This window comes from Protomyctophum parallelum, assembly GCF_964188405.1.
Source record: "Protomyctophum parallelum genome assembly, chromosome: 17".
Classification (NCBI taxonomy): Eukaryota; Metazoa; Chordata; class Actinopteri; order Myctophiformes; family Myctophidae; genus Protomyctophum; species Protomyctophum parallelum.
The window spans coordinates 6512344-6584103 of NC_139719.1; the positions used below are offsets into that span (position 1 = coordinate 6512344).

The following is a 71760-nucleotide window of genomic DNA, read 5'->3' on the forward strand; positions in this document are numbered from 1 at the left end:
CGTGCCAATATAGGGCTGAGCCCGATTGGCACAGCCCTATTGGCACAGGCTAAACAAAAGTTAGTTTAGCCTGTAGCGTAAAGAATGCATGAATCTGCTAAAATCTGTTAAAATATGAACAATTGAAACAGTTAATAACGTATTCTATCCACCAGGCCTAATCTAACCTAATCAGTGTGCTTGTCCAACATGTGAGGCATTCGGTTGCTCTGCATGGGCCTCAAAGCCTCACTGTTGGTACATCTGCCATGTTTTCAAGTGATGTAAATAGTCATGCATGTAAAACACTTTATTCCGTTCTGTGTGAAATAAAACAAGCGCTGCCCCTCCTCTCTCACCTCCAAGCATTCTGATGAACTGCACTAGTGGGAGCTTATTTACCTTTGTTTTGTCTTATACTTTCTTCCAAATTCAAATTGATAATTGACAGATACCGCCCAAGAGGGACTTAAGCAATTAACTGACCTCATGCCATCAGAGTTGAAAGATGCCCTTTCCTAGCTGGTGCAAATCTTTTGTGCTTTTACAACTTGCTAATAGTGGATATCAAAGGACGACTTCACCCATTTAAAACTATCTTCATGTAATTGGTCCTCACTATTGTCCTCACTATGGTCATGAAAAAAGTATAATCAACACGGTCTGTGTCTGACAGGAGGGTCTGCATTATTTTTCCGACAGCCCATTATCCGAACGTCACGTTGGTACGACTGTCCCCATTATAAATCGGAACTAGAAAAAGTGCCCTTCTGGGCACAGGTCTCCACCAGGAGGATAGGAATATTTAGGAGTAATATAAACATGTTTTTTGTTTGTTTGTTCCAATCTTTGCCAATCAGGATGGAATATGGGAAATGGTGCAGATCCGTGTTGATGGCACGCATGCACAATCCACCTGTTGGTGGCGCTATAACAGGGCAATGTGAAATGGGTGGGCTATATTCCTCAGCCTAGTAGGAAAGTGCGTGAAAGATTTCACATGAAATTGCACGCTGCGTTCATGATTTGAGGTTTTTTGTTCAAAACAGGCCAATCCTGCAAAATTTGAAAGCCAATGTTAGCCAATTAGGATGGAATATGAAATATCAGACACATCCGTCTTGAGCACATGACTATGGAGATACTGTGTAACGATTTGCGGGATTTTTGGACAAAATCTGTAGGTGTACTGTGCAAAAACTTGTTTTGCACAAAGCGGCCTCCTGGTGGCGCTATAACAGGCCGTTCTGGAAATTTTGGGGCAGAGGTTCATCGTTGGCATCCAGGGAGTGTGTGTGCAAAATGTGGCATCGACCGGGTTAACGGTGGCCGAGATTAGCTTGTCACGGACGGACACACGGACACACGGACACACGGACACACGGACACACGGACGGACGGAGTGCAAAACATACTCTCTCCCCATGCCTTCGGCCTGGTGGAGACAATAATGGGATGTCAATGAGTGGACCCCCTGATAGGAGGGCTGTGGACACTTCAGAAACCCATCACTGACATACGTATTAACGTGAGAACTTAATAGAGGGACTTCTATTTCAGCATGCTAACTTTCCAGGAATAGAAAGCCTAAGCTGGATTCCCCATCAATGATATCACTGGTAAGCAGATTTCTCTGTCCACAGCCCTCCTCTGAGACACAGAGTGAGTAGGAAAGAAATGGCACCATCTTGAGCATTAGAGAGGACCATGGAGACCATGGAGACCATGGACATGTTTTAAGCACAAAGCATGAAAATATGGCCCACATTCTAAAGCCTATACTGTATGTACAGTATGTCAAAGAGGGTTCCGCGCAGGGGACTGCCCTTAAGTCAGACCTCCCTTTAGTCCGACCTGTGCTGGGTTGGTTACAAATCACCCATGCTGCGGGTTACAATTTACAAATCAACCGTGGCTTCCTGTGAGGTTAGGGTTAGGTTAAGGTTTGGCATAGTGTTATTAATGGTCGGACTAATGGGAGGAACCATTGCCACACTACCCTTTCTATCTCAATGCTTGGAACCAATGTTTGGAACTACAGAAGGCAACAATGGCTATAGCTTTGCAGTGAGATCAGATCTTCTGCTGCTCACTTTGTGCCAACACTAACAATTAAACATGTGTTTTTGCAGTATCGTGTGTGAGTTCTCTTGGTGCTTCAGTGATCATAGTTTGGGTAACGTACGAGTTCCATATTGTTTAGCCCTATTCATTAGCTCTGGGCTCTGGCCCATACTTCCGCTATATGGACCAGAGCTATATCTATTCAATACAGATGGGCATACTGCATTTGTTCTGGGATAAAATAAAATAAAACTATATATGACGACTCCTGCCTGGTTAGTGTGGTTATGATGATCTTTCTCACATATTTAATGTATTTGTCAGTACAGACAAACTGGTTGTTCACTATGACAAATGAAGAAATTAATTAAATTACAACTTTCGGACACTCGGTGAAGTAGTCCAAGAGTCCATGGATGGATGGTGACGTGGAATGGAACTCAGGATATCGACCATCACATACTCCAGGGAGGGAGGCCCCACCTGGAAACTCAGTTCTTTAAGTCCCTAAAATAATCACATTCAGCCTGGACGGTTAGCACAACCGTCTGGGCACCTAGGCTGCTGAGCCATCCTGCCGGCATGCCGTGGGTTCGACTCCCGATCCTGATGACCTTCTTTGCCGTGTCCCCCCCCCCCCCCCCCCCCCCCCCATCTCTCTCCCCATTTCCTGTCAGATTACTTTCAACCTATTAATAAAGGCAGAAAAGGCCAAAGAAATTGTAATAATAATCGCATTCGAACTGGGGACCCCTCAAAATAAACATATTTAAACTGCAGGGGACCAACCCCCGTGTGGACACGATTGCTCTGATAAATTGTACAATTAACAACATCCACATGAATATACAAATAACATGGGTCGTAGTGGAAATCATGCCATATTGACATGCTGTTTTCAGATCAGCCTTTCCTTTTATGAATACATCTCTTGATTCATTTTCTTTATGAGAAGAAACTACAGTTGAATTAGTATTGCAATGTATTGGAATACAGGCCTGTTATTTAGGTTGGGTCAGGCAGCCAGTTCCACTCTCAAACCTTTGTGTGCATTTTATCATTTGACATAACCATATATACTTCACAAGAGCTTATAGATCTGTTATTTTAATTAGGTAACATCCATCTGGAGATAATATGGGGAAGGTCATTGCTACTGCTGTCCTGCAGCTCTATCAATGAGAAGAGTGGTATTATAGCTCCCCCTGCAGGTTATATAAAATCCATACACAGGATAATACGTATAATATACTTCTTCCGTGTGTGTGTGTGTGTGTGTGTGTGTGTGTGTGTGTGTGTGTGTGTGTGTGTGTGTGTGTGTGTGTGTGTGTGTGTGTGCAGCAGCAAGTTTTGTGAGCTGCTGTGATAGGAGAAGGATATCAAATGGAACACAACCACCCTAAAGACTAATCATTGTGTATATTCCTGCACTATACCTGCATCGAGTGATCTTGGTACATAGAAGTTGATCTATTGAAGATCCTGACCTTCAATGTACATAATCTTTGTTTTGATTGTATTGCTGTATTGTTGTATTGTTCGTTCTGCTTTGGCAATGTAAACGTATGTTTTCTCATGCCAATAAAGCCCTTTGAATTGAATTGTGTGTGTGTGTGTGTGTGTGTGTGTGTGTGTGTGTGTGTGTGTGTGTGTGTGTGTGTGTGTGTGTGTGTGTGTGTGTGTGTGTGTGTGTGTGTGTGTGTGTGTGTGTGTGCACGTGCGTGCGTGCGTGCGCGCCTTGTGGAACTAAAGCCTGGTGACTCGAGATTCAGACGGACCAGTGTTGTAAACGGACCAAATGTGTGCAACCTTCTAATGATCCCCTCTATTGATTCTGTAATTTCAGTACTGGAAAGCAGCGCCTGGTGATAATAAACTGTGAAGCATTCAGACGAGGTGAGAAACATTTAAACAGCAATTACTTTAAAACGATACACTAGTTACTCTGCACACATTCTGAGCTATTGATTGATTGAAATATTTATTAACAGTTTGCAGAATTTACAGTACATTTCAAGCACAACTCAATACAAAGACTGTTAACTGTGAGTGGACGACCCAATAAAGCATTACACTTGTTTACAAGAGGGTCCACCTTGTTCAATTCATCAAAACATTTAGAGACGTACAAATAGATACTTCTATATAGCCAAAGAACAGAACAGGAATTCATAGAGGAGGTAAAAAGGGAGGTTTTGAAGGAGTCAAGGGATTCGCATGTCCTAATGACTGTTGGTAGGGCGTTCCACATTTTGGTGGCATAGGAGCGAAAATAATTTAGTCCCTTGTTTGTGCCGAATCTGGATTGCTCATGGTTTGTTGCGCTCCCTCTGGTGTTGTGGGTGTGGACTTCGTTAACATTAAGGAACTTGTATTTAGACAGGTACATGGGTGGTGGTGTGTCGAATATTGTGGATTGATTGATTGAATGATTGAAATATTTATTAACAGTTTGTAGAATTTACAGTACATTTTAAGCACAAACTCAATACAAAGACTGTCAACTGTGAGTGGACGACCCAATTAAGCATTACACTTGTTTACAACAGGGTCCACATTGTTCAATTCATCAAAACATTTAAAGACATACAAACATTTAGAGACATACAAATAGACATTTCTATGTAGCTAAATTCATCATACTGGATGGACCAGACCCATTGCAAGATGGTGGGGGGTGAGGCCAAGTAGGAGCCTGACCAGTTTGTTTTGGGAAGTCTGGAGCCTTGTTTTAAGAGCCTTTGAGGTGCTGTGGTACCAAGAGGTGCATGCATAGTCAAAGAAACCTTGTACGGGCTCCTGTTAGGATCTTCAAGGTGTTTTTATTGAACAGTGAGAAGATCCTGTAAATTAATCATGTTCTTTGGTTGACTTTTTTGATTACGTTGGTGGCCATTTTGTCACTGGAAAGATTGGCCTCCAGGATGGAACCTATTTTCGTGTGATAACAGCTACATTAAAAGCTCTTAAAAAATAAGTAGCTGCTGTAACTACTACACAAAATACAATAGTGTTTGTTATTTACCGGTATTATATGGAGGACAAACCACTGAACCAGACGAATCTGCCAGCCCAGAGCTAGAAAATAAATGGCCCGGGGGACGGTGATAATTTTTTATATGTGGCATAGATCTACCATCCCTTGACAGCCCATATATATATGATTGATTGAAAATGGTTGCGAACGCAGTGAGCCACTTACTATGACAGCAAGGGCTGAATGTCTGTGTATGTGTGTGTCTGTCCCGCTGTTACACCACCCGCCCGCCACCAGAGGGCGCAGCTGTAGCACACACACACACACACACACACACACACACACACACACACACACACAGGGCGCAGCTGTAGCACACACACACACACACACACACACACGCACACGCACACGCGCACACACACACACACACGCACACACAACCACACACACACAAGCTGCGTTCGCTTCACGCGTTTGCGCGTCTTACTTGTATTAACAGTTTGCAGAATGGGTACAGTTCAGTTCAAGGAATGTACAGGACAGGTCTATACGAAATGTATTCACAGATTGTAGCTCATAACATGTCTACGGCGGATTTCTATTAAACAAAAACTTGGCACATAGTACCATTTGGTAATCCAAGCTTTCCGTACAGCTGCGATGTTGGTGAGTTAACATTGTTTCATTCAATCAGATTGGACTTTTCTGTTTGGATGAATGGGCTGTCAGGGTTGTTATTGCAACTCCAGATGCCAGATAGCAAAAAATAGCACCTGAGAGTTGCTATAGTCTAGGCTTGTAAAATGGTTGTGTGTAATCATCGTTCACTAACAGGGGTGTCCCCAACCCGTCTCTCCAAGTGAGCATTGATTGTATCAGCATGCATGATACAATGTGGCTCTTTCACAACAGACCGAGCTGTCCACAAGGCCCGGATGTCAAAAAGGAGCACAACGCTGAAGTCCCCAAAACCATGGCTGGACATTTTTTCAGGTAAAGGAGGATTAATGTCCTTAAAATAAATAAACATGTCTGTGGTGATTGGGTAATTGGGTCACCACCACGTATAGTGTGGCACACGAGCCGGCTGCTCTTGTTTTTATTACATTAATCATTTGTTGCACCTGTGTGACATGGTAGAGATCCAGAGGAGACAGAGATGTTATCCTTTTCGTACGGTCGTGAAGTAGAACCCAAACTGCCCTGCTAAGTTTGAGAGGGGACACATCTATCTATATTAACACAACATGAGATATCTGTCTAAACACCTGAACGTGGCCAGAGCATTCTGTCTGCTGGTATGTTGAATAAGTGCGTTGTTTACCTTAGAGTGCTGTTTTTACTGTTGCTACACTAAATAACAAGTGCTGCTAAATAACAATTGTTAACCCATAGTTAGTCATATTCATAACTATGTATTCGGCAAAAATTTAGGTATCGCACAGCCCCAGGAGAGAGGAAAAAAATGTGTTAAACGGTAGCCTACTTAAATTTGACCTATCATTTTATAATGGATGATTTGCTTTTCTGCAAATGGGCCTGACCTTTGTGCAAGTAGAACATGACCTGTACTTGCCTGATGGGCAAGTGCCTCTGAGAACAGCGTTTTGGATAACTGACACTATTATTTACTCCTAGAGCAGATGATGATCTGATAACACAGACCTTGCTAGAATGCCTGATATTTCATACATTGTATGGAATATCAGCCGTATCTGCCGTATCAAACCAATCATTAAAGGAGCATTCAGTGATTTGGCCCTCATTTAGTGTGTGGGACTGCAGCATTAACTGTTCTCTCCTACACACCTGTCCAGTGAAAGTAGGTCTGAAATTAGACATTGGCTGGGTTTCCCAAACAACACTTCTTACACCATGGTGTAAGAAGTGTTGTTTGGGAAACCCAGCCTTTATCTACAAAACCTGTGCTGCCGTCAACATGTTCAGAATCTGAGCCTCTAGTCTAGGCTTTGTAACCCATTTTTCACCCCTGTGTCAATTATCTAATGTGATCCTGGGCTCTACACACCCTCCGCCAACCTAGTCCCCATATATGAGGGACATGGGGAGAGCAACGGACTTGAACTCATGCTTCCTTCATGCCTGAGTGTCCAAGTTGCTCCTTTACACCTGACAGGGGGGAGTTTCCCTGGTTGGACGTAGTGCGTGGAAGGAACACGTTATTCCAACCAGTTCCTTTCCCCTCCATCAGGCGCCCCGGCTGGCCAGGGGGAGGCAGTTTAGTGACCAGTATTACTGCATGTTTTTTGTGAGGGTACCTACCCTAGGGGACACGGGGAGAACATGCAAACTCCACACAGAAAGGCCCTTTCGCCAACCCCGCCTCGGGTATGGGCACTGATGACACGGAGGAGGAAACACGCCGCCAGCACCCACAGCGTCCCGAGCAGGAATCGAACCCAGGACCTTCTAGCTGTGAGGCGACAGCACTACCAACTGTGCCACCTTGCCCCCAACAAATAGATTTTGAATGGTTTTATTTTCTTTCAGAATTGTGCAGGTGGTTGCACCAGGTGCTGCACCCTCATTTGTCCTACTTCCCACGGCCTTGGTCAGAACAGTGGACACAACACAGACATTAACTGAGACAGCGAGGTAAGAAGATCTTTATTGGGTTTAGTAATTTAACAGTTATAACTGAAGTTGTTTGAATGACACACTCTTCTTTGTAGTGACGGGAGATTAATCAGCAAACAAATCGGTATCGGCCGATTTGAGTTGTTTTCAGATTAATCGGCATCGGTTTGATTAATCAATCAGACCGATTAATTAATCGGTCCGATTAATCGGTCTGTCTTCACTGATAAACAGGCCCAAAGTAACAGCTTGAACAGATCTACAAGCTCACAATATTAAATATAAAGGTATTTAAGTTGAATCTGACTTGCCTAAGCCTGCAGTGCAGATGCCCTGTCACATTATAAATTATAATTTTTCAATACAGAATGAGATCATATCGACATCGGTAATATCGGTTATCGGCCATAACGGCAATTAATTAAATCGGATATCGATATCGGCCAAAATGTCTCATCGTTACATCCCTACTTCTTTCATAACAGACCGATCCGTCTGCAAGGCCCGGACGATACTGTAGACACCAAAACAGACGACAGAACACAGAAATTAACTGATGCTGGAGTCGACAGAACACAGACCTTACCTGATGCTGGAGTCGACAGAACACAGACCTTACCTGATGCTGGAGTCGACAGAACACAGACCTTACCTGATGCTGGAGTCGACAGAACACAGACCTTACCTGATGCTGGAGTCGACAGAACACAGACCTTACCTGATGCTGGAGTCGACAGAACACAGAATTCAACTGATGCTGGAGTCGACAAAACAGTCGACGGAACACAGACCTTAACTGATGCTGGAGTCGACAAAACAGTCGACGGAACACAGACCTTAACTGATGCTGGAGTCGACAAAACAGACGACACAACACAGAACTCAACTGGGACGAGGTAAAAAGCTTGTAACAGTCAGCTGGTAAATGTAATGGCCACAGAGGGTGGAGTCTCTTTTTGTTTTTATGTTTACTTTTGGAGTTCAGAGGAAGTGAGATCACAGCCTGCAATCTTCTCAGCAGGCTGTTGGCACAGAGTGCAGGCATTATCCTCCTACTTATGTAGTGTAACTAAGAACTATAGTGTGTAGTGTAATGACCTGGCTTTATATATCCCATGTTTACATTAAATACATGAACTGTTTTGACCCTTGTGTCACGCCCGGGATTGAACCCACGTGGGAAGGGACACTAAATGAGCTAAGAGCCACTGTGCTACAGCTACATGTTATTATCATGGAGCTCTAGGCAAATCAAAAACAGTTTTAGCATGATTTTCCACGCGTGTATACGATGTAATACCATTACTATGTAGTAAATATGCCTTTATTCCTCAGCTGTAAGATGTTGGCAAGATTCGGGGGGAAGAGGCGCCGTAAGAACACTTGCACCAGTCCAGTGAAAAATAATATCTCTCAGTTTCCTGCTTTGAAGGTACCTCTCTTTCTAGCAAAACCCAAAACATAAATTCTATATTCAAATTTATATTCCATAATTTATTGTACACGCAAATAAATACACACGCGCAATCGCACTCATGCTTTCATTTGATTCCTTGCTTCATAGGACTATCTGCCAGCCAGCTGTAATAACACCAGCTATGATTACCATGTCTGCCATTACCAAACCATCAGTCAGACCAGTGATCATATCAACTTCAGAGCGACTCTTCGCATGGCCTTGTCGTCGGAAGACGAAATAAAGCGGTGGTTGAAATCTCACACGGTCACATGGAGGGTAGAAAGAAGTCGTAAGTCAAAAGGAGACAGAGTTCTTTTCAAGGTGAGACAAGTTAAAAAATATATGTTTAATTAGACAATTTAAAATGAAACTTCTATGACAGTGCTGACATAATGAAGTGACATTATTCCAGTAGTGTCTCAGCCCTGCGGTCGCTCCTCGCCTTTAAGGCATCTTACTGGTTTTACCTTTGTCTTTCTTCCAAATTCAAATTGACAGATACCTACCCTGCGGTCGCTCGTCGCCTATATTAAGGCGTCTTACTGGTATATCTGCTATTTTGGAGAACCATCCTAGTTCCTACGACTCGAGTTTTCAGAAAAACGTATGCATTGTTAAAATCTAAAATGACACAGATGCTTTCCCGATTTTAATGGTTTTAAGGTGGATTACAGATGCCAACATAACACCAAACATAACCCCAAACCAGAAAATATTGCCGTGGGAGGCAGAAACGCAACAAGCAAGAACACAAACTGCCCTGCTAAGATGACTGTCACAATCCTACGGACACGGGCCAAAGTTAGCAGAGGCAGGCCGAGTGTGTAAGTAGGCTTTGGCACTGTTGCTTTTGTGTGTGCTGTGACACAGTAAAATAAATATTTTTGTAAAGAACAGTGAAGAACATATTTGTCTCAAACATCTCCTCAGAAGCTCAGATCCTCATGTGCCTGCCTTCCCTACAATGGTGAGCATCTGCAGTGAGCACAACCACAACATCAACGGGACAGATGCACTCAGGTACCCCAGTGGTGGAAAGTAACCTAAGTACATTTACTCGATGTAAATACAGCTGTGAGGTTCTTTTACTTTACTGGACTGTGTCCAAATATTCCACACATCTACCTATCTATCTAAAACATAGACTTCATACTACTTCAGCCCTATTTAAACTTTGATTATTTGAAAATAGCTGATCTACAAGCTCACAACGTGTCACATAGAATGGCGTTTGTAGATCTATTTAAAAAAATATGTTTTAATACATTTTAGACATGACAACTTGTGAAACGGGACATTCTGCATAATATATACAGTATATACTTTTAAAGTATATTTTGATGTCAATACTTTTTGATTGCCTGAGTTTTTACTTAATAGAGTGTTTCTGCATGGAAGTATGATAAATAGTTATATTTTCCACCACTGCAGGTACCGTGACGTGGGCGACAAGGCACGAGAGAAACTCCTGAAGCTTTTTGAAGAGGGACACAACCCCAGTGCAGCCTTAGAGGTGCTCAAGATTGATCTGCAGGTGGAACATGGGGAGAATTATGCTGCCGCCGTAGAAAACAAGGAACTCTGTCCTACTCTAGAGTTCTGCTACAGGTGATTGAAAAACATTATGTGAAGTTTATTAGTGTTGTAGTCGAGTCCAGCTAAAGGTGCCGACAAAGGTACTGAAATTATGTACTGACTTGTATGCCTTAACCCATTCTGACTTGAGATCAGATTCATACGAGGTTTCCGCCGGACACACACTGGTCTGATGAACCCATTCTGACCTGTGATCAGATTCTAAAAATGTCAGTCGCTCTTCAAATTTTCAAAAATAGCCACTCGGTGGCGCGATATGAGCTTGTAGATCTGCTATTTTTAAATAGCTAAAGCATAACATGATGCCAACACCAAAATGGGTGCCCGGTCAGAATGGGTTAATACATTATACTTACCCCCTATAGCTAAAATTAGAAATGCAAAACATCTTAATTATTTTCTTTATTTTAGAAATAGTACGTCCTTCACTAAATATGTGCCGCTCCTGTCACAAGTTGATGATGTCATATGCCCACCATGTGTGGTTCAGCCTATGGAATGTATGGGATTTTTCACTGGTGTCACTTCTCACATCACTCTGTGGTTGTTCTGTCCCCTGTACTATGTTTATTGTTCTTGTATTGGAATGTGTTTTTGTATGGATAGTTTTATCATCTTTTTCTACGAGCCTGCTCAGGGACTACAGAAAGAAATGGCTGACTCTGTTCCAAATACATGAATGTGAAAACTGATTTGTTGATAAATGAGCATTGTCCCTGTCAAATAAATGCATGTTATGCATTCCATACATACATGCGTATTATGTTTAACAACATAATACTTTCTAAGGTTAATATGAGAATCAAAGCAATATTTTAAATAAAAATATTTAAGGTATTTTGTTTTTATTATAGTTATAGAGGGCAATCCTATTAAGCAGGGGTTCTCAACCTGGGGGTCCCCAGCCAAAAATGTACCCCTGCTATAAAGGGATCCTTTTAAATCCTTTTTAAATAGAACCTGGGCTTCTCATTTGGCAGAGGCCCGGCGGGCAGCTGCAATGCTGGTATGATTGATCACTGTTTGTTTTGGAACTTTTTGTGTGTTTTTTCCGTGTCTGTGTGTGTGTTTTTCTTCTAAAAAGTATTATTTGCATAGACTCCGACACAAGCTCTTCGGGAAGTTGAGGTCTACACATCGACGGGGGTCCAGTCTGCCAGGAAGTCAGAAGAAGAGGAGGAAGAAGAAGGCATGTCCAGACGTGCAACAATGTGTGACAGCAGATGAGAAGCAGACTGACAGTAAGTGATTATAAATCACACACTGACTTCCTCACTTCATAACCCACACCCACTCTGTCGGCTGACATAAAAACAACAGAATTCTAACCTGTGTATTTAGTGTTAATACCGACTGCTTTTGTCTCCATCGTCTTCAGACACGATGCAAGGTCAAAGTTCACAGCAGAACCCAAGCCAAGGAGACCCCGGGACCAATCAAGAGGAATGTGAAGCTGAAAGTGCTGCTGACTTTCTGTGTCTTTCTTTGTCAAGCGACTATGAAGAGGGTGAGAATATAATAATCTACAAATACTTACCGTAACCACTTAAACCATAATAATATATGTATGCACATACGTGAAATTTGTCCTGCATTTACACATCCTGTAAAGGCTCATACATAGTCTGGATTTTCGGTGGTTAGGTGACCACCGAACTAGAACATGACGTCACGAGCGGTGAAGAGCAAACCACCGCCACCGCTCCAGCCCTTCTCTCTGTTTTTACTCACCACCGCCCAACGTTATTTCAGCTCCGGTGGTCACCTCGCCACCGAAAATCCAGCCTATGAATGAGCCTTAACAAGTTAAGAGTCCTGCTCAGGGACACACATTAAACGGCATTTATTGTTAATGGCGTTGTAACATGTAAATGTTTGTGTTGGCACCGTTTGTTTTACATCACCATTACATCAGTTAGACTTTAATATATTAGCGCCCCTCACTTTTTTCCCCAAAATGTTTGCCCCGGAATATTGGTGCTAGGTTTGGGTCAGGGTGTTCCTCTTGTAGGCATGTCATTATAGGCGAAATTTATTTTCCCAACCCTCAAAATTAGACTATTGTATAATGCTGCTTAAACACATGTAACCTAGCATCCCTGTTCTGGGACGTTCTGTCATGATAGCCAAACCTTTGGTTAAAAACAAATAGGTGAACATTTGTTGCAATGTGCCATGTTGTGAGTTTGTAAATCTGATATTCCTGCTATAGAGGGTATGCGTGTGACATCATCATCATACCCGGAAGTTATGCAGGAGTGACATACTGAGTTGCAAAAAGCTACTTTCTGGTCCATACATCCAAACAGAAAAGTCCTATCTGATTGCATTAAACAACGCTAAACTCACATTAAACAACGTTAAACTCACTTTGCCACTCGATTTGCCACTCACTTTATGCATGCGCATACCCTCTATTGATATACAACTAATTGAAAGTGTTGGAATTCCAGTATCGAAAAATCAAAAAATTATTAATCCAAATAAAGTCTTGGCACACAAATAATTGTGTAAGTCATTTGATTGTGCTGTAATTTGCAGTGTAAGTTTTTGTTGTTAATTTGAACAATGTGATTGAACAGACACAGAGGAGCTGGTGGAGAGCATGATCAGAGACATTAGCAGCCTGAGAAAGGACCTCATGTACACTCAGGCCATTGCTGCCATGGCCAAGCAGTTTCATCACATCAGATCCAACCAGTCAAGACTGTTGTCTGCCATGCACTGCTTCGGTAAGGGTCAGACCTCTTCCATTAGAACAGCAACGAGACGACCAGACGCACTGAGTCCATGTCAGCCAACAGTAACTCCTCGTCCTGTTACTAAACTGAGCTCCAAGAGGCCATCTGGCCCCCAGCAGACACACAGCAGCCCCATCAAACGACCCAGAATGATGGACTACCACATATGAGACTTTTCTCTGGAAAGACATGGCTCTCATTCAAAAGGGAAAACTGTATTTTTGTCATTATCCTCTAATGCCAATTAGTCGTTATCCGATAATGCCAGTTACCCTCTAATGCCAATTAATAAATCGGTTAAGTTTCCAGTCCACAAAATGGACATAGGTCTTTGTAAATTAACTGACCAGCCAACTGGCCTGACCTGCACCCCACAGAGAATCTAGGTTGTATTGTCAAGAGGAAGGTGTGAGACATAAGTCTGAACAATTCAAATTAATTTACGGCTGTTATCAAACAAACCTGGGTTTCCATAACACTTCAACAGTGCCACAGGCTGATCACCTTCCTGCCACGCCCCATTGATGAAATATTCTTTTCAAAAGTAGCCCAGACAAAGTATTGACTGCATACATTAATATACTTTTCAGATGGTCCACATTTCTCGTTTAAAAAATATATTTTTTAGTCGTCTCGTAAAATATTCTAATTAATTGAGATAGGATTTTTAAGATTTTCATGAGCTGTACGTCATAATCATCAAGATTAAAACAAAAAAAGGTTTTAAATACTTCACTCTATGCACATTGAATTGAGAATATATGAAAGTTTCACTTCTTGAATTATATTACGGAAGAAAATGAACTTTTACAAAATATTCTAATTCATTGAGATGGAGCTGTGTGTGTGTGTGTGTGTGTGTGTGTGTGTGTGTGTGTATATATATATATATATATATATATATATATATATATATATATAATCATATGAGTATATTTGTATGTCTTTAAATGTTCTGATGAATTGAAAATGGAGGACCCTTATGTAAACAAGTCGAGTGCTTTTCGGCAAAGTAAATGTATGTTTTCTCGCCCCAATAAAGCTCATTTGAACTGAACTTTTTTTTTTCCTTTTTATTCATTTATTTCTAAACTGGATCATGCGGAACTAAAGCCTGGCGACGCGAGGTTCAGTTTGACCAGTGTTGTGAACGGGACAAATATGTGTGCACCGTCCAAATGATTCCCCCGTACAATTCCACAACAGACCGAATAGACTAGTATAGAAAACGATCGAGGTAGGAAACCTTTTAAAACATGATCAAACTACTTATTTATTCTAGGTATAGTCTGCTCACTATCTAGATACGTTCAAATGTATCTAGATACGCTACTTGTTACTTTAATTAAACCGTTCTGGTTCTGTACGTGACGAAATAGATTGAAATTATTAATGTATTATTTATTTCACAGCCCAAACAGAGGAGAGAAATACGCCAGTAAGGAGGAGACCACATTGATTTGAGGCAGCGTTTGAGATTTTATTGGTAAAAAGCTTTTGTTAAAGGTGTTGTAAGTAATATTTTTAAATGAATAAACTATTGTCATATTCAGTAGAGTTTTTGTTCAATAAGAGGGCTCTTTCCTCAGTCCAACATGCATGATGTACGGTATAAATATATTACATGAATAACTCCACTCATGCCTTTCTTTTGAACCAGAAATATCTAACTAGAAATGCGCCACGTCTCTGCGTGTGTGTGTGTGTGTGTGTGTGTGTGTGTGTGTGTGTGTGTGTGTACGGTTGTAATAACTCGAGAACCTTTTTCCCCACTGACTTCAAATTCGACACACACGTTCCACACCCCCGCAGTGCCCGGTATCGAGTCACTCGACCACTACAAAAGGCTCTGGTCAGGCTTGGCCTAATGAGCCAAAGTCCCCTCAACTGCAATTTCCAACATCTGCCTCAGCCAATTGATTGCCATGGCAACCCCACACTTGCAAATTGATTACTTAACCACTCCACTCAGTTTGCACTCTTTACAGGCAGACTGGCAGATACAGAGATCTCGATCCATGTGTGACACAGACTGGTGTTATGACAAGTGCTATGACAATTAAGTTGACAACGGGTATCATTAGGTTCCCAAGGTGCATCTTTCTCAAGTAGGCCGGGGGCCGACGGGCTTATAAGTCAGAGTAATAGTAAGAGAGTGGCGACACTAGCGTTGACTCCCATTGTAACAATGCTGCGGAAGTGCTCAATCTATTTCAATGGGATAGTTCCAGCCATAGGAGCAATGTTTGGAACTATAGCCCATACTAGGCACCCACTTTGCGGCGAGATCAAAGTGTGTCGCTACTCTCCTACTCTACACTGGTACCGTACAAGTCTAGTTTGTATTAATGACACGAAGCTAGGCAATATCTTAAATAAACTTAAAATACAGACTAAAAATAAATGGAACACCCATGGCATAATTGTGCTAATGATGTAAAAAATTGGTGATTGGTCAAAAAATATATATCTAAAAACTTCAGCTTTGTTGTACCATGCAAAACAGGGGGAAAAAATAAATGTAATATCTTATTACATGATTTTAATCGTGTGATTATCTGTCATAATTTATAACAAAGAGGACCTACTCAAGTCCTTCCATCAATGTGTTAACTGTTAAGTTGACAAAATCTCTCTGATATACAGTATTTGATGATTTCACAGTTTCTTCCTATAGTAACCTTTGGAACAGAAACACGTCATAAGGTGCAACACACAGAATCTTTACTTAATGTATACTTTTAATGCTATTATTTGACACTCCAATGAACATAAGAAACCTGCTTACGGCATTTTAATGGCTTTTTAAAATCACAAACAAAGAGACATTATAGTAGTCCGGTTTCTTTTGTTTAAAGTGGGAAATTTGGTATATGGTTTTTTTATTGGCCTAAAATATTGTCTACTGTATGTATGTATACATACATTCATGAATCCACTTGAGCAATTGTCTTTTATAGGGAGATATATGTGACCATACCATTAATATCTATATAAGGCAAGCTTGTCAAATTTAATTATTCTTTATGTAGCATGTGACATGTCAAACTAGGGGGTTTTCATGATCCTGAATCTATTCCAAGCATTAGTTTTGCATGAAAAACACTTGCCCAAATGTGCCCAAAATGTGCTGATCTCATCACATTTGTGATGACAGCTATGGCCGTTTTTAGCCCAAGGAGTGTTTTTGTGCAAAACAAATGCTTGGAATGGATTCAGAATCGTGAGAATCCCCTAGTTTAACATGTCACATGCTACTTAAAGCGTGATGAAATCTTGTGATCTTTTGACATTTTTGCCTTATATGGGATATTAATGGTCACATATAACCCCATAAAACAAATTGCTCAATGCTGACAGGCGGTCAGCAAGTGGTTATAGACAATATTTTAGGCCAATTTAAAAAAACGACAAAATTTCAAAGAGGTAGTGGTCGGCAGTCTGCTTACTAAGACTTGCTTGATCTTACTATCAAAATATAGAGCTTTAGCCTTTTAACAAAACTCATTCTGTTGCAACAAAGAGAGAAAAACATCGTCTCTTACTGCATTCAATTGAGTTATAAATGTTATACCTTAACATCTTTCACTCAGGATGACACAATTTGTCTCTTCTCCAAAGCAGTCTGCTCTGCCTGCACGGCCCGAAAATGGAGACACCGCACAAAGCTGTAGTCCCCCGAAACATGGCTGTAGTAGGACCACATTTCGGGTAGGATGGTTTATTATTAGACATTATAGAAAATGTATGTCTATGAATGCAATGCTAATCATTAAAGGAAACATACACAAAAGTGGCCAGATTTACACAATAAATTATAAAAACAGCCTCTGCTGACACTATTAATTACTTGCAGAGCAGATGATAGTAAGCAGAAACAATCTGATATAACATGCAAATTGCATGTATGTATATGCACTGTGATATATCAGCAATTGTAAGGGTAGCACAAACTATAGACAAACAATAACGGCTATGCAATTCCATTACAATATGAACATCAGCAACAACAAAACAATGTATTAATTTCATTCATTGTTATATTAATTTTTTACATTTAGAGTTGTGAACATGCCGGTCTTATACCATCCGCCAGGGGGTGGGGCAGCACCCACGTTACTCCTACTTCCTGTGACCTTGGCTCAAACAGACCACAGAACACAGACATTAACTGAGACAGTGCGGTAAGAAGTTCTTCAGTTGTTTTACAATGTTATACCTGAAGCTGTTTCACTCAGAATGAAACGCATGTCTACAGTCCGCACGACACTGCAGTCGCCAGAACAGACGACAGAACACAGAACTTAACTGAGACAGTCAGTTGGTAAATGTAATGCCAACTGGGACCACAAGTTGGTCCTTCCTTTTGTTTACAAGCTCTTTATTAAATGGATTTATGCAGTAGTGTTATGCCATGATGAAGATCCAAATGATTAGTCTTGTCTATTCACAGCATCACATCAGAGCGCAGTGCAACATCATGCCGTGGTGTAGATGTTTCTCAGCATCCTAACTTACAGGTAACACTGCTAGGAATAATTTGTGTAATGGAAGCGCTGAAGATTACTCGAGTAAAGCCTGCAACGCACCAAACCGACGTCGGTGGACATGCACTAAACAAACAAGCATCACTGCCTCATCGAGCTTGCTTATCAATCAGATTCCTTATCGATGGTTTTCTATTCGTCGTTGGCAAGCTTACAATGCTCATAGACCAAGAGGTCGGTTTGATGACATGTCATTGATTCTATGTGACATTGCCATCTATTGCCTTGTCAGTAGTGCCTAAATAGTTGAACGCTTGGGGACACATTTTAACTCCATCTGAGTAATTGGTGGTATTGTGTTCTTTTTTGTTATTGAGTGGCATTAAAAAGTCTCAAATCTGACTTGCCTAAACGTGCAGAGACCCTGTGAACAGGCCTCATGTATTTCAACTTTTTCTTTGCCAGGGACCCCCTGGAACCCCCTCAAGGACCGGGCCCCACTTTGACAACCACTGGCCTATAGGCTTGATTGCTTGAGATAAAGTACATTTCTCTTCCATCTGTGTTTCATAGACATGGCTGCCACCTGGGTATGACTATCATGTGTGCTCCGTTGAGGAGAGACCTGCAGAAATGGACCACACTGCTCTTTGTGCTATTGTGCGGCTCCCATTGAAGACGGAAGAGGAAATCAAAGAGTGGTTTCTGAAGACACGCTGCACCCCTGTGACTTGGAGGGTCAGGAACACAACACAAATGAAAGGCCAAAAGGTTATCTATAAGGTAATTAACCCATTTTGGGGCGGGAACCCCTTTTGGCGTTTTAAACATGTTATAATTTAGCTATTGAAAAATAGCAGATCTACAAGCTCATAGCGCGCCACCAAGTGGCGCTCTACGAGCTTGTAGGTCTGCAATTTTTGAAAAAATCGTGAAAATGTGGCACAAATCCTGACAGAAAGCTGTCAGGATTTAGAAGACATTTTAGAAATTTCGACATCAGGCCAGCTGTGCCTGCCTATACAGAATAAGTGCTGTAGAAGCAAAACACCACGTTTACCCTTATTCTCCCCAACTTAGTCGTTATTCCAATTAATCACTCTCCGCACACATTCCTCTGTTGTGACTGCTGTTTATTGATGTATAGATTTGCACAACAGGAGGGTGCAGTACTTAGTTCAGACTAGTCATTGGTCCGACAAACGGCAACCTACCTCAAACCCTAACCATAGCCGCAAGCACAGGAGCAGCGCATGTCCGACATACTGGACCAAATTAAGCATACAGCCCCCTGTATGCACAGCCCCCTGTGCAAGATGACCCCACCCCTCCCACAATATAGAAAACGTAGACATTGATTTGTCATAGTGTCTAATGATGATAACTGGACCGGAAGAATAAGCACAGTTCAATACAAGGTCTGCTATCGGTTTTGATATCAATAATCTCCGTCCTTTTGACCAATCTATCTCCGTCTTGAGCGCTGGGCGTTACTAATTGATAGGGCGGAGAACTCCGTCCTGTGCACTCGGGGTGTTAAAAAACACAAGAAAGGTTTTTTTCATTGGGGTCCTCCATTTTCTATTCATCAGAACAGTTATACAAATATACAGTACTATGCAAAACAAAATCATTTAAACGGTTAGAAATCAAAAGAAAAAAATATGTACAGTAACGGGGGTCATTTTGATAAGGTAATGCTGCAAGTGTACAATTTTCATTTTCAGAAGTTGTACAAGTGTCAACACAACACAACACACTACCACGTCAAACCAGGCACAACAAACATCAAAAGACCATCAAAAAACACCAACTGTCCAGCTTCACTCAGCATCACCCTGAAGACAGACCTTGGACGAGATGGAAAAGTTAGAGTATCACGGTGAGTTGATTGAAGTGCATTTTGAAACTGCTCCACAATTCTAGAGGTGCAGTAAGTGACATTTTATTGTTTAAGTGTTAAATAGCTCTATTATTCTGATAGTAATAATTGCTGTAGAGCATGAGATGTAATAAAAGTGTATTCTATATACAATGTATATATTTGTAAATTATTCCAAATTGTTCTTTCAAAATAGACGATCTAAATGCTTTTTTTGAATGGCCTAATGAGAAATATATTGTTTTACTAAAGAGATGGAGAGACGGGTAGACCTCTGTTACTAAACAATCATTCTATAGCAATGATTACCATCAGAATATAGATATTTAAGTTATTGACACAGAAAACGTTTTGATTTAACCAAAACAGGCTAACATATTGCTGTGCTCCTTGTCTCAGGAGTAAGGACTCGCATATGCCACAGTATCCAACAGTGATCATTCTTAAGAACACCCACAACCACAACCTATACGAGGCAGCTGCTCTGAGGCATCGAGACGTTGGACCCAAGGCCATCCAGACTCTAACCAGAATCTATAAATCTGGAGTACACTCTCCAAAGGCTGCCCATGCAGCACTCCAGAGACACCTGAAAGCAGAGTACGGTGACAAGTACATATATGTTTCTGCTGACCGAGCCATCTGCCCTGACCTAAAATTCTGCTACAGGTATGTTCTAACTTTTACCCCTTTTCCTTCCCCAATTTAGTCGTTATGCCAATTGATTCCTCCCCACACACATTGGTGTGCTGTCACTGCTGTTGTATCCTACTGTCTCACCTGCCAGTGAGGTGCCCCCGCAGGGAGGACCTAGAGGGCTAAAGTATGTCATGGCTTTGGAGCTTCCACTATGTGTAAATGGTATCTTGCGGCCATACTACCCACTACTATACATTATGCAGACACCTACCGGTATATTTGCGTGTGGAGGTGTGTCTGTAGGCATGTTGATGCGACTTCCCTATAATTGGTTATAATCTTCACACATGTTTAGGACAAATGAGGGCACCTCCTCAAACCACCCGTAATATGAATTCCTTTTGATAAAATAATGCACTCCTGAGACCTGAGTTAGAGCTGCCTCGGCTTGACGCATTGTTGCAGAACAATCACAGCTCAGAGGTCTCGTTCTGTCTTAATTGTCCACAAATCTCTGTGATTGTCCTATAATCAGCAGTGTCAATTCCTTGTGTCCATTGTGTTTATTTGTCTAGTCAAAGAAGTTATTTTTATTTGTGCGGCGCCATGGCACATTGTGCACAATTCCATTTGCTCATTCATTGCGCAGCAACCGTTTAATGGATTATAATAATGTAAAATTCCCCATAATCAGTAACACATAAATTATACTTGTGTCAACCAAATGTGGTTTAATTTATGATTTAAAGGCAAGTAAAGGCTAGATGGTAAGGAAGCAGCAGGTGATATTTCCATTGCTATTTCGCAGTTCAGTGCAAGTCTGTTTAATTCATCCCGAACTTACCTTTTTGCTTTTCGTAGAGAGACAATACAATCATCATGACTCATGACTGTAGAACGTCGGACCAAACACATGCACTCGTTTGTTTGTCACTGTATATTTTCACTTTGAAGAATGTCATTACTATAGCATTTACTCATCCTATAGCTACTAGGAGCAGTGAGCAGCCATTCTACAGTGCTCAGGGAATCTGATAGTAATCATCGTTGGGTCTTCCCAATTCCAGCTATCTGGATAAACAGAAAATATAGTACATTTTCAGCCAATCAGGAGAGTGTACCCATTTATCGGATTCCAGCTCAAATTATGTCTGCTAAGTGCTAAGGTTGTTATTGTGTCATCACTTCCAATCTCATGTGTCTATCCTGTATGAGTTCACTCTCATTTTCTGTTTACTGAAGAGCTGGAGAGACTATGGCATAAAAGTTTAGAGTTTTTAAAGCATGCACACTCGCCAACAACATTGCAGTCTTGTAGATCGGTGTGTGTAAGCATGTTCTAAAACGCAATCTTTCACACAGAATCCGAGACCAGGTCTTAGGAAAGCCAAACCGCCGACGTCAGGTGTCCAGCCTGCCGAAAAGTCAGAAGAAGAAGAAAGCGTGTCCAGGCGTCCCACAATGTGTGACAGCAGATGAGGAGCAGACTGACAGTAAGTGATTATAAATCACACACTGACTTCCTCACTTCATAACACACACACACACACACTCTGTCAGCTGACTAAATGTTTCTCAACTGTCAGGCTCCCCAAGTGTCTTTTGGAACTTTGTGGGTCTCTAACTCAGTATACAAAGCTTGTATATCAACTCTGAAACTCCCCGGCAACCAGTGAAAGGAAGCTAGGATGGTAGTAATGGGGTCATGTCTCTTACACTTTGTTATAACCGTCACGTAAATCTTGTCCCAACTCTGCAAGAATGTGTTGGCCTACTGGGGGAAGTTACCAAAAGATGGGCAAAAAAGGTCGCGTGCAATTTTGGTTTTCGTTGCTGTTTTTGCATGACACTGTTGTACAATCAATTATGAAATGTGGATTAGTATTTAATGGGACTACAGTATTAACCCAGTCTAGTATCACTACGCCACCAGCAGCGCAAAACATAGTTCCTATTCAGTCAAAGTTTAACGTAAGCAGGGGTCGTTTGAGGAACTGGTCATTAAATATGATATCCCTCGCAAACACTTCTTTAAATATCTGCAACTGAGGGATTTTATTAGAACTAATCTGGAGCAAAAGAGAAAGCTTTGGTTAATGACCCATTTGGAAGGAGGATAATATCAGATTCTTATGCTCTATTGGTTGACTTTTCTTGGAAAGTCCTCAGGCTTAATGCCTGGAGAACAGATATTCAGGAGGATTTAACAGTGGAACAATGGAGTACGGCTTGTGCACAAGCGCAATCCCCGACTGGGAATACTCGTCTAAAACTTCTACAATACAATTGGCTTATGAGAGTGTACATCACACCAGTTAAACTTAATAAGTATAATTGTAATATTCCGGATGTATGCACCAGATGCGGTGAAGATAGAGGCACATTGTTATGCTGTCTATGGTCCAGTCCAAAATTGATGGAGTTTTGGGGGAAGGTCGGGCAGGAAATACAGAAGATTTTGTCAATAAATATTGTACCGGAACTAAAGTTCTTCCTGCTCTGTCTATATCCAGAGGGACACAAGATAAAGCGTAATGAACAAATGTTTATAGATGTATGTCTTTTACAAGCTAAGAGAGTGATAGCATTGACCTGGAGGAGGACAGACAAACCAAGTATTACACAGTGGTTCAGGGAATTGTCTTTATGTTTACCTTTGGAAAAGATTATGTGTCACATTTAATGGATGAAGATGAAGAGGAGTAGTGCTGCTGTTGTTTTTCTTTTTTTTTGTTATTGTTGTTTTGCTTTCTTTATATGAGTAATTGTCTTGTAATGTTCATTGTTTTTTGTATTATTTCTATTGTCATTTGTGTGGAAAAAGGAAAATCAATACATATTGTACATTGTTGGAAGTAAAGTATTTGCTTCTGCTCCACAGTCCAAAGATCTGAACTAACCCTTTAAAACCAGTTCAATAGGACCAGGATGGGTGTTGACATTTTAAATAACGACTGCTTTTGTCTCCATCGTCTCCAGACTTGGTGCAAGGTCAAAGTTCACAGCAGAGCCCAAGCCAAGGAGACCTCAGGACCAATCAAGAGGAATGTGAAGATGAAAGTGCTGCTGACTTTCTGTGTCTTTCTTTGTCAAGCGACTATGAAGAGGGTGAGAATAATAACTTTGTCACATCTACACTTACCAGTAAGACGCCTGAGGGCGAGAAGCGACCTCGTCCTAAAGGGCAAGGTCGCGTGCACGCATCCGTGAGTGCTTTGGAATGGGGGGTCAGATCAACATATCTGCCTGGGTGACAGCAGACTGCTGGGCGAGTGCTGGCGCTTTGGCACGTTAAGAACTCTTGTCAGCTCCATATATGGAGATCTAATGGTTTGAGGTTTGAGGTCCGATGTAGAGTTGCTGGCCAATATTGATGACATCAGGGATCTCCATATATGAGCTTAATATTGATGATGTCACGTGAGGTCACGTGCTCCATTCCTGATGATGTCTCGTGCTCCATCCCTGATGATGTCACGTGATGTCACATGCTCCATCCCTGGTGATGTCACGTGCTCTCACCCCGACCAACCAAACAACCAACCAACACACACACTGACGGGAAATGCAAGATTCCATAGTTAACACGGAGCACGCCAGAAGCGTAGAAATTAACTAAATTATCTTTAGTCTGGCAGCCCGCCAACAGCGTAGCCTACACTTTCTAGGCTTTATATTCTTCAATCCATGTTTTGATCGGATCGCATCGATAGCTGTCTCCCGTTAGCATCCCAGTGTAAAGTGTGACAGTGGCTGCGGCTATTTTGAAGATGCGCGCGCATCCACTTGCACTCTACAGTATGTGCTGCGTTCAATGGCCTGTATCTCCAAATCGGCGCAATGATTGTCGTTTCTGGTGAAAACAAGGTTTTTAGCCAACGCTGTGATACTTGCGGTCGGCTTTTTTCTGCACCGAGCAAGAGAACAACAACCGGTCAAGACACCACACACAGCATTACGTCATCGTAACATTCAGTTACGGATATTTGGCTCATCAAAATAAGGGTTGAAAGCGGAAAAAATAGATTAATTAATCTTGGCGGGCGACCTTTGTTCGCAATAACTTGTAGATTAACTATTTTCTGTGTGAAACTGGCATACAATGATGTATAAATCAGGCTTACCTTCATGAACATTTGGTGAAAATAGCAGATCAAAAACCTCAGTTGTGAATTTGTAGATCTGCAATTTTCACTATTTGATATACTATTTGATAGGGTTTAATTGGGTATGTGGATAATTACATTTGAAATGTTATTTTGATTTGTAAAGTTGAACAATGTGTTTGAACAGACACAGAGGACCTGGTGGAGAGCATGATCAGAGACATTAGCAGCCTGAGAAAGGACCCCATGTACAGTCAGGCCATTGCTGCCATGGCCAAGCAGTTTCATCACATCAAATCCAAGCAATCGAGACTGTTGTCTGCCATGCACTGCTTCGGTAAGGGTCAGACCTCTTCCAGAAGAACAGCAACAACACGACCAGGCCCACTGAGTCCATGTCAGCCAACAGCAACCCCTCGTCCTGTTACTAAACTGAGCTCCAAGAGGCGTCTGTCGTCTGGTCGCCTGCAGACAAACAGCAGACCCATCAACAGACAGCAAATGATTGAGCATCACAAATCAGCCTTTTCCGCAGAAAATAATGAATTGATAAAAAGACAGAAAATGATTGAGTATCACAAATCAGCCTTTTCTGTAGAATAGAATGGATCGATAAAAAGACAGAAAATCACCCCAATATGCCGACAGAGTTTGACCTTTTGAAAACGGTGTTAGCAATATTTGGAACTGGGCATGAGGCGTCAACATATTATTCAATTATGATAGCACACAAAGGTCAGCCCTCAAGCGTAAAGAGTGTTTGGGAGGTTGATTTAAATCAATCCTTTACTGACGGTGAATGGAAGATGATTCTACGGAACTCAAAGAAGATGTCCCGTGAACTTAGAACCAGATTAGTTCAATTTAAAATAATGAATAGAGTCTACTGGACTCCGAGAAGATTGTTCAAGGCTAAGCTCAGAGATAGTCCGGTTTGCTGGAGGTGTGATGAGGACCTCGGTACACTTATTCATGTATTGTGGGAGTGCCCTAGGGTACAGACACTATGGTGTGCTATTCATGAGAATATAATGCAAATCACAAACCAGGATATTCCTTATACACCGGCTCTCTTTATTCTGGGTGATCCATCACCACTAAAACACCTCCCTGCACCTCTAGCTGACTGGATTCAAACAGCATTAATGGTGGGCAGGAAAATAATTGTTAAGGAATGGAAGTCTGAGGTTTTACCTCCAGCACATGTATGGTTCACTCAGCTCGGTATTGTGGCTGCTTTGGAGAGGTTATCCTTTAAGATGAATAATCAGTTGGATAAATATGATCTGAAGTGGGACGTGTTCCTCAGTCATGTTGCAGGTCCCTTGGTGTGATCCATGGTCAGGCAATGCCCTCTTGATTGTTTATTGTATTACTACACATTATGATACGGTTGATGATGCTGCGTTTGGTCGTGTAAATAATGTAAACTATTTTCACATTTTAATTGGATTTTTTTTGTTATCTTATCTATCTTGTCTTTCCATGAATACGTACTCTGCTGTTGCTGCTTGTGTTTGTATTTTAGGTTTTCTACTTTTTGTGTTTGGAAAAAATCTAAAATAAATCTGATCATAAATTGACCAATGCTTTCTTTTTTCGTGTGCCAAAAATAGCCTATGTAATAGGCCTATTGGTATTTTCAATGGATGTCTATGGTCAGGTGTAGGCTATGTGGCACAGGGAGGGACAGATGTATAAGAGATCTCCTCCACCTCTGTGGTCCTTCAAGAATATAGTCTGACTGATTATTCCTAACTTCATAAGGAGGGAACTCCCCTCATTCCGATAGGGAATTGTAAATGTGCAAATTGTTAATGGTGCAATGGAGGCTTTACCAAGCACAAAAAAAAACATTTTGAAAACTGATTTAGATTAGTATTACAGTGCATAGGCCAACAGTGAATTAACCATCTAATGTTCTAATCCACATTATATCATGTAAGCCGATCTAAAAGCTCACATGATGCAATTGCAAGTTAACAATGCAATGGGTTGTGAGCATGCATATTGGTATCTTAAGTAGGGTTAGTAGGCTATTACTCTTTGAGGCCAATACTTTTGTGCTTTTATGATGTTGGAATATTTAGGCCTACACGTTGTGGTATTGCTACTTTAGTTTTATAAGTCAAAGGTGTGTGTGTGTGTGTGTGTGTGTGTGTGTGTGTGTGTGTGTCGCGCGCGCGCGTGTGTGTGTGTGTGTGTGTGTGTGTGTGTGTGTGTGTGTGTGTGTGTGTGTGTGTGTGTGTGCGCGCAGCGTGTGTGTCAGACGCGTGAATCAGAGCATAATGAGCGTTGCGGAACGAACTAAAGCCTGGTGACTCAAATCGACCCCCCCTCCCAGATTCGCTCCCCCCCCCCCCTCCCAGATATTATTATTATTATTACTATTGCACCTGATTTTCACCACCATCATCTCCAGCATTATGTCCACAGAGAACATATATTTGCTAATTAAATTAACCTTTTGAAATTATAGGGTACCACAAAGGCCATTCATTTTATAATCAATTTATTTTATTTCATGTTTAGATATGTTTTATGTTTAATCTCTTTCTTGTGTTTTTTTTTATAGTCTTATGGTCATCGGTGTGGGACATAGTATGATGCCAGTAGCCTATATGTTCACAGTGCTTTAGCCTCCCTTTCTTTATGATGTGGAGTTCCTTGCTCCATTGCTCATTAAATGTAGTTTTTAATTTCGGCATATTTGGTTTATTTATCTCTGCATTAACTATCCTAAAGTGATTATCAGAGCACACATTCCACAAACAAACAAACAAACAGACCGTCCCACTGGCAGTGTTGCCAGGTTTTGGAAGAGGACCAAGCAACCATGTCTATGAAAACAAGCCCAAAAGAAGCCTGACTAGGCTTAGTAGGCTATTTTATAAAACAAGCCCAAAGTCGCTTATAATTAAGCGGACATGGCAACACTACGAACGTCTCCTCTCTCTTGACAGAGGGAGTGTGGCCGGCTCCCTGCGGAGCTGAGCAGCGCTGCGGAGATTTTAATACCCAGACGACGTAAATGACAGTTATGACACAAGCATTGTATATCACAAAAAACCGGACAATTATGTGTCCGGCCGGAGGTTGAGGTTGGAGGAGGACAGGTGGGTCTAAAACCGGACTGTCCGGCGTGAAACCGCCCGGACGTCTGGCCACCCTAGTGGCACCTCTATGAGTGCCGGTGATAGTGGATCAGCAGCGCCAGCGCCTGGTGATAATAATTAATAAGTTAACTATGAAGCAGACGAGGTAAGAAACATTTGAACAACCATTGCTTTAAAACGACACACTTATAGTTACTCTGCATACATTCTGAGCTACATTCAAACTTCTACATTCAAACTAAATAAATATTTCTTTAACCATGTAGCCTACTACAGTGCTGTGCATTAACACAAACCACTGAACTAGCCTAAGATTTGGACCTAAGATTTTAGACTTATTAGAATCGATATACGTATATACTTTCTGTCAAGTGATTATCAAGTGTTCGAGTTTAGAAGCGCTTGCTGGAAATTGCACATAGAATATAGGAGTCAGGACGTTGCTATATTGAAAACGAGCGCTTCCAAACTCGGACAGAAAGTAGCTCATAAATCTTTTTATGAAACGAAAACTTGGCAGATACAAATTGGTAATCCAAGCTTTCCGTTGCTGCAATGTGGATGAGTTTAACATTGTCAGTCAATCAGATAGGACTTTTCTGTTTGGATGAATGGGCTGTAAAGGGTCCAGTAAAGGGCAGGGTCCCTGGTCCAGTGCGACTCGCTGACGCACTGGACCATGTCTAGTAATAGGGGTTGTGTGTAATCATCGTTCACTAACAGGGGTCTCCCCGACCCGTCTCTACAGCTCTTTAGTGAACAGGCAATACATTTCTAATTTCTTTTTTTTTTATATTATTTATTTTGAGGGTTTTCTTTACATGGACACAAGGACAGCACAGCAGACTTACATACAAGACAGTTACTTACATGAAAACAACAATGAAGAAACAGAGAAAGAATAGAAAAAATAATAAATAATAAATAATAGTTTCCAAGTGGTACATGGGTTGTATAATGCATGTGTGCACGTTAAGGTGGGTTCCATCCTACACAGGATTTATGCGCTCTTCAATATGATTCAAAAAGGGGGTCCATACCTCTACAAATACATCTGCCTTATTTTGTGTTTCATACTTGAGTCTCTCCAGTGGTAGTAGTGACATTATTTGGGCCATCCACATATGTTCTGAGGGTATTTCATCTGTCTTCCACAAAATTAAGATACATTTCTTTGCCAAGAATCTAAATAGATCAAATAATTTCCTGTGAGCAGATCTCAACTTTACATTTGGGTCTGCCCCCAACAGGTATAACAGGGGAGATTTTCTCAATTTTACTTTAAGGATTTTTTCAATTTGATCATGAAGTATTTGCCAAAATGGTTTGATTTTTGGACAAAACCAGAACATATGCGGGTAGGTACCCAAATGCAGTTTACATCTATTACACAGGGGAGAGTTCTCCCTAGACATTTTGTTTAGACAAACAGGGGTTAAGTATGTTTTGAAAATAAACTTGTAATTATGTTCTAGGATTCTAGGAGTAAGTGAAGATAGATTTACTTTTGCACATATTGTTGTCCATGTTTCCTGATCAATTACAACATTTAAATCTGTTTCCCATATCCTTTTCAGAGGCTGGAAGGATGATGTCACTCTACCATTAAGGGTTTTATAAATCTTTGAAGTGAATTTTAACATAGATTGGGTGTTAATGATCCATTGTTCTATCTCGTCTATGTGAGATCTAAAAATATTTTTCTTAAGCAAAGATTGTAAAAAGTGTCTTACTTGTAAGTACTGGAATAAGTTTGTGGAAGGTAGACCGAATTCGTCCTTCAGCTCCGAAAAGGACTTAATGTTTGTACTGCTGAGTAGACAGCCCAAATTGTTAACACCTTTATTAGTCCACCTTTGCAAACCAATCTCACTTAGACTCGCCGGTAAATCTGGGTTATGAGAAACAGGTGAAAGGACAGATAAACTCTTTTGAATTTTACAGTATTTCTTACACTTTGGCCACATTGATAAGATGCCGTTAACAACGAAAGATTTGTTGAGCTCTGACAGACTCGCATTTATAAAAGGGAGAGATTTAAGTGGAATTGGGTGACTGAGATGGGATTCTATTGTTTTCCACAGGGAATCATCAGACTCCTGAAACCATTCAGCCATTCGTTTAATTTGAGCAGACCAATAGTATAATTCAAGATTTGGGAGAGCTAAACCGCCTTCGTTATAAGGTTTACACAATGTGGCCAGAGAGATTCGTACTTTTTTATGGTTCCAGAGAAATCTAGAGATATTAGTGTTTAAATTAGCAAAGAATAAGGGTGGAATTGGACATGGTAATGACTGAAATAGATAATTTAATCTTGGCAACAGGTTCATTTTAACTACATTAATTCGACCTATAAGTGTTAGAGGTAGGTTGGTCCATAAGTCCATGTCATCTTTCAGCTTTTGTACTAGAGGTGTATAATTACAGGTATATAGATTGTCCAGTATGGGAGAGATGAAAACACCGAGATAAGTAAATCCTTCTTTTGTCTGTTTAAAGGGGGATAAGGTGTTAAGTTTTTCGTCATCTATCTGAGTAAGTGGACAGAGAGTAGATTTGGTTAGGTTAATTTTATAACCGGAAAGAGAGCCATACAAGTTAATTACTGACATTAAATTAGGAATTGATTGGTCTAAGTTAGATATAAATAGCAGAGTATCATCGGCATATAGCGAGATCTTGTGTTCTAAGTTGCCAGCTTGTATGCCTTTAATATTAGGATTTAACCGGGTTGTTTGGGCGAAGGATTCGGCTACAAGCGCGTACAGAGCTCCAGATAAAGGACAACCTTGCCTCGTTCCTCTTGCTAAATTAATTTTCTTTGAGAGCAGGCCGTTTGTAAAAACTTGTGCGGTTGGTGAGGTATATAGTGTTTTTATACAGCTAATGAACTTAGAGCCAAGATCAAAATGCGCAAGGGTGGAGAGGAGGAAGCTCCAATCTACAACATCAAAAGCCTTTTCTCCGTCCAGCGATATAATTGCAGATTCGTCTCCATTTTTACCAGCATAATCAATTATATTTACCAGTCGGCGTATGTTGTCTGCGCCATGCCGGCCTTTAACGAAGCCTGTCTGGTCATTTTTTATCAATAATGGGAGAACAGAATCCAACCGTTTAGCCAGCAGCTTGGCGACAATTTTATAGTCGGTATTAAGAAGTGAAATTGGCCTGTAGGATGAACAGTCGTGCATATCTTTATCTTTTTTTTTGATAAGGGTAATAGCTGCCTCTTTCATGGAGCCAGGAATAATATTACAGTCAATAAAATCTTTTACCATAGGCATGAAAAGTGGTTGCAGTTCGGACCAGAAATGTAAATAAAATTCAACTGGAAATCCGTCAAGGCCAGGACTTTTCCCAACAGACATAGCCTTAATAGTGTCATGAGTCTCTTCGGTTGTGACTGGGGCATTTAACTGTGTACGATCCTCAGCAGATACTTTAGGTAGCTTAGCCGCTTGTAAAAAGGAGTCAATACTTTCACTAGTTGGAGAGATATGTGCTTGATATAGATTATTAAAGAAGGTAAAAAATGTGTCATTAATCACCTCTGGGTCATATGCAATTTCCTGATTCTGTGTCCTAATTGCTTTAATTTGGCGTTCTGTATGTTCTTTTTTAAGTTGATATGACAACAATTTTCCAATTCTATTATTGAATTCATAGTGTTTTTGTCTTGAAAATAATAATAGTTTTTTGGTGTCATTGACATAATCAAGCTCCAATTTAGCTTTGACTGCTGATAGCGCCTTCCAGTTTGGATCTGAAGGTGTATGTCTATGAATTGTTTCCAGCTGTTTTAATTGGTTCTCTAGTTCGGTTCTGGCCTTTTTGGACTCCCTTTTTTTAAACGAAGCATATGAAATTATATAGCCACGAAAAGTAGCTTTTGCAGCGTCCCATAACATAGCTGCAGTCACTTCCGAATGCTTGTTCTCATTAAAAAAGTCGGAGACGACTTTTTTAAAGTATGAATCAAACTCGCTATCAGTTAGGAGGGAGGTATTAAACTTCCAGCTCTTAGACACCGGCTTGGGTTGTGTTAGTGTAATGTCAAGAAAGATAGGGGCGTGGTCTGAGATGACAATCTGTCCTATATCACATTTTGATACCGAGTGGGCCATGCCACATGGGATCAAGAAGTAATCTAATCTTGAATAGGATTTGTGTGGGTTGGAAAAAAAGGTATAATTTCTAGAGTTGGGGTTAAATTCCCTCCATACATCAATGAGGCCAACCTCCTCACACAGACCCTTCAGGACTGCAGAGGATCTTGATCTCACCAGTGCAGGTGGGGCCTTATCAACCATCGGATCCATTAGGAGATTGAGATCTCCTGCAATTAGGCCCACACCTTTACAATGATAGCTAAACAGCGTGATCATTTCAGCCATGAACTCAGGACAGTCCTCATTAGGAGCATATACGTTTAATAGTGTCATATGTTGACCACACACGGAACCAGTAATTAGAATATATCTTCCCTCTGAATCAAGTATTTGGTTTTCAAATATGAAAGGAATCTGCTTGTCAATAAGGATGGCGACTCCTCTACTATTAGACTTAAAAGAGGAGGAGAAAACTTGCCCAACCCAGCCGTGTTTGAGTTTTAAGTGCTCTATTGAAGTCATATGAGTTTCTTGTAATAGTGCTATAGAGGCTTTGTGTTTTTTAAGATGTGTTAGAACTGTTTTACGTTTAATAGGGTGACCCAAGCCTCTTACATTCCAAGATATTATATTTAATTTAGACATAGTACTTGGAGTAGGTTTAGCTTAAATCTTGCAGCTGCATTAAATAAATGGGGCCTGTCATTACGATTACCTCTGGTGAAATATGATGTGTAAGGGTCAATGCCCACCTGAGAATGCACACAACTGTAATATTTACATTCATCTTTATCAGAATACCACTTGGAATTAAATGAATTTAAATACAAGACAACATTGGGGTAGTGAGTAATAGCAAACAAAAAACTAAACAAAACACTAAACAAAAACACTAAACAAATTACACAACATAGACACGCAGACATACAGTAATTAATGATGTCAAGTAACACCATAATAACACTAATCATTCTAAGGGGCTATGCCTCAGTACCCGGGAAGGGGGAGAGAAACCCTGAGCTTAATATCTAATGTGCCTATGGCAGGTGGTGTGCTTAATATGCCTGTGGTTGCAGATCAATTTTATATTTGATTCAATTCTTTTTTCTTTTCTTTTTTTCTTTTTTTTTTCTTCCTTCTAATATTAGCTAGAGACACAACACTAAGAAGCAAATACGAAATAATTAAAGAAGTAGAACTTAAAAGTAGCCTGTAAACCCAAAACATAATGAAACCAGGCGTCAGGGCCACCATCAAATATGGCCTAAATTCAGTTTTCCCAAGTTCACATTTTGGAGCTCTAGTTTGTTCACATACCAGAGCTCTCTGGTTTTTTAAACATTTTTAATATTAACAAGCCAGGATCACTCAAGTGAGAGAAATAATGACTAAAGGGTAAGTAGCATTTACTCATCTCATGTGGGTTTAAAGTGATGGACATTACTTTTAATTATCCTTAAAAGAAAGAAAGTAAAATCGAGGGACACAAATATAAGTTTCGATATACTCTGCACACAGGTGTATTGATTTAAATTATATGTAACTCTGAAAGCGTAATGTAAATCCAAACGGATCCATTATTTTGGTTACACTCACTCCCTGGCCAAAACGCACAGCTTGAGAGAATAGCTGAACTCGTAGGCCTTATGCGCAAGAAAAGAGAAGACTAAGGGAAAAACAAACAGTTTAGCTAGAAAGTATAGGCTTGAATCATTCAAATAAATAATAGATCATGATAAATCAAATAATTTGCTCGATCCTTAGCGCAATCGTCGTTGCATTGATCGACATGATATAAGTGCACCAAACTAACTAATTATAAACCAGCAAACAAAAACAGACAAACAAAATAACACCATTAGGAGTAGAAAATAGGTAGACAACTCTTCAATTTTAAATTGTTGTGGTCATTTTAAATTGCGTATGGGCGAAAACGAAACAAATAAATTATAATTAAAGTAAAGGGTTCATGCATTCGCGCAACGTGCGCCGCCTGTCTCAGAGAGAGACAGCGGCTAGATGAAAAGTACAAAAAAGAAAGCAATAAAACAAGGGGCTATAATAGCAGGTTGTTTAGTGGATGTCTATATAACCCGTCGTCAAGTGTTTTCTTTAGGATTATGTTCCCATCCTCATTTTAATCCATAAATGGAGCACACACAACGTCAAGTCAAGTGCGACGAATGAAGTGAATGAGATGGATGTGTGTGTGTGTGTGTTTGTGTATAATGTGTGTGAGGGGGGATATGGGCCGCGGGGATATCCATAGAGACTCAGGTGGATGAATTGTGTCGCAAGCCCACTCGCTTATAGTTTATTAATCAGACAGTAAAAAAAAATGAAAACATGGGCTTACCACCTTGGGAGCAGTCAGGCGTTGATTTCGGTGTAACGCTCGGTGCCATATAATAATTTGCACGCAGTGTTACGGCTTTAGACTACTGTCATACAACTTTCAGGTCTGGGAATTTCTTTTTCATTTCCCTCTTGGCTGTGTCTGGATCCCTGAACGTGAACATTTCCGAGCCGATCGACACCTGTAGAATTCCTGGATGTCGCATTTTGGTTTTGAATCCCTTCTCATGGAGCGGTTGTCTTAGAGGCCAGTATTCTTGTTCGCGGCGTCTCAGTCTTGCCGACTTGTCGGGTTTGAGCTTCAGCAGCTGGTCATCGAGTTTGATTTCTAATTTCATCTAATCAGGAGAGAACTCATACAGGATGCAAGATAAACATTGAAGTGCATTTGGAAGTGATGGAAAATGTATTGAATTTAAATGAACACTATAAAAAAAATTGAAGCTGAAAATGGGTTCTCTGTCCTAATTGAAAGAAATTGGTATCCAAACTCACCTGTGATAATGTTCGACTACTTTTACTACTTTACTTGCATAGGGAGACCCCATGGAACAAATGCTATGTAGGAATATAGAGGTTTTAACCACAAACATATCACTTGCTAAATTATTTAGCTGTTTCACTCAGCAATGCATGCATGCATGATACACACTAAACCCAAGCGTTTAGGTTATAGCTTAAACAGTTTTAAACACATATTTGTAACACTTTTTAAACGTGTCACAGTGTTTAGATTATAAACAGAAGAACATGTTTAATCCCTGTAACACTTTTTAAACACATAAACGTGTTTAGTTTTTACAATCAAAGTCAGTCATAGGCTATAGGTGTTTAGAATTTGAACACTAGGTGTTCTCGTGAGGTGTTTGAGTGAACTTGTGTTCTACTGTATTTTATGACCATTAATAAACGCTTGGCATTTTATTATTACACACATGGTGTTTAGGTTTAAACGCGTCACATGTTCCAGGGATTTACAGTGTACAATGTGGCTCTTTCACAACAGACCGACCTGTCCACAAGGCCCGGAAGTCAAAAAGGAGCACAACGCTGAAGTCCCCAAAACCATGGCTGGACATTTTTTCAGGTAAGAAGGGTGTGGAGGATTAATGTCCTTAAAATAAATATACATGCCTGTGGTGATTGGGTAATTGTTCTATTCAACCAGAGCCGTGCTTTGTATTCATGGTATCACCACTTAGGGTGTGGCACACGAGCCACACCATGTGGCTGGTCTTGTTTTTATTACATTAATAATTTGTTGCAGCGACATGGCAGAGATCGAGAGAAGACGGAGATATTATCCTTTATTACGGTCGTGAAGTAGAACCCAAACTGCCCTGCTAAGTTTGAGAGGGGACACAACTGTCTATAAACACAACACGTACGAGATATCTGTCTAAACACCTGAATGTGGCCACTGGCCAGAGCATTCTGTCTGCTGGTCTGTTGAATGTTAAATAAGAGTGCTGTTTACCTTAGAGTGCTGTTTTCACTGTTGCTACACTTTAAAAAAAAAGGTTCCCCTCGGGGCACAGGTCTCCACCAGGGCAGGTCAGGTTGTGGCCTCCTGGTGGTGCTATAACAGGCCAATGTGAAAAGGGTGGGAGATATTCCTCAGCCTAGTACAGGGTACCCCAATAGGCGGCCCGCGGGCCATTTGCGGCCCACAGAGCGCCCCCTTGTGGCCCATGAAAGAATTTCCAAGGGTCCCAGATATAAATGGCATTAAATGGGGGTCAGTAGCCTATGCATGTCAAACTGGGCATCCTTTTCAAATGGGGTCTTGCCCTGAAAACCTCGACCTCGCGCGTGCAGACTCGGCCCCCAGCCTGGTACGCTAGTCAAAATATGGCCCTTGAGGAAAATTAATTGGAGAACCCTGGCCTAGTAGGAAAGTCTGTGAAAGATTTCACGTAAATTGCACGCTGCGTTCATGATTTGAGGCTTTTTGTTGAAAACGGGCCAATCCTGCAAACTTTGAAAGCCAATGTTGGCCAATTAGGATGAAATATGAAATATCGGACAGATCCGTCTTGAACACATGACTATAGAGATAGTGTGTAGCGATTTGTGGGATTTTTGGACAGAATCTGGAGGAGTAATATAAAAAAATATGTTTAACAAAAGTCAGTGACGCTATAACAGGCCCTTCTGGAAGATTTGGGGCAGAGGTTCATCGTTGGCATCCAGGGAGTGTGTGTGCAAAATTTGGCATCGACCAGGTTAACGGTGTCGGAGATTAGCTGGTAACAGACGGACAGACGGACACACACACACACGTGTGCAAAACATACTCTCTCCCCATACCTTTGACCTGGTGGAGACAATAACAAGTGTGAAAGTCATATTCTACATCTAACTATGTATTCGGCAAAATTTGAGGTGTGGCAGTTTTTATCGCACAGTCCCATTCTTTTTTTTTATGGAACGGTAATTTAAAATGTACCTATCGTTTTATAATGGATGATTTACTTTTCGGGCAAATGGGCCTGACCTTTGGGCAAGTAGAAGATGACCTGTACTTGCCCTATGGGCAAGTCCCTCTGAGCCCTTAGTATCAACTCCTGCTTCACATACACTGGGTTGGTGGTGGCGACTGGTCTGGGATTGAACCCAATTACCATGTAATAGACAGGCGAGTGCTCTACTGGCTGAGCTACCCGGACATCATGACTGCCTGATGGGCAAGTGCCTCTGAGAACAGCGTTTTGGATAACTGACACTATTATTTACTCCTAGAGCAGATGATGATCTGATAACACAGACCTTGCTAGAATGCCTTGATAGCTGCAATGAAAGTACAACATATTTTGTTGATAAGACCTTCGACCACTTAGTTGGTATTCACAGGCAATGGCAAATTAAATCAATAATTAATACTAGTGTATGCTTACTGACCCACCCGGCAGCACTGTTTAATGCAATTTATTTGTGTGAGTTATATGTATTCTTTGTTGAATTACTCATGACAAAGTTGTTAAAATCAACAGTATGTATATACATAAAATAAGCAAGCAGCACACACGGACAGTACACTAGGGGCGCGTTCGGAAACGCGCACCGGGAATGTGGTCAGTTTGTTGAGTGTGGTGGGCGGGGACGTCACAGAGTGCGTTCAGTGTGCCTTATTTCCGAACGACCACAGCTGTGACGCATTCACACGAATCACACCGGACAACCCCAGCTTCAGGGTAGGGTTGCTCAGTGCGTGCACTCGGCACACCCGGTGTGCAGCGCACTGGATTTTCGAACGACAACGCACTGAGTGCACTGAATAAACGAACGACAAGAGAGCACACCAGTGCGTTCAGGGCGCATTTCCGAACGCGTTCTTTCAATCATTTTATTATTATTATTTATTATATTTTCACAAGCCTACTTTCTAATTCTGCTGTGTTGATAATTCGCGTGACAGATGTATGAATATGACGGTATAGAGTTTCAAACTAGTGTATTTAATATGTATTTATGTATTTAATATGTATTTAATATAATAATAAAATGATTGAAACAAAGAACTAGTGAATTGATTGCTAGCGTGCTGCTTGTTTATGTTATGGATATACATACTGTAGCCTAGTACAACTTTTGTCATGAATAAGAACACGCGCATTAAACAGTGCTGCCGGGCGGGTCTTTGTGCAAACTCTCCGTCATTTAGATATATGTCCTACACAACTGTCCAGTGAAAGTAGGTAGATCTGTAGACCTGCAATTAGACTATCTACAAAGACTATCTACAATACGTTCTGTATCTGAGCCTCTAGGTTTTGTTCTTTGTTCATGGATTCATAAAGAAATACAAAATTTGCTTTTGTGTGTCTATTGTCTTATATATCGTATAAACCTTGGCAACACAAATTCACTTTTAATGATTTTTATTTCATTTTATTCAGAATCGTGCAGGTGGTTGCACCAGGTGCTGCACCCTCATTTCTCCTACTTCCCATGGCCTTGGTCACAACAGTGGACAGAACACAGACATTAACTGAGACAGCGAGGTAAGAAGATCTTTATTTTTATTTTAAGATATTTTTTTTGCGGCTTACGCCTTTTATTGATTTTTTAAGGGACAGACAGTAGGCTGACAGGAAAAGGGAGAGAGATGGGGGGATGACATGCGGTAAAGGCCGTGTCGGGTTCGGGAGTCGAACCCGCGGCACACCGCGACTGGATCAGTCCGGTGCCCAGACCGTTACGCTACGGCCTGGGCCAGAAGATCTTTATTGAGTTGAGTTATGTAACAGTTATACCTGAAGCTGTTTCACTCACAATTACACAATTTGTTTCTTTCATAACAGACCGACCCGTCTTCAAGGCCCGGGCGATACTCTAGGCGCCAAAATAGTCGACAGAACACAGAAATTAACTGACACTGAAGTTACCATAACAGACGACGGAACACATAAATTAACTGACGCTGAAGTCACCAAAACAGTCGACGGAACACAGAACTCAACTGCTGCTGGAGTCGACAGAACGGAGTCAGACCACAGAACACAGAACTCAACTGGGACAAGGTAAATGGCTTGTAACAGTCAGTTGGTACATGTAATGGCCACAATGTGGAGCCTCTTTTTACTTTTGGAGTTAAGACTGCATGCAACCCCAGGCCGTAGCGTAACGGTCTGGGCACCGGACTGGTAATCCAGTCGCAGTGTGCCGCGGGTTCGACTCCCGGACCCGACACGGCCTTTACTGCATGTCATCCCCCCATCTCTCTCCCGTTTACTGGCAGCTTACTGTCTGTCCCTTCAAAAATCAATAAAAGGCGTAAGCCGCAAAAAATATCTTAAAAAAAAAAAGAGACTGCATGCAACCTCACTTGAGGAAGTGAGATCACAGCCTAAACTCATCTCAGTAGGCTGGTATGCGTCCAAGCGATTCCAAAGCAGTTTCTGCCATGAAGCCCCGCCCTCCGTCGCAGCCGCGCTCTGATTGGTCTGTGGAACGCTGTCATGGCGGCCTGCTTGACGGCCCGCATAACAAGCCTTTCTGTGATTAAATAGCAGTTTAATTAAGTTTTAATATACTTTTAGACTAACGTAAACATGTTGTTAAAAAAACACATGTCTTTTAATACACGCGGAGACGGAGAGTGATGCGTGTGTGTGTGACTGTGTGTGTCTCTGTGTGTGTGTGTGTGTGTGTGTGTGTGTGTGTGTGTGTGTGTGTGTGTGTGTGTGTGAGAGAGAGAGAGAGAGGAATACGTTACTGTACTGTCTAACAAATGCTTAATATTTTTGTTTTGAACTGCACTTCCATTCATCATGTTCTTATATTGGCCTAGCCTACAACTATTTGTTGTAGTTATAGCACATTATATAGCACATTATATACATATGTATAGTATAATATAGTATGCATAGTTTATATATATATATATAGTTTCATTATATAGATACTCCACTGTTACGTTCTTAGCTTACCCATGTTTCATGATAACTACTTTTTACTAATTATTCCAGAATGGTGTGCTCAGGAGCTATAGCAGAAAACCTGGATAGTTATCCGCAGTTGAAGGTAATGTGATAAGCAAGTCTATATTTGATATAGGCCTACAGCTTTATTCCAAATATCAAATGTGATGGTACTTTTACACTCAAGACTATATAACTGAAACACAACATACAATGATAAATACACAATAACTAATTTCCAAGAGTATGCTTTCCATTTTCCAGATTTTTTAATCACAACTCCAACCTCTAGTCTAGGCCTACCTGGCCGTATGCCAATTAAATGTAATCTTAATACATTTTCTAGAGTGACCTACCTCCTGAATACACATACCATGTGTGTCACTTCCAAGAGATGCCAACAGCTTTTGTGGATCACACATGCTTTGACGCACTCATCAGAGTCCAAGTTCAAACCGTGGAACAAGCAAAGGAGTGGGTGAAAGCATCCAAGCAATCAGGGGTGACATGGAGGGTTGAGTCAACCAGACCCCCTAAGGGCAAACGCACTTTGTACAAGGTAAACGGTTACAATGGTTTTGAAAGTAAAATCAATTGTTCTTCATTCTTGTGACATTGTAGATACATCAATGGTTTGAAATGACAAGTTAACATTGGCAGAGGTTAAGGAAGCCACATTCACTGTTCAAATAACTATCACTTTGCAATTTAATCAACTAATTTGAATATTTGTCATTTTGTTTAGGCTAGATACAAGTGTCACAATCTTATTCATGCACGGTCTCTCACAGCAAATGAGAGAAGGTCTTCTAAAAACACAGGCTGTGAGGCAAAAATGTTTGTGACTCTAAAGAAGTGCCAAAAAATTTGCAAGTGAGTTTCATACATGGAAGTGATACAAGTGATAATAGAATTGTTCTACTGGTAGTTGGCATAAACTGTGCCTAATATGGTATTGGTTATACAATATTTTTGACAGGACTCAAGACCGACACCTGCCAGACTTCCCCCTTGAAGTTAGAATTCACAACAAGCACAACCACAACCTGTTTGTTGCGGAGGCCCTCAAACACAGAGATGTTGGAGAGAATGCCATTGAGAGTCTCATCAAACTTTTCCACATTGGCCACTCCGCTACATCTGCTCTAAGTGTGTTAAAGCATGATCTCCAAATCCAGTATGGAGAGAGGTACCCTTATGTCTCAGCCAACCGGGAGATCTGCCCAGACATCAACTTTGCAAATAGGTGTCTTAACATTTATTGTCTCCACCAGGCCGAAGGCATGTGGGGAGAGTATGTTTTGCACTCCGTCCGTCCGTGTGTCCGTGTGTCCGTCCGTGAACAGCTAATCTCAGCCACCGTTAACCCGGTCGATGCCAAATTTTGCACACACACTCCCTGGATGCCAACCATGAACCTCTGCCCCAAACTTTCCAGAATGGCCTGTTATAGCGCCACCAGGAGGCCGCTTTGTGCAAAACAAGTTTTTCGATGCCATATTTTGCACACACACTCCCTGGATGCCAACCATGAACCTCTGCCCCAAACTTTCCAGAACGGCCTGTTATAGCGCCACCAGGAGGCCGCTTTGTGCAAAACAAGTTTTTGCACAGTACACCTACAGATTTTGTCCAAACATCACGCAAATTGGTACACAGTCTCTCTAGAGCCATTCAACGAAACGGGTCTTTCAGATTTATCAGACTCCATCCTGATTGGTTAAGATTGGCTTCCAAAGTTCACAGGAGTGCTCAGTTTCAAACAAAATGCTGCAAATCATGAACACATCGCGTGATTTCCGTGAAATTGTGCACCCACATTCCCACTAGGCCGAGGACGAAATGCCACATGAACAATTTCAACTCAGCCTCAAGGTGGCGCTATAACTGGCCGAAAAGTGTTTTTACCTCTAACTGCACGGATCTGTGGATAACCTGGTGGAGACCTGTGCCCGGAAGGGCACTTTTTCTAGTTATTATAGTATTTTAACTTTGGTCAACGGTGTAGGCAGGTATTCAAAATGTTTTATATTATTCATAATCCATTAGTCAATTAAAAAAAAATCTAAATCTGTCTACCAAATATGTAATTAGTCGACAATAACCCTTACACAAAGTATCCAAGACAATATCCTACACTTTAATACTGTAGCCAGGCACGGACTGACTTAATGTTATTGTTTTTCCCAGACTGTACCAAAGAGTATCTAGGCATTCTAGGGCAGAGTATGGGGCACAAAATGGCCCATCCATGTTGGAATCCTTAGAACGCCAGGTCCAGGAGTACAACATCAAGTGCTCAGACATTTGTGCAAAGCCTCTCCTCAATAAAAGGCACATGAAAGCCAGACTCTCAGACCATTATTAACAAGATTCTCTGGTCTGATGAAACCAAAATAGAGCTTTTTGGCCTGCATGCCAAGCGTTACGTCTGGAGGAAACTAGGCACCGCTCATCACCTGGCAAATACCATCCCTACGTTGAAGCATGGTGGTGGCAGCATCATGCTGTGGGGATGTTTTTCAACGGCAGGAACTGGGAGACTTGTCAGGATAGAGGGAAAGATGAATGGAGCAGTGTATAGACATCCTGGATGAAAACCTGCTCCAGAGCGCTCAGGACCTCCGACTTGGTCAACGATTCACCTTCCAACAGGACAACGACCCCAAGCACACAGCTAAGATAACGAAGGATTGGTTTTAGGACAACTCTGTGAAAGTCCTTGGTCCTGATTCTTCAAAAACGAAATGCGCCAGAGTGTAACGGTGACGGAAACAGATATCGTATTTATCCGTCCGATCAAGCTACGTTGAGATGACGTGTTATTCAGAGAGTGGTGTGTACCACAGGTGCGCTGGCGTATCGCAGGTGTATGTCATACTGAAAGCAGCGGGTGCAAATTAAGTGATCGGAAAAGCAACCGACAACCTCATCTGCATTGATCCACGCCCCATATCGACCATAAAAGGCTTCAAGCATGACTCAGCAGACAGCAGTTTGTCTGAGATCACAGCCGCGGTCACTGCTATATGGCTTACAACGGTGCGTGCTCCGCTGAAGCAATATAATTATAATTTATTTAATTAAGTTCGGGACCAAGGCGGGTGCTCACTCACACCTTTGCAGAGGTAAAACATATCCGATATTTAAAATATCGGATATGTCAATGCAAAAGTCGTCTTTTCAGAGAGAGCGAGAGAGAGAGAGAGACGAGAGAGGGAGGGGGGCTGCATGGGCCCTCGACACTGTTGCGCGATAAAGAACAGTAGACCATACATTCATAAGTAAATATATTATAGGCCTACCTCGTAGGCCTGGGATCCTCTTGTCTGAAGAAATTATAATCCAGTGAGTTTATCCAGTGAGTTAAACTATTCTGTGTGTGGCATCCATGATCCATGCATGTGATCAATATCAATTCAATATACATTATTATAAAGTCTGTCCGTCATGTTTGTGAACAAGCGCGAGTGGAGGTGAGCTGGCTTAAAACTGATATGACTGGCCGACTTTCAAACACGCTGATGCCATTCATTAGGCTAATGTGGTCTTCTATTTTTTATATAGGGCTATATAGCCCTATTCATTTTCCAATGTAAATCGGATCGGCAGCACGCTGCTGTCTGCCCCCCCCCCCCACACGCACACACACACTACACACACCCTGCACACACACACACACACACACACACACACACACACACACACACACACACACACCGACCGACAGTCAACTGACTCCAGGAGCTCCGTAACAAAACAATTTCAATAGGCCTGCCGTCTACTGCAGGCATTACTACACTAAACAATGTTGGATTCGTACAGTGCAGAATGCAGATAAGCCTATAATGTTCTTATTATAATTGTGAGTTTGTTTTTTAACATGCGCGAGAGCCGATCTACAAGCTCACAGCGCGTTGCGCTGTGAGCTGTGAGTAGAAAGCTGTCAAGTGAGAAGCGCAATCGCGCATGCTATAGTAATATCCTAATAAATAAATAAAAAGGTGTCGGGCTTGCACTGCACGGGCAGTTTCTGTATGGGACTCTAGGCTATAACTTGCCTAGAATGCATGCATTTAGGCATACAAGTGCACTCAGCTTTTATTATATAGGCTATAATTTCTTTATGTGCTGATCGACCAATATGTTGGGGACACATGCCTACATATTTTATCTGAGATTTGGGAACAATTTATTGATTCAGCATGAAGACTAAAGCCTTCTGAATAAATCTATACGCAAGTGTATGCTTCCGAAAATTTCTCCGCCACCTAAAGAGGTGGCGGAGGATTTAGCGGAATTTCCGACCAACCAAAGTCAGCGTCAAGTTCACGGCCATTTTCATGAATTCCAAATTAATGTGGGAAATCCACGTAAATGCCTTTCCGCTAGCGTCACGTCAATATATAAGCGGAAGCGCGTTGAAGAATCAGGCCCCTTGAGTGGCCCAGCCAGACCCAGACTTGAACCCCATTGAGCATCTCTGGAAGGACCTGAAAATAGCTGTGCAGCGACGCTCCCCGTCTAACCTGACAGAGCTTGAGAGGATCTGCAGAGAAGAAGGGGGGAAATACCCCAAATTCAAGTGTGCCAAGCTTGTAGGATCATTCCCAAAAAGTCTTAAGACTTTTGACTTAGTACTAAGTCAAGAGTGTGAGTGTGTTATTTTTAATAAATTAACTAAATATTTGAGAGAACATTTTTCACTTAATCATTATGGGGTATTGTGTGTAGATTGATGAGGGAAAAAAACGAATTTAATCCATTTTGAAATGAGGCTGTAACAAAACAAAATATGGTAAAAGTGAAGGGGTGTGAATACTTTCAGTATGCACTGTAGACCGGCTATTATTCACAGACACTACTGTATGTTGGTTTGTTTACTGTTGAGTGAGATTTTTTTTTTTTGCACATTAAGCTAATCGTCTGGGTACAAGGTGTGTAGCAGCGTAGGCAGGATTTACATTTAGCGTAGAACAAATGTATTGCTGGGGACCCCCAGTTTAGGAACCACTGCTGTAGCAAATCTGTGTGCTGTGCTTTTTGGCAGGGAGTTCCTCCAGCCATTTTAGCCTGGAGTAACTACCCAGAATCCCGAGTGATGCGGCCAGTCTGGGTACTGCCCATAGAGTTATTATAACTCTATGGTACTGCCACACTATCAAAAGAGCTGCGCACGTTTTCGGCTGCGGACAGCCGAAAAACCGGGTTTTTAGACAGCTGGGGAAAAAAGCTCCACTTCCGCGGACGACTTGCGCGACGGCCAGCTTCCCGGAAGCGCTCTCCTCCGCAAGTCGTCCGCGGAAGTGGAGCTTTTTTTCCATCCACCAGCTGTCTAAAAACCCGGAAAAAGAAGCTGCGCAAAACCGTTTTCCGCTTAGGTCTGGAAACGGGGTTTGTCTGTGAGTTGTTAAATAGAGCCTGGGCTTCTCATGTGGCAGAGGCAGACGGGCAGTTTTAATGCGAGATCGTAAATCACTTAAAAGTAATCTTTTTGCACAGACTCCGATACAAGCACTTTGGGAAGTATCGACGGGAGTCCAGTCTGCCAGGAAGTCAGAAGAAGAGGAAGAAGAAGAAGGCGTGTCCAGACGCCAAACAATGTGTGACAGCAGATGAGGAGCAGACTGACTGTAAGTGATTATAAATCACACACTGACTTCCTCACATCATAACCCACACTCACTCTATCAGCTGATATAAAAAATAAAAAAAAGGTTTATTGAACAGATAGGGACAAAACCTGACCATGCGTCACAACAGAATTTATTATTTAGTGTTTTTAGATAAATGGTGTCCATGAATGAAGCACAATTAAAAATGTATAGGTTTTTGCATGTTTCGTTAACTATTTAGAAGTTTCCTTTTAGTGACCAAGAAGCGATTGGTTTCCATTCCTTTCCGCATTATAGGCAAGTCAACTTTCAGAGCCTTTAAACTTTCTTGAGAGATTTGGGGAACAGTTACCACCAATTATTTCTCTGCTTTGAGTAACACATATGATTCCGGAGAGAATCAAGGTAATCCATCACGGTTAACTTTATTTTTGGTAGCAATGTAATCCATCATCATCATTTCTTTTGGTAGCTTATTGCTTTTATGTCCATGTAATTCACACTTAAACACAGTTCAGTAGAACTAGAATGGGTGTTGACATTTGAAATAACGACTGCTTTTGTCTCCATCGTCTTCAGACTTGATGCAAAGTCAAAGTTCACAGCAGAACCCAAGCCAAGGAGACATCGGGACAGATCAAGAGGAATGTGAAGCTGAAAGTGCTGCTGACTTTCTGTGTCTTTCTGAGCCAAGCGACTATGAAGAGGGTGAGAATAATAATGTCACATCTACAAACACTTACCGTTAAACCATAATAGAATAGTCACCACTCTATACCAGTGAGAATAGTTAAAACACCAAAAGGGGTTCCCGTCTTAAATGGGTTAATATTGATTGCATCGGGGATAGTGACTGACTGACTGATGGGCAATGCATGATTTCATAGTTAATGTGACCTGCGGTCCTAATAAGAAAGTTAATTAAGAGTCTTGCTTAGTCTTCTGCTCCCCGGGCAGGTTCTCTTTGCAGAATATAGCCGATCAACTGATCAAGGTTTTAGATTGGCTACTTTTGCCAAATGTTTTTGCCCCAGAATAGAGGTGTGTCATGATAGGCAAACATCTGCCGTGTTGTGAATTTGTAGATCTGCTATTACAAATCAAACGCAGCACGCGGAGCGGCGGAGTCAGTTCAGTCAGTCAACCTCAAGGGAAGTTCTTGCTTGCTCAAAGGCCCATACTATGCTCAAGGGGTTAACATGCTGCATTACTATGTGGGAGTATACGTGTGTGCAAGTCTCTCACGTCATTCGCTGATGCGGCAGTCAGCTGACTAAGTGGGCAGGCTACTTAAGCTCACTAGACTCCATGCTCTTCCTGCCTTCCTCTGCTCATGGTTCCCCGGTCGTATGTGATGTTTTCTGTTCCTCGTGGTTATTGCTGCTGCCTTTGCTGTCTGCGTGTGCAGCTACTGCTGCTTAAATTATGCTTCTCAGCTTCTGTCCATGCTGTGATAAGGGCCTGCAGGTTGTATGCACAATATTAAGTTTGATATGAGTCTGCTAATGCTGCTGAGCTCGATTATGTGGCTTCATCAAGCTTCATAATAGCCTGTTCTGGTAATTAAGCCGGATGCACAGACAGTGCTGCAGCTTCTATTGTAATGTGGTACGTGTCTAGTGTCTACAGTCAAAGCCACGCTTTCATTTTGCTGATGTTTTGCCAAGTCAGCTCAGGTGCAGTGTTTGTCCCCTCCAGCTATGGGTCCTCAACTCATGTGCAGTGGTTGCCACATGCGCTTTTATAAGCAACTTTGGGCTTGTTTTCTGTAGTTAATCGTTGTTCTGGGGTTCTGTCATAGATCCAAATGACCTCGTCCATGAAATGTATTGTTTCAAGTCATTGTAGTCATTAAGGTATATATATTGTAAACTAAGTTCTCACGTGGTGAGTCCTAGGTATGGGAAGGTTCTACACCTAGTTGCTTGCTTTCTCAAGATCTGGCAACTCTGCTGCCTGTTTGTCTCCAGTTTCATTAATTTTGAAGCAAGACTTCAGTCACACTCTGCTTACTCTAGTATTACTTAACACTTTTATATGTGCTTTGAAAGTATTGCCATGAGTTAACTACCTCAATGGCAATCTCTATAGATTTGGTGCTTTACTGCTTTGTAGCCATGTGGTTGTTGAGGTTTCCTCATTGCCATGAGGGTTTGTTCATGCTAAACTAATGCTAAAGCTAGCACCCTTTCTCCATGTGATTTATTATGTTTCAGTTTTGAATTTATATGTGGCATAGTTATTATTCTTAAAGTTTTCCATGTTTCCATTCAGGACAGTATCATAACATAAGTTATTGTTAATTCATCTCAATCGATTCAGTTATGTGCAGTGTCATATTAAAGTAGGTTAAGATTGCAAATTGCATTTGCAGTAATCTCATGTCAAGTGTCATAGCCTTCTGTCTAGTTTATTTACTCCTGTAAGATTTGTTTCTAGCTGTTTATTTTGGATGTATTTCTTAAATGGGCATTTAATTAGTGCTTCCTCTGTCGTGGTATCATGTCTCAGCTTCTCTATACGGGTTGAGCTGTCTTGGAGAAGAGCTGAAAGCCTTAACAAACTGCTGCCTCCGTCCGCCCCTCAAGCCTATCTAGCTGTCGGTCTAGTCTCTCTAGTGTATACCCTCCTCACCTTCTTTGAGGTCAGAAGTTCAGATCAATATATACGTACACGTATGTAGCGTCTTGTCACCGTGCGTCCCATTGCCCATTTGTCACTTTTAATGTCTCAGATTCATATTGTATGTTCTGTTGATCAGTCCTTGAGTGGGATTAGGTAATGGCAGTTGCTTCGTGGGACTGAAGATGTTTCAGAAGGTGGTAGGTTAGCAGCTCGCTGCGTTGCTTCATTTCTGCACAGCTAACATCCACTGCCAGGAGCTCTAAATTGAACTCGTAAGCAATAATTCATCACTTATCCGTGAGAGGATCCGGGTTGAAGGAAGGCAGCCATAGACTATGTCTATGTTCGCAGCAAGCTTGGCTTCCGTGTCGCAGTGCTTGTGCGACCTATCGGTTGTGGTTTCCCCGGTGCAGTCTTGGGATTGTACTCTGCCAGTTGTATTCAGATCAGTAATTGATTTGATGTCGCTCAGTGCCACTATAGTATTGAGTAACAGCATTAGGAAAATGTATCCAAGTGTAACCCTAACCCTAACCTTAACCCAACAGGATAATTATGTCATAGGTATCCTCTGCACTCGGCACCAATGTTCGGGATGGAGTAAGTCCCTGCGTCATACTAGCGTCACGTCCAGGGGCTGTACGTGTACATCAATCTGCTCACTCTACTGAAACAAGAGTTAGGCTCCTGCCCTCGGGCCTCATGACTCGGCAAGGCTGTTTTCTGCCCATCTTAGTTATTGCAACTAATGGCATTGGATGACAGTAATCAATTCATAGTTAATTGCATATATGTTATCAATCAACCGTAGCCTTTGTCATTGCTTCTTCATAGAAGCTGTTTAGCGCTGTGTTAAATTAATTAATTATATTAATTAATTATTTATATTTAATACAAAAAAGTGGCTATTCAGGACAGGCACATATATAGGTATGCTTTCTCTCAAAGCATATCATGTTTTATCTGTTATCTGTGGCTCATTCGTTCATCAGGTCATGAACCCCAGATGATCTTTTGGTCCTAAGCTTTCTTTCAGCTCAATCACAGATGTCCCGGGTCGCTCAGTCAGGAGATTCACCAATGCTTCTTCAGCCGGTGTGGGCCGGTTGGGTTTCTTCGAAAGTGATGGTTCTAGTATCTAGCGAAGAAGTAAGTCCATCACCATCACCCATGTGCAGGCTGCAGCGCTGTCGATCCTGCACCATTATTTATAGATTGCTTGCATGGGTCATCTCATCTTAGTTCTGGAGAGTGGTATCGAACAGTTCTCGGGTCCGCATGACATGAAGCTTAACTTCTTTAAAGCTCAGAATCAATTGCTCAAAGGCCGCTTGAGAGCATATGCCGCTCATTTAAGTTAATTCATAAAGGGTCTCTATCAGGTCCTCCATGCTGGCCTACTTGAAGTGCCTAAAAGAATGCACAAAAAGAGGCAGCTTTTTGCTTCTACGGCCCAACGGCCTGGAATAAACTTCCATTCGAGCTCAGTCACGCACCCTCTGTAGACTCACAATGCGCTGTCAAGCTACTTTAGAGCCAAGTGTGCCCGGACCACTAAGTCAACATGGTCAAATGTATTTTGATCAAACAGAGTATTTCTCAGTCTTTCATTTGTCCACAAAAAAAAAAAAAAAAAAAAAAAAAAAACAATCTTTCGTTTTTAAAGATATGTCACTCTGACACTGTAACATAGGTTTTGGAGTTTCACTACAGAAATCAAGAACTGTGCAAGATTAACCATGCATATTAATGAATTATTATATTTCATGATACAGAATGAGATTATGTACTTCTCAAAGTGGGGTCCTTGACTGGGTTGTCCCCAAAATAATGAATATAGCATTCAAATCTGCTATAGACCAGCAATTGACATGGATAGACAATGATTCCACTTGTATTATAGAGAGACATTCAGAAGCAGCTTGGACTCCTCATGCATAGAAGGAGGCATGATGTCAGTCCGCTGCCCCCCCAGGTTGGCAGAGGAAGTTTAGCGCCCAGGATTACATTACATAATTGGCACTGGCTGAAAAGAAAACTAGGTTACAAAATCAACGATTGCGGCAACCACACTCTGCAATATTTTAAAATTGCGAATTTTCTAGTTTATTTTATGTTCTTGCCATTGTTCTATCATTTTAACCACTTGTGTTTTATTGTATTATATTTTTGTGTCCTGCCCTGTGAAGCACTTTGAGCTGCATTTATGGATGAAAGGTGCTATACAAATAAAGTTTATTATTATTATCACTTGGGTGTTTAAATAGTTTAGGATTAAGATCTAAGGCTTCTCTTTAAGTATTGGTATCTCGGCTCGTGGGTGTGGGAAGTCTCTCCGTGCTTAGGATCCCCTATTCACTCTTTAATTCATTCAGTCAGGATGAAGTATAAGTAACTCTGTCTCTGCTCGTGTCTTTTAGTTCTACATTGGGCAACCTGCTCCGGCTGTGTTCCGGATTCCGTAAGGTGGCGTAAGCCCTGCTTAATCGGCTATCGGTCTCCTCAGCACATTCCCTGGCTACTCCCGATTCTACTGCCACGCTGATGCACCAGTCGCCACCTGAAACTCAGGCCATGGTCCTCATCTGCCCATGAATCATCATCATGTGCATCTAATCGGAAGAGCTTTCAGTTGTTTATTCAGGATGTAATGAGTGCAAGTGCTGTATTCGATCAGGAATGGTAATCTTATTACCTTCATATACGGTGGTCGCTGGGGGTAGTTCAATTGGTGGCATGTCACAAGCTAATGTTAATAATGGTTCGTTGATGTTCCTCTACAGTGGCATTAAAGGAACATCGGGGTAATTGTGGTTTCCTCACTCTGGCGTTAGACTTAATTTATTTAATTAAGTTCGGGACCAAGGCGGGTGCTCACTCACACCTTTGCAGAGGTAAAACATATCCGATATTTAAAATATCGGATATGTCAATGCAAAAGTCGTCTTTTCAGAGAGAGCGAGAGAGAGAGAGAGACGAGAGAGGGAGGGGGGCTGCATGGGCCCTCGACACTGTTGCGCGATAAAGAACAGTAGACCATACATTCATAAGTAAATATATTATAGGCCTACCTCGTAGGCCTGGGATCCTCTTGTCTGAAGAAATTATAATCCAGTGAGTTTATCCAGTGAGTTAAACTATTCTGTGTGTGGCATCCATGATCCATGCATGTGATCAATATCAATTCAATATACATTATTATAAAGTCTGTCCGTCATGTTTGTGAACAAGCGCGAGTGGAGGTGAGCTGGCTTAAAACTGATATGACTGGCCGACTTTCAAACACGCTGATGCCATTCATTAGGCTAATGTGGTCTTCTATTTTTTATATAGGGCTATATAGCCCTATTCATTTTCCAATGTAAATCGGATCGGCAGCACGCTGCTGTCTGCCCCCCCCCCCCACACGCACACACACACTACACACACCCTGCACACACACACACACACACACACACACACACACACACACACACACACACACACCGACCGACAGTCAACTGACTCCAGGAGCTCCGTAACAAAACAATTTCAATAGGCCTGCCGTCTACTGCAGGCATTACTACACTAAACAATGTTGGATTCGTACAGTGCAGAATGCAGATAAGCCTATAATGTTCTTATTATAATTGTGAGTTTGTTTTTTAACATGCGCGAGAGCCGATCTACAAGCTCACAGCGCGTTGCGCTGTGAGCTGTGAGTAGAAAGCTGTCAAGTGAGAAGCGCAATCGCGCATGCTATAGTAATATCCTAATAAATAAATAAAAAGGTGTCGGGCTTGCACTGCACGGGCAGTTTCTGTATGGGACTCTAGGCTATAACTTGCCTAGAATGCATGCATTTAGGCATACAAGTGCACTCAGCTTTTATTATATAGGCTATAATTTCTTTATGTGCTGATCGACCAATATGTTGGGGACACATGCCTACATATTTTATCTGAGATTTGGGAACAATTTATTGATTCAGCATGAAGACTAAAGCCTTCTGAATAAATCTATACGCAAGTGTATGCTTCCGAAAATTTCTCCGCCACCTAAAGAGGTGGCGGAGGATTTAGCGGAATTTCCGACCAACCAAAGTCAGCGTCAAGTTCACGGCCATTTTCATGAATTCCAAATTAATGTGGGAAATCCACGTAAATGCCTTTCCGCTAGCGTCACGTCAATATATAAGCGGAAGCGCGTTGAAGAATCAGGCCCCTTGAGTGGCCCAGCCAGACCCAGACTTGAACCCCATTGAGCATCTCTGGAAGGACCTGAAAATAGCTGTGCAGCGACGCTCCCCGTCTAACCTGACAGAGCTTGAGAGGATCTGCAGAGAAGAAGGGGGGAAATACCCCAAATTCAAGTGTGCCAAGCTTGTAGGATCATTCCCAAAAAGTCTTAAGACTTTTGACTTAGTACTAAGTCAAGAGTGTGAGTGTGTTATTTTTAATAAATTAACTAAATATTTGAGAGAACATTTTTCACTTAATCATTATGGGGTATTGTGTGTAGATTGATGAGGGAAAAAAACGAATTTAATCCATTTTGAAATGAGGCTGTAACAAAACAAAATATGGTAAAAGTGAAGGGGTGTGAATACTTTCAGTATGCACTGTAGACCGGCTATTATTCACAGACACTACTGTATGTTGGTTTGTTTACTGTTGAGTGAGATTTTTTTTTTTTGCACATTAAGCTAATCGTCTGGGTACAAGGTGTGTAGCAGCGTAGGCAGGATTTACATTTAGCGTAGAACAAATGTATTGCTGGGGACCCCCAGTTTAGGAACCACTGCTGTAGCAAATCTGTGTGCTGTGCTTTTTGGCAGGGAGTTCCTCCAGCCATTTTAGCCTGGAGTAACTACCCAGAATCCCGAGTGATGCGGCCAGTCTGGGTACTGCCCATAGAGTTATTATAACTCTATGGTACTGCCACACTATCAAAAGAGCTGCGCACGTTTTCGGCTGCGGACAGCCGAAAAACCGGGTTTTTAGACAGCTGGGGAAAAAAGCTCCACTTCCGCGGACGACTTGCGCGACGGCCAGCTTCCCGGAAGCGCTCTCCTCCGCAAGTCGTCCGCGGAAGTGGAGCTTTTTTTCCATCCACCAGCTGTCTAAAAACCCGGAAAAAGAAGCTGCGCAAAACCGTTTTCCGCTTAGGTCTGGAAACGGGGTTTGTCTGTGAGTTGTTAAATAGAGCCTGGGCTTCTCATGTGGCAGAGGCAGACGGGCAGTTTTAATGCGAGATCGTAAATCACTTAAAAGTAATCTTTTTGCACAGACTCCGATACAAGCACTTTGGGAAGTATCGACGGGAGTCCAGTCTGCCAGGAAGTCAGAAGAAGAGGAAGAAGAAGAAGGCGTGTCCAGACGCCAAACAATGTGTGACAGCAGATGAGGAGCAGACTGACTGTAAGTGATTATAAATCACACACTGACTTCCTCACATCATAACCCACACTCACTCTATCAGCTGATATAAAAAATAAAAAAAAGGTTTATTGAACAGATAGGGACAAAACCTGACCATGCGTCACAACAGAATTTATTATTTAGTGTTTTTAGATAAATGGTGTCCATGAATGAAGCACAATTAAAAATGTATAGGTTTTTGCATGTTTCGTTAACTATTTAGAAGTTTCCTTTTAGTGACCAAGAAGCGATTGGTTTCCATTCCTTTCCGCATTATAGGCAAGTCAACTTTCAGAGCCTTTAAACTTTCTTGAGAGATTTGGGGAACAGTTACCACCAATTATTTCTCTGCTTTGAGTAACACATATGATTCCGGAGAGAATCAAGGTAATCCATCACGGTTAACTTTATTTTTGGTAGCAATGTAATCCATCATCATCATTTCTTTTGGTAGCTTATTGCTTTTATGTCCATGTAATTCACACTTAAACACAGTTCAGTAGAACTAGAATGGGTGTTGACATTTGAAATAACGACTGCTTTTGTCTCCATCGTCTTCAGACTTGATGCAAAGTCAAAGTTCACAGCAGAACCCAAGCCAAGGAGACATCGGGACAGATCAAGAGGAATGTGAAGCTGAAAGTGCTGCTGACTTTCTGTGTCTTTCTGAGCCAAGCGACTATGAAGAGGGTGAGAATAATAATGTCACATCTACAAACACTTACCGTTAAACCATAATAGAATAGTCACCACTCTATACCAGTGAGAATAGTTAAAACACCAAAAGGGGTTCCCGTCTTAAATGGGTTAATATTGATTGCATCGGGGATAGTGACTGACTGACTGATGGGCAATGCATGATTTCATAGTTAATGTGACCTGCGGTCCTAATAAGAAAGTTAATTAAGAGTCTTGCTTAGTCTTCTGCTCCCCGGGCAGGTTCTCTTTGCAGAATATAGCCGATCAACTGATCAAGGTTTTAGATTGGCTACTTTTGCCAAATGTTTTTGCCCCAGAATAGAGGTGTGTCATGATAGGCAAACATCTGCCGTGTTGTGAATTTGTAGATCTGCTATTACAAATCAAACGCAGCACGCGGAGCGGCGGAGTCAGTTCAGTCAGTCAACCTCAAGGGAAGTTCTTGCTTGCTCAAAGGCCCATACTATGCTCAAGGGGTTAACATGCTGCATTACTATGTGGGAGTATACGTGTGTGCAAGTCTCTCACGTCATTCGCTGATGCGGCAGTCAGCTGACTAAGTGGGCAGGCTACTTAAGCTCACTAGACTCCATGCTCTTCCTGCCTTCCTCTGCTCATGGTTCCCCGGTCGTATGTGATGTTTTCTGTTCCTCGTGGTTATTGCTGCTGCCTTTGCTGTCTGCGTGTGCAGCTACTGCTGCTTAAATTATGCTTCTCAGCTTCTGTCCATGCTGTGATAAGGGCCTGCAGGTTGTATGCACAATATTAAGTTTGATATGAGTCTGCTAATGCTGCTGAGCTCGATTATGTGGCTTCATCAAGCTTCATAATAGCCTGTTCTGGTAATTAAGCCGGATGCACAGACAGTGCTGCAGCTTCTATTGTAATGTGGTACGTGTCTAGTGTCTACAGTCAAAGCCACGCTTTCATTTTGCTGATGTTTTGCCAAGTCAGCTCAGGTGCAGTGTTTGTCCCCTCCAGCTATGGGTCCTCAACTCATGTGCAGTGGTTGCCACATGCGCTTTTATAAGCAACTTTGGGCTTGTTTTCTGTAGTTAATCGTTGTTCTGGGGTTCTGTCATAGATCCAAATGACCTCGTCCATGAAATGTATTGTTTCAAGTCATTGTAGTCATTAAGGTATATATATTGTAAACTAAGTTCTCACGTGGTGAGTCCTAGGTATGGGAAGGTTCTACACCTAGTTGCTTGCTTTCTCAAGATCTGGCAACTCTGCTGCCTGTTTGTCTCCAGTTTCATTAATTTTGAAGCAAGACTTCAGTCACACTCTGCTTACTCTAGTATTACTTAACACTTTTATATGTGCTTTGAAAGTATTGCCATGAGTTAACTACCTCAATGGCAATCTCTATAGATTTGGTGCTTTACTGCTTTGTAGCCATGTGGTTGTTGAGGTTTCCTCATTGCCATGAGGGTTTGTTCATGCTAAACTAATGCTAAAGCTAGCACCCTTTCTCCATGTGATTTATTATGTTTCAGTTTTGAATTTATATGTGGCATAGTTATTATTCTTAAAGTTTTCCATGTTTCCATTCAGGACAGTATCATAACATAAGTTATTGTTAATTCATCTCAATCGATTCAGTTATGTGCAGTGTCATATTAAAGTAGGTTAAGATTGCAAATTGCATTTGCAGTAATCTCATGTCAAGTGTCATAGCCTTCTGTCTAGTTTATTTACTCCTGTAAGATTTGTTTCTAGCTGTTTATTTTGGATGTATTTCTTAAATGGGCATTTAATTAGTGCTTCCTCTGTCGTGGTATCATGTCTCAGCTTCTCTATACGGGTTGAGCTGTCTTGGAGAAGAGCTGAAAGCCTTAACAAACTGCTGCCTCCGTCCGCCCCTCAAGCCTATCTAGCTGTCGGTCTAGTCTCTCTAGTGTATACCCTCCTCACCTTCTTTGAGGTCAGAAGTTCAGATCAATATATACGTACACGTATGTAGCGTCTTGTCACCGTGCGTCCCATTGCCCATTTGTCACTTTTAATGTCTCAGATTCATATTGTATGTTCTGTTGATCAGTCCTTGAGTGGGATTAGGTAATGGCAGTTGCTTCGTGGGACTGAAGATGTTTCAGAAGGTGGTAGGTTAGCAGCTCGCTGCGTTGCTTCATTTCTGCACAGCTAACATCCACTGCCAGGAGCTCTAAATTGAACTCGTAAGCAATAATTCATCACTTATCCGTGAGAGGATCCGGGTTGAAGGAAGGCAGCCATAGACTATGTCTATGTTCGCAGCAAGCTTGGCTTCCGTGTCGCAGTGCTTGTGCGACCTATCGGTTGTGGTTTCCCCGGTGCAGTCTTGGGATTGTACTCTGCCAGTTGTATTCAGATCAGTAATTGATTTGATGTCGCTCAGTGCCACTATAGTATTGAGTAACAGCATTAGGAAAATGTATCCAAGTGTAACCCTAACCCTAACCTTAACCCAACAGGATAATTATGTCATAGGTATCCTCTGCACTCGGCACCAATGTTCGGGATGGAGTAAGTCCCTGCGTCATACTAGCGTCACGTCCAGGGGCTGTACGTGTACATCAATCTGCTCACTCTACTGAAACAAGAGTTAGGCTCCTGCCCTCGGGCCTCATGACTCGGCAAGGCTGTTTTCTGCCCATCTTAGTTATTGCAACTAATGGCATTGGATGACAGTAATCAATTCATAGTTAATTGCATATATGTTATCAATCAACCGTAGCCTTTGTCATTGCTTCTTCATAGAAGCTGTTTAGCGCTGTGTTAAATTAATTAATTATATTAATTAATTATTTATATTTAATACAAAAAAGTGGCTATTCAGGACAGGCACATATATAGGTATGCTTTCTCTCAAAGCATATCATGTTTTATCTGTTATCTGTGGCTCATTCGTTCATCAGGTCATGAACCCCAGATGATCTTTTGGTCCTAAGCTTTCTTTCAGCTCAATCACAGATGTCCCGGGTCGCTCAGTCAGGAGATTCACCAATGCTTCTTCAGCCGGTGTGGGCCGGTTGGGTTTCTTCGAAAGTGATGGTTCTAGTATCTAGCGAAGAAGTAAGTCCATCACCATCACCCATGTGCAGGCTGCAGCGCTGTCGATCCTGCACCATTATTTATAGATTGCTTGCATGGGTCATCTCATCTTAGTTCTGGAGAGTGGTATCGAACAGTTCTCGGGTCCGCATGACATGAAGCTTAACTTCTTTAAAGCTCAGAATCAATTGCTCAAAGGCCGCTTGAGAGCATATGCCGCTCATTTAAGTTAATTCATAAAGGGTCTCTATCAGGTCCTCCATGCTGGCCTACTTGAAGTGCCTAAAAGAATGCACAAAAAGAGGCAGCTTTTTGCTTCTACGGCCCAACGGCCTGGAATAAACTTCCATTCGAGCTCAGTCACGCACCCTCTGTAGACTCACAATGCGCTGTCAAGCTACTTTAGAGCCAAGTGTGCCCGGACCACTAAGTCAACATGGTCAAATGTATTTTGATCAAACAGAGTATTTCTCAGTCTTTCATTTGTCCACAAAAAAAAAAAAAAAAAAAAAAAAAAAACAATCTTTCGTTTTTAAAGATATGTCACTCTGACACTGTAACATAGGTTTTGGAGTTTCACTACAGAAATCAAGAACTGTGCAAGATTAACCATGCATATTAATGAATTATTATATTTCATGATACAGAATGAGATTATGTACTTCTCAAAGTGGGGTCCTTGACTGGGTTGTCCCCAAAATAATGAATATAGCATTCAAATCTGCTATAGACCAGCAATTGACATGGATAGACAATGATTCCACTTGTATTATAGAGAGACATTCAGAAGCAGCTTGGACTCCTCATGCATAGAAGGAGGCATGATGTCAGTCCGCTGCCCCCCCAGGTTGGCAGAGGAAGTTTAGCGCCCAGGATTACATTACATAATTGGCACTGGCTGAAAAGAAAACTAGGTTACAAAATCAACGATTGCGGCAACCACACTCTGCAATATTTTAAAATTGCGAATTTTCTAGTTTATTTTATGTTCTTGCCATTGTTCTATCATTTTAACCACTTGTGTTTTATTGTATTATATTTTTGTGTCCTGCCCTGTGAAGCACTTTGAGCTGCATTTATGGATGAAAGGTGCTATACAAATAAAGTTTATTATTATTATCACTTGGGTGTTTAAATAGTTTAGGATTAAGATCTAAGGCTTCTCTTTAAGTATTGGTATCTCGGCTCGTGGGTGTGGGAAGTCTCTCCGTGCTTAGGATCCCCTATTCACTCTTTAATTCATTCAGTCAGGATGAAGTATAAGTAACTCTGTCTCTGCTCGTGTCTTTTAGTTCTACATTGGGCAACCTGCTCCGGCTGTGTTCCGGATTCCGTAAGGTGGCGTAAGCCCTGCTTAATCGGCTATCGGTCTCCTCAGCACATTCCCTGGCTACTCCCGATTCTACTGCCACGCTGATGCACCAGTCGCCACCTGAAACTCAGGCCATGGTCCTCATCTGCCCATGAATCATCATCATGTGCATCTAATCGGAAGAGCTTTCAGTTGTTTATTCAGGATGTAATGAGTGCAAGTGCTGTATTCGATCAGGAATGGTAATCTTATTACCTTCATATACGGTGGTCGCTGGGGGTAGTTCAATTGGTGGCATGTCACAAGCTAATGTTAATAATGGTTCGTTGATGTTCCTCTACAGTGGCATTAAAGGAACATCGGGGTAATTGTGGTTTCCTCACTCTGGCGTTAGAGGAACGTTGGGGTAACATAAATGGTTGCACTACATGTAAGATCTGTGAAATAGTTCAGGTAAGCCTCACGGCTATGGCATGCGCCATAGTTACACGCAGCTCACGATATCCGTGCAGGATCCAGAAATGCATAGCTTGCACTCTCGAGTCACTATCGAGTGGGACATCTGCCCGGATGTGTATCGGTTGAGAATTCCCGTAGGCTGATGGCGTTTCCTCATAAGGAACGTCGGCGTAATTGGGCCAATGGTGTGTCCTCATACTGGCAGTAGAGGAACATTGGCGTTGCACTACACGTAAGCCCTGCGAAAGCAGCGTAGAATATTCCTCTATAGTGGCATAGAGGAATGGCCTATCGGCGAGCGCAGCCATGCAGGCCTTTTTCAGCTTAAGCTTAAGGTTAGTATATGCTTGTACTCCAAACCAATGGGTTTTGAGTCCGGCTTTCACCCCACACATTACTTTCTCACAGATAAGCCTCACGGCTCGCAGTCATGGCTACACATGGCTCACGTAAAGTTAAAATATCCGGGATATCTGCCCGGATGCGTGGGACATCTGCCCGGGTGTGCCCGTAGGGCGTTCTCGGTTCTGCTTTGTTGGGGGGGTTAGCAATCCGTGCAGGCTCCAGAAATGCATATTTGCATTTCGTCACTGTGCATTCATAGTGGGTCACCTGCCCGGATCAACGGTGAGAGTTCACCGAAAGGTATGTGTGTTGGGGGGTTATTGTATATCTATCTCCCTGCTCTTATGTTTTATGATGTTGCTTAATCATGCCGAGCAGGGAGAAATCCAGCAGAGCCGAACGCCAAGTCAAATATCATATGCACACTCATTACTCATTCTTCAATAAATATTGTTTAATCTATTCGTGAGTTGTCTGACTGAAATCAAACGCAGCACGCGGAGCGGCGGAGTCAGTTCAGTCAGTCAACCTCAAGGGAAGTTCTTGCTTGCTCAAAGGCCCATACTATGCTCAAGGGGTTAACATGCTGCATTACTATGTGGGAGTATACGTGTGTGCAAGTCTCTCACGTCATTCGCTGATGCGGCAGTCAGCTGACTAAGTGGGCAGGCTACTTAAGCTCACTAGACTCCATGCTCTTCCTGCCTTCCTCTGCTCATGGTTCCCCGGTCGTATGTGATGTTTTCTCCCACCACCACCCCAGCACCACCGGTGGGCTCTGCTATCTATGCTCCCCATGGGGGGGGTTATTGTATATCTATCTCCCTGCTCTTATGTTTTATGATGTTGCTTAATCATGCCGAGCAGGGAGAAATCCAGCAGAGCCGAACGCCAAGTCAAATATCATATGCACACTCATTACTCATTCTTCAATAAATATTGTTTAATCTATTCGTGAGTTGTCTGACTGAACTAATTTAAATTGTCCACTGGGAATTACAGCATTGAAAACTGAACATTATCAATGAAAATAAATTCTTGGCACAGAAATAATTGTAAATCCTAAGATTGTGCTGTAATGTGCAGTGTCTGTGTTTGTGTTGTTAATTTGAACAATGTGTTTGAACAGACACAGAGGACCTGGTGAAGAGCATGATCAGAGACATTAGCAGCCTGAGAAAGGACCCCATGTACAGTCAGGCCATTGCTGCCATGGCCAAGCAGTTTCATCACATCAGATCCAACCGGTCAAGACTGTTGTCTGCCATGCACTGCTTCGGTAAGGGTCAGACCTCTTCCATTAGAACAGCAACGAGACGACCAGACGCACTGACTCCATGTCAGCCAACAGTAACTCCTCGTCCCGTTACTAAACTGAGCTCCAAGAGTCGTCTGCCATCTGGCCGCCAGCAGACACACAGCAGCCCCATCAAACGGCCCAGAATGATGGACTACCACATATGAGACTTTTCTCTGGAAAGTAATGGCTCTTGTTCAAAAGGAAAAAACATTATTTTTGTCATTATCTACTCCCGCTAATCCAATTAATAAACCGGTGAAGTTTCCAGACCACAACATGGACATAGGTCTTTAAGTGTTTTTAAAAGTGGGACAGAGTTATTTTTGCGTTGTCACTTGTCAGTCGAAAGAGGACTTGGTTCTCTTTCTGGTGAACTTCAGCTCTGACAGGGACTCTGTCTATTAGAGTTGGCACAACTAGTGATCTGTCTACACGCAGTGTGGGGCGTGCGTCCCTTGTGGTGCACGAGCGCCTTCTAGGGGGTGCGCAACATGAAAAGACTAATGGTGGTGCTATGGTTTTGTTTAAATATATTAACATATTATGCCAATATATGGCAAGTATATGCAGAATATAGCCTATGCTGCACATATATTCCATATTCAGGCTCATATGTGCATATATGTAGATAGGGAATATATGTCTATATAGCTTATGCAATTTTTATTTCCATGTGGGGGGTTGTGTCAGCTAGGTCTGGAGGTAACAGGGGGTGCATGGCCAAAAATGTTTGGGAACTGCTGGCAGCAAGACAAAAATACAGTGGCAAAGGGTGACGTGAACCTGGAGCGCTTTGTGTTCACAATGCACTAGTCTCGCTGATTCTCGCACAGCCAGACAACCACAAACTATATATAGAGACTAGAGTATGGAACTACACCTCTCTAAATCCGACTAAGGTAGCTGCCATTTCCGTTCACGAAAATGTATTTATATTTCTGCTAAGCAGCAGCAAGCTGTATATGCTTAGATGATTTATATTTGTTTTAGGATTATATTTGTGCAACTGTAAATACGGAAGTGCTAAATCTCAAAACACGACGCATCTTGACGCATGAGCTTGTAGGTGAAGACCTATTTGTAAACTCCCAGTTAGGGGTCCTTGAAATTAAAATGTTTGAGACATACTGCCAGAGATGAGCAAAATACATTGAAAATGTATTTTGATACAAAATACAAATACTGGGTCAAAAAATGTATCTAAATACAAAATACATCTTCCATCCCCATCGAAATACAAATTACAAAATACAAAAAAGTATTTCAAATACATGTATTTCAAATACTGCCCATCTCTGATGGGCAAAATATATTGAAAATGTATTTTGATACAAAATACAAATACTGGGTCAAAAAATGTATTTAAATACAAAATACATCTCATTTCTTCCATCTCAGCGAAATACAAATTACAAAATACAAAAAAGTATTTCAAATACGTATTTCAAATACATGTATTTCAAATACTGCCCATCTCTGCATAGGCCTACTGCAATAGTAGCCTGGCATTATCCCGTCTCTGGATGCGTGCTACACCAGAATGCTGCGTGCGGCACTCAACATCAGTAAGAGCACACATGTTACCAACACAAATCTCAAATCTGTATGATGGAATGCCAAGGGTGAGTCAGAAAATGGCAGCCAGGAGAATGAGACTAGCAGGACACTGCCAAAGACAAAGAGCTGCCAGCCAGCAAACTAGTCCTGTGGGAACCAACACGGGCATCGGTCACGAGGACGTCCCACATATGTGGATTTAGGCCTACTCAAGAATGATGCAGGAGCGCAAAGCACCAACGAGCTTGCCAGATGTATGGGGATGACTGGAAGCAACGATGGAGGGCTCGTCTCTAGAGAGAGAGAGGGAACTCCCCTCATTCCGATAGAGAAATGTAAATGTGCAAACTGTTAAAGTAGACCTATTAGACCATAGAGTATAAAGAATAATTAGACCCCCCTTGTATCAGGATGTTGATATTCATTCATCAGCCAACGCTCCCCACTGACAGGTAGTACCCCCCCCCCCCCCAGAGAGGACGTAGCCTATAGGGCTTTAGTCCTCCTACTCCCAGCCAACACTCCCCACTGACAGTAGTACCCCCCCACCCCCCTCCCTAGCTAATTATTGGACAGTATTAGGATGTTGATATTCATTTTGTATTCATCCTTAGGGCCCCAAATAACAAGAATTTATTCTTCTTCCTGCTCCTTTTCGTCATGGGTGTATATCAGATAGGTATGAAAAACAAATGAAGTATGTAAGACAAATGAATTGTTATCTATTATGATTTGTACTGTATTGTGATACTCCATGTGCGAAATAAAATGAAATGAAGGGCCCCAAATAACACCTTAGAAAGCATGAGTGTCTATTTTAAACAAAGTATTCTTTTTGACTGGCAAGTTCACAATGCAATCATGTGTTGTGAGTGTGAGCTTGTAGATTGGTATCAAGTAGGCTATTACTCTTTGAGGCCAATACTTTTGTGCTTTCATTCATGTAAAATGTGGAATATTTACACGTTGTGGAATTGCTGGAGTTTTATAAGTCAAATAAAAATAAAATACAGACCATTGAGGCTTGCGGAACTAAAGCCTCCAGACACGAAGTTAAGACGGGCAAGTGTTGTAAACGGACCAAATGTGTGCAACCTTCAAATCGTCCCCTCTTAGAGTAGTAGGAGATTCCGTATTTTTCGTAGTGGAAAGCAGCGGCGAATCGATAAACATGAAGCAGAAGCAGACCAAAAAAACAGTGCCGAAGCAGACGAGGTGAGAAACACATTACTATGATTACTTTAAAACGATACGCTACTAGTTACGCTGCATACATTCTGAGCTGTATCACTTACACAGTAAGTGATAGTGATTTTTTTGTTAAAAGGTTAAATCACAATATTGTGACTAATCATTGCTTAGAGTGTTTGTTCAATAACAGAGGTCTCCCTGCATGTCTCTCCATCTTTCTAATAACCAGAAAATACATTTTCAGGTAGGTAGTTGACAAAATATCAGCCAATCAGGAGAGAGTAGCTTTTCATTGCTTTGTGTCATCACTTTTCCACTTGTTTACTCTGTATCCTGACTGTGTTCTCTATCCTGATTGGATAAAAATTGGTATCCCAGTTTTAGTTTTGTTTCTGAAAATGCCTTTTCTGTTTAATAAAAAGCTTTTTAACACTTATTTTAAAGAAAATCACTTACACTACCTTTTAAAATGTCTTTAAAGAAATAAGTAGCTACTGTAACTACTACACAATCCCAGGGGGTTCCCTCTACTGTACTGTACTGTCACACCTGTGTACCACCAGTTTGGAAATTGCACATTATAGGAGGCAGCAGGATGTTGCCATATTGAAAACTCGGACACAAAAATAATCACCTTGCACGGAATTTATTGACAGAAAGTAGCTCCTAACATGTCTACGGATTTTTATTAAACAAAAACTTGGCAGATACAGTAATACAATCAGATGTTTCTGTTGGATGAATGGGCTGTCATGGTTGGTATTGCAACTCCAGATGCCAAATGGTAAAAATAGCATCTGAGAGTTGCTACTTGCTAGTCTGTCCATGCCAGGCTTGTAAAGGGTGTGGTTGTGTATGTGTAATAATCGTTCAGTAAAAATAATAATTTATATGAAACGCTATAAAATGATTGAAGCTGAAAATGGGTTCTCTGTCCTGATTGAAGGAAATTGGTTTCCCAGCTCACCTGATAATGTATGTTCGACTACTTTACTTGAGCGGGGGGACCCCTGTTATGGAACAAACACTATCTATATATATATATACGGTGTATTTTATATATATATAATATAATATATCACTTAACTAAATGTATTATTTAGCTGTTTCACTCAGCATGATACAATATGTCTCACAACAGACCGCCCGGTCGATCCGGTCGAGGCCCGGACGTCAAAAACAAACTGCACAACGCTGTCCCCAAAACCATAGTCCCCAAATCCATGTCTGTAGGACAATTATTCAGGTAAGAGGTGTGTGGAGGATTAATGTCCTTAAAAGAAATAAACATGGCTGTGGTGTTTTTGTAATCATTCTATTCAACCAGAGCCGTGCTCACCACTTATGGTGTGACACACAAGCTGGCTGATGGCTGGTCTTTATTACTACAATATTTTGCGACATGGCAGAGATGGAGAGAAGACAACAATGTTATCCTTTAGTAAGGTTGTGAAGTATTCCCACTGTTTTTGGTGAACAAGGAGGAAAGCGTCAATGCAATTAGCCATAGTGAAGCCCAGCACAGCTCCACAACACTGGTGGTCAGTTGGTCACTCTTTGATTTGGTGGAGCGCAAGCATTAGCTCACAGTACCTAAGCCATGCTTCACAGGTGTAGACACTAATGGTGCGTTGACACATGGGAGTATCATTTGGAGCAGCTACATGCATCATTGCGTCTTTGCATCGCCATGTCGCTGGTTTCCATTGACAACTAGACAAAGTGCCAATCGGCACAGGTCTCCACCAGGGCAGGTCAGGTTGTGGCCTCATGGTGGCGCTATAACAGGCTGTTGAGGAAGATTTGGGCCGGAGGTTCGTGTTCGAGGGATGCAGGTACAATGTTTTTCCATGTGTACATACATAAGTTGTATACAGATCGATGCAGTTATAGCTAAAAACAGGAATTGGCCTGTTATAGCGCCACCGTGAGGCTGATTTAGAGGAAAAAATTGTGGCATGTCGTCCTCGGCCTAGTGAAAATGTGCGTGTATAATTTAACGGAAATTGCACACTGTGTTTGTGATTTGTGGCCTTTTTTCGAAATGGACGAATCGTGTGAGCTTTGGAAGCCAATCTTAGCCAATCAGGATGGAAGATGGGAAATGGTGCCGCTCCGTGTTGATCACATGACTATGGAGATAGTGTATACCGATTTGCGTGAAATTTGGATAAAATCTGAAGGAGTAATAATAGAAAATGTGTTTTACATATGTCGGCCTCCTGGTGGCGCTATAAAGAGCAGAAAATTCCAGGCAAAGGTTTTTCCTTGGCCTCTAGGGAGTTGGCATACAAAGTTATCCACAGATCCGTGCAGTTAGAGGTAAAAACACTTTTCGGCCAGTTATAGCGCCACCTTGAGTCTGAGTTGAAATTGTTCATGTGGCATTTCGTCCTGGGCCTAGTGGGAATGTGGGTGCACAATTTCAGGGAAATCACGCGATGTGTTCATGATTTGCAGCATTTTGTTTGAAACTAAGCACTCCTGTGAACTTTGGAAGCCAATCTTAACCAATCAGGATGGAGTCTGAGAAATCTGAAAGACCTGTTTCGTTGAATGGCTCTAGAGAGACTGTGTACCAATTTGCGTGATGTTTGGACAAAATCTGTAGGTGTACTGTGCAAAAACTTGTTTTGCACAAAGCGGCCTCCTGGTGGCGCTATAACAGGCCGTTCTGGAAAGTTTGGGGCAGAGGTTCATCGTTGGCATCCAGGGAGTGTGTGTGCAAAATTTGGCATCGATGGGGTTAACGGTGGCCGAGATTAGCTGCTAACGGACACACGGACGGACGGACGGACACACGGACGGACGGAGTGCAAAACATACTCTCCCCACATGCCTTCGGCCTGGTGGAGAAAATGAATGGTAGACTGCGTTGTTGCATCTGCCCGTGTGAAGTTGAACGCAACATAAGCGTTGCCCATCTGCCCCTCATACATTTCATGTATGCATTGTGTGGAATATCAGCCATTCGAAGGGTAGCACAAACTACATTAGCTGCAATGAAAGTACAGCATATTGTGTTGATAAGACCATCGACCACTTGGTATTCCCAGGCAATGGATCATTAAACCAATAATTAATACAAAAGTAGGCTTACTGCACATTGGCAGTGCTTGATGTAGCTCCATTCCAAGTATTGCAAAAGTACAGCAACTTTTCATCATGTCATATCCAGTTGTTCGTCACCAAAACGTTGCATTAATACAAGTGTATGTTATTGAAGACACTGACCCTCATTTATCAGTGTGTGGGAATACAGCGTTAACTGTTCCTCTCCTACACAAAATAGGTGGACTTGTAGGTAGACCTGCAATTAGACTATCTACAAAACCTGTGCTGTCATCACCAAACGTTCTGAATCTGAGCCTCTAGGTTTTGTTCTTTTTTTTTCATGGATTCGTAAATAAATACAAAATGTATAGCTTTTGCATGTCCATTGTCTTATATAGTATGAACCTTGTGCAACACAAAATTATTTGTAATGATTTTATTTAACATTATTCAGAATTGTGCAGGTGGTTCCTGCAGCACCCTCATTTGTCCTACTTCCCACGGCCTTGGTCAGAACCGTGGACACAACACAACAGACATTACCTGAGACGGTGAGGTAAGAATATCTTGATTGAGTCGAGTTATTTAACAGTTATACTGTTTCACTCAGAATGACACAATTAGTTTCTTTCATAACAGATCGATCCGTCTGCAAGACCCGGACGATACTGTAGACGCCAAAACAGTCGACGGAACACAGAATTCAACTGATGCTGAAGTCGACAAAACAGACAACGGAACACAAAAATTAACTGATGCTGGAGTCGACAAAACAGACAACGGAACACAAAAAGTAACTGATGCTGGAGTCGACAAAACAGACAACGGAACACAAAAATGTACTGATGCTGAAGTCGACAAAACAGACAACAGAACACAGAAATTAACTGATGCTGAAGTCGCCGAAACAGACAACAGAAGTTACAGAACACAGAACTCAACTGAGACGAGGTAAAAGCTTGTAACAGTCAGTTGGTAACTAATGGCCACAGGGTGGAGTCTCTTTTTTTGTTTTTCCAATTACTTTTGGAGTTCAGACTGCAGACTGCAGTGCTTACTGTATGTGTGTTTGTGTAGTGTGTGTGTGTGTGTGTGTGTGTGTGTGTGTGTGTGTGTGTGTGTGTGTGTGTGTGTGTGTGTGTGTGTGTGTGTGTGTGTGTGTTGCTGCTGAAGCTGTGATTGCACTGTTTCTCTTGTCTGATGAGATGCAGTCGAAGAAACAGGCAAATGATAACCTGGAAAGCCCGCCTAACTAATATTCTCACCTCACGTCCTAACAGACTAGTGGGGGGAGCCAGGAATTCACTACTACTAAAATGTAGTAGTATAGGGCTAAATGTGGACCAACATCCTGAACTGATGGTATGGTATCAAATGATTCTACACTTGTTTTGTTACTATGTCGGTATTCAGCTGAGAAACGACCATACATCTTGTTGTATTTGTGTATGTAGGACTATCTACCAAAGGACAATGAGTACCATGTGTGTAGTTACAAGCATGTGAGCCAACCATACAGTTTGGACCACATCAGTTTCAAGGCCACATTACGGATGACTCTAAAGACAAAGGAGGACTTACAGGTGTGGCTGAAGTCAATGTCGGACACGTGGAGAGTGGAATCAGTCAGACCTTGTAAAGGCAAAAGGACCATCTTGAAAGTGAGTCTTATGTTTTTTTTGTTGATTAAAACATTTCATGTATGTCATGATAAAGTAACATTTTGGAGGATGATTCTATTAAAAATGTTTTTTTTTTCATGTTCTACTGTAGACAGTATACCGGTGCCAGCACAACACCAGGCGGCAGAAGACCAGGCCCCCGCCTGCCAGGGCGTCTAAAAACACCAGCTGCACTGCTAAACTTGTAGTCACAATTTTACCAACTGTCAACACGAATGGGCGGCTGAGCAGGTCTAACACACAAACCCCACTTAATACACAATGCTTTAATGTCATTGGGGTTCGAGTTCCCACTACATACATGACTGTATGCCTTATTATTTTCACTGCAGGAGCACTGATCCCCACATACCAGTCTACCCAACTATTGTGGAAATTAGCCGGATCCACAATCACAACATCAGTGTTGCTGGGGGTTGTTGCTTGGGGACTGCCGCTGTGGAGAAGCTGAGGAACCTGTTTGAGTCTGGTCACTCGCCATCCTCAGCGCTGGACGTGCTGAAGTGCTCACCATCCTCAGCGCTAGATGTGCTGAAGTATGATCTTTTTATTCACATAAATATGATGCAGTACAGTAAGAATCTTGTTTAGAACCTACCGGGTCTTTATCAGGTCTCAGAGACCTGATGCATTTTGCACAAAGTTCTTAATTTGACACTATATTGTTTGATCTTCAGCACTGATTGATGTAAAGTATGTGTATGTGTTATGAGTCTTGATGACAGTCAAATCAAACAGTATCCATACATATCCATAGGAAAGCACGCTAGGAGACTCGAAACATTATTGTACAGTAAAAAGGCCTCTTCCCTTCATCTTTATCCTTTTTAGTATAATATTAGTTTACTATTAGTATAGTTGGAATATGGCATATTGGCGTTGCACAGCCCCTAATATGTATCCATAGGCCAGCAGACAATATATTTATGGAAAACAACTGAAGACCATCCTTGTAGCATAGCGACGAGGGCATAAATAAATATAGAAATGGACGCGCGATAATCCACACAAACACTTTATGTATTAGAACACCCAGATCATATCATATTAGTTTGCCTCTTCTACATCATCTTCGATGTCTATGCTCAGACCCACACTAGAGCCAAATTCCAATACGCAAAATCTCTGCCACTCGCTCACTCCCATTCGGTCACCTGGGGGTCACTCCAGCTTGACCCAGAAATGTTTAACGTTCCAATTGTTAATGTCCTCCGTCGAGGAGGCGAGTGGAGCATTGCCGAGTGGGCTTTCCGAGAGTGCATAGAGCGAGTGTACATCAGGTACAGGCTCGATGGGGTTTTTTGTGTCCTCGCGGCAGATTTCCGCATCACGTGTACACGTTTTTTTTCCCCTTCTCCAGTGACTTAAGTACTTACTTACTTAGTGACATAAGTCCTCCCCCTCCACATGTGGCACAGAAAACACTGCTTGAAACCTGATAATTAATATAATAATTCTATAATTAATCAATAATTATCATCCCTACTAAAACGTAATCATTTGAATAGACTCTACAAGATCTTTGAAAAAACAAGATCTACACACCGACGCAGACCAGCGTCCAGTCTGCCGAAAAGTCAGAAGAAGAAGGAGCAGACTGACAGTAAGTGATTATAAACAAGTAAGACGCGCAAACGCGTGAAGCGAACGCAGCTCGTGGTTGTGTGTGTGTGTGTGTGTGTGTGTGTGTGTGTGTGTGTGCTACAGCTGCGCCCTGTGTGTGTGTGTGTGTGTGTGTGTGTGTGTGTGTGTGTGCTACAGCTGCGCCCTCTGGTGGCGGGCGGGTGGTGTAACAGCGTGACACACACACACACACACACACACACAGACATTCAGCCCTTGCTGTCATAGTAAGTGGCTCACGGACCTCCTCGCTTCATAACACTCTCACTCTGTCAGCTGACATAAAAACAAACGGTTTATTCAACACATTCTCACCAAGCCACACTATGGTGACGACTAGGGACAAAATCTGACAAATCTAAACTGTATTTGGTGTTTTTAGGTAATATGTCCATGTATCAAGCACAACTTTAATTTTATGCATATTTAGTTAACAGTTTCCTTTTATCGACAAGAAGCCATTGGATTCCATTCATTTCAGCATGGTAGGCAAATCAACTTTCAGAGACTTTAAATTGTCTTGAGAGTTTTGTGGAACCGTTACCGAGTTACCACCAATATTTCTCTGCTTGTGCCTATTTGAGTAACAAATATGATTCTTGAGAGAATCAAGGTAATCTATTCTGTTTTTGGTAGCAATGTAATCATCAGTTAATATTTTTGTGGTAGCTTATTGCTTTTATCTCCATGTAATTCACACTTAAACACAGTTCAGTAGAACTAGAATGGGTGTTGACATTTGAAATAACGTCTGCTTTTGTCTCCATCGTCTTCAGACTTGATGCAAAGTCAACGTTCACAGCAGAACCCAAGCCAAGGAGACATCGGGACAGATCAAGAGGAATGTGAAGCTGAAAGTGCTGCTGACTTTCTGTGTCTTTCTGAGCCAAGCGACTATGAAGAGGGTGAGAATAATAATGTCACATCTACAAACATGTAACATAATCACTTAAACCATAATAGACACCACTGGTGTGTTTTGTCACTATGTATTTAAATGCACTAGTGCTGTCCCAACAATAATAATTTGTGATTTATCACATGATTTGTGTACAGTAGTTAATCGCCCGATTAATCGCTTAATAATCACAGGTGCTATTGAACACCCTTTATGTCTGTGTGTTGTTTCGAAAATATTGAACCAATGGAAAGTAGTAAAACAAAAACGCTTTGGACAAAACCTTAACTCCATTGGACCCTCAAACTGTCTGCTAAAGCAGCTAACTCCACCACCTCTCCCCCCTCATGCAAGTAATTGACAATATATAAAGTCACAACACTTTGTTTTAAAAATAAAAGGTTTTCTTAATTTCCTGAAATATGAACATTTTGGAGTTTTGTTGTTTCTTCCCGACAGCATATGCTGCTTAAACACATGCAAAGCATCCCTGTTCTGGGACACTAGTGTTCTGTCGTGATAGCCAAACATTTGGTAAAAAGAAAAGAGTGAACATTCGTTGCAATGTGGCATGTTGTGAGTTTGTAGTTCTGATACTTTCGCTATTGACATACAACACATTTTAATTAAATTGTGCACTGAACATAATAAATAAAAATGAATTATTGGCACACAAATAATTGTAAGTGTTTGAATGCTGAAAAATGTGTTTGAACAGACACGGAGGACCCGGTGGAGAGCATGATCAGAGACATCAGCAGCCTGAGAAAGGACCCCATGTACAGTCAGGCCATTGCTGCCATGGCCAAGCAGTTTCATCACATCAAATCCAACCCATCGAGACTGTTGTCACTGTTCGGTAAGGGTCAGACCTCTTCCAGAAGAACAGCAATGAGACGACCAGACGCACTGAGTCCATGTCAGCCAACAGTAACTCCTCGTCCCGTTACTAAACTGAGCTCCAAGAGGCGTCTGCCATCTGGCCGCCAGCAGACACACAGCAGCCCCATCAAACGACCCAGAATGATGGACTTACAATAAACTAAATGGAAATTGAAAGTGGATGAAGTCAAATTCCTTGGACTAATAATAGATGATAAAGTATGTTGTAAGCCTCATATACATTATATAAAAAATAAAATAAAAAGCCAAGTCAATAGCAATACTATATAAAGTCAAAGAGATTAATTGAAACATGGAAAAAGTTTAAAACTGATATACTAAATATATAGGATAGAATAGCTGGATACAGTGTGTACGCATATGTGTTTGTGTGTGTGTACAAATGTATGTAGATCTAGACTGTCTTGTATGCTTGACTAGTTTTTTGTTCATGGAAACTTACACACATGCAAGTGTGTAAATACTGTGGCAGAATGCCTAACTGAAGACTGATCTATTGATTTATTGAGGTACACAAAGCTG

At 41.7% G+C, this 71760-nt stretch overlaps 4 protein-coding genes and 1 long non-coding RNA gene across 8 annotated transcripts in view; all 5 read left to right on the plus strand.

Annotated features, from left to right (window-relative positions):
- Positions 1–5939: 5939 nt before the first annotated feature.
- Positions 5940–14248, plus strand: LOC310874906 (uncharacterized protein). The gene is made up of 11 exons (XM_083787824.1): positions 5940–6016; positions 7535–7639; positions 8107–8517; positions 8957–9053; positions 9186–9401; positions 9744–9904; positions 10011–10100; positions 10512–10688; positions 11775–11917; positions 12055–12183; positions 13259–14248. Exons 1-11 carry the CDS (start codon positions 5997–5999, stop codon positions 13585–13587), a joined length of 1878 nt encoding a protein of 625 aa, XP_083643950.1. The 5' UTR covers positions 5940–5996; the 3' UTR covers positions 13588–14248.
- Positions 14249–14597: 349 nt separating this feature from the next.
- Positions 14598–25979, plus strand: LOC310874349 (uncharacterized protein). 3 transcript variants are annotated; one of them, XM_083787120.1, is made up of 10 exons: positions 14598–14654; positions 17042–17128; positions 17479–17601; positions 17871–17937; positions 18478–18687; positions 19632–19786; positions 20186–20455; positions 21788–21918; positions 23405–23533; positions 24719–25979. In XM_083787120.1, exons 2-10 carry the CDS (start codon positions 17067–17069, stop codon positions 25132–25134), a joined length of 1563 nt encoding a protein of 520 aa, XP_083643246.1. In that variant the 5' UTR covers positions 14598–14654; positions 17042–17066; the 3' UTR covers positions 25135–25979. The 3 variants fall into 3 exon arrangements, with proteins under 3 accessions (XP_083643246.1, XP_083643247.1, XP_083643248.1); XM_083787121.1 differs by having other exon boundaries at positions 14619–14654; positions 17039–17128; XM_083787122.1 differs by lacking the exon at positions 14598–14654 and adding an exon at positions 14828–14903 and having other exon boundaries at positions 17039–17128.
- Positions 25980–27745: 1766 nt separating this feature from the next.
- Positions 27746–38595, plus strand: LOC310874359. The gene is made up of 4 exons (XR_014570560.1): positions 27746–27792; positions 35124–35204; positions 38017–38121; positions 38422–38595. It is a non-coding gene; the product is annotated as an uncharacterized lncRNA (long non-coding RNA).
- Positions 38596–48375: 9780 nt separating this feature from the next.
- On the plus strand, positions 48376–60611 carry LOC310874567 (uncharacterized protein; the record flags this gene model as incomplete). The annotated part of the gene is made up of 5 exons (XM_083787425.1): positions 48376–48380; positions 50201–50251; positions 53049–53179; positions 53741–53869; positions 60160–60611. The coding sequence occupies 5 exons, from the start codon at positions 48376–48378 to the stop codon at positions 60492–60494; spliced, it is 651 nt and encodes a 216-aa protein (XP_083643551.1). The 3' UTR covers positions 60495–60611.
- A 2393-nt stretch (positions 60612–63004) lies between these two features.
- LOC310874007 (uncharacterized protein) overlaps positions 63005–71760 on the plus strand; it is an 8924-nt gene continuing 168 nt past the window's right edge. The window contains exons 1-11 of one of the 2 annotated variants that reach the window (XM_083786665.1): positions 63007–63102; positions 64220–64324; positions 66587–66688; positions 66772–67083; positions 67413–67494; positions 67587–67793; positions 67906–68045; positions 68147–68350; positions 69323–69417; positions 70214–70342; positions 71054–71760. The exon at positions 71054–71760 is cut by the window's right edge and continues 168 nt beyond it. In XM_083786665.1, coding sequence (XP_083642791.1) covers positions 63059–63102; positions 64220–64324; positions 66587–66688; positions 66772–67083; positions 67413–67494; positions 67587–67793; positions 67906–68045; positions 68147–68350; positions 69323–69417; positions 70214–70342; positions 71054–71376 — 1743 coding nt within the window. In that variant the 5' untranslated portion in view covers positions 63007–63058 and the 3' untranslated portion in view covers positions 71377–71760. Of the gene's footprint in view, positions 63103–64219; positions 64325–66586; positions 66689–66771; positions 67084–67412; positions 67495–67586; positions 67794–67905; positions 68046–68146; positions 68351–69322; positions 69418–70213; positions 70343–71053 lie in introns of both variants that reach the window. The other variant, XM_083786666.1, reaches the window with a different exon arrangement.

Bases quoted from the DNA above. Each gene is read 5' to 3' on its own strand.
- LOC310874349 (XM_083787120.1), top strand. From the start codon at position 17,067: ATGGAGACACCGCACAAAGCTGTAGTCCCCCGAAACATGGCTGTAGTA. The intron at 20,456-21,787 runs GTATGTTCTAAC...TCTTTCACACAG, and splicing joins GACCTAAAATTCTGCTACAG to AATCCGAGACCAGGTCTTAG. The intron at 23,534-24,718 runs GTGAGAATAATA...GTGTTTGAACAG, and splicing joins GTCAAGCGACTATGAAGAGG to ACACAGAGGACCTGGTGGAG.
- LOC310874906 (XM_083787824.1), top strand. From the start codon at position 5,997: ATGGCTGGACATTTTTTCAG. The intron at 7,640-8,106 runs GTAAGAAGATCT...CTTTCATAACAG, and splicing joins ACATTAACTGAGACAGCGAG to ACCGATCCGTCTGCAAGGCC. The intron at 12,184-13,258 runs GTGAGAATATAA...GTGATTGAACAG, and splicing joins GTCAAGCGACTATGAAGAGG to ACACAGAGGAGCTGGTGGAG.